This window comes from Cyprinus carpio, chromosome A23, assembly GCF_018340385.1.
Source record: "Cyprinus carpio isolate SPL01 chromosome A23, ASM1834038v1, whole genome shotgun sequence".
NCBI classification, from domain to species: Eukaryota; Metazoa; Chordata; class Actinopteri; order Cypriniformes; family Cyprinidae; genus Cyprinus; species Cyprinus carpio.
In genome coordinates, this window is record NC_056594.1 from 16,246,207 (window position 1) to 16,318,295 (window position 72,089).

The window sequence follows — 72,089 nt, forward strand, 5'->3', positions numbered from 1 at the left end:
AATGTTCTTCCTGTTCAGAAGTATCTACGCAATACACAGCATTTCTCTTTGCATGTCATTGTGAATTTATCATCCTTTCTACATTCTGTACATTCCTTTCTGACTGATCTTTAAAAAAAGATAATGAAAAGCATGAGTGTGTTTGTTGTTTAAGTGTGTAAAAGCATAGTGGTGGTAATCTGAAGCATATGCTTCTGGCCTTCTCCACACATCCTTAGGAAACAAAATAAACCCACTTCACTTCACAAAACTACTAGGAAAAGAACAAAATAATTTCAGAAATCAGTTTCTCTATGAACACTTATCTCTCCACAAAAAGCTATTAAACATGTTTAATATTATTGGCCTGGAAATAAGATAAGAAAATTTAACACAAAGCAATCTATTTCTTCAACATAGTAACAAACTCTCTCATATCAACAAATTACAAAAATAATCTTTGTATATATATATATATATATAATATATATATATATATATCTATATATATATACTAGGTAATTATAAATCAAAGTTTAATATTTTGGTTAAAAATGTACCTTCATCATATAGCTCTTACCTTAAACGTACATTGTGTGGTTTTTATCGTATCCACTATGTTTGTTGTTCCTGATGTTTCTGTGGAACTGCTCTCACTCATTCAATTCTAAAGCAGGAAAAAAAAAACTGTTTAAAGAAATTATAATTAGAAATGTTTATTTATGTCAAAAACAATTATTATTGGCTTATTATCATTGTTCTCATTCTCTCCTGATTATCAACAAATTACAAAAATAATCTTTTGAAAAAAAGGGCTGTAATTTCCTTATTAGAATAGGATTGAGGAAGAACAGTGAGGTCATTGTTCTCATTCTCTCCTGATTTCCTCAATCATCACAGCCATAAAGCTGATGGAATCCTTCCTCTTACACACACACACACACACACACACGTATGGCTCCACTATTGGCTTCTTTTATGCCATTCCAGGCCTTCACTGGCTTTAAAATAGCTCCACTCTATGGACAGGAAGAGGGGTGTGTATGGACAGGAAGTAGATGAGAAGAGCTGGAGACGGCCGTCTGCACAGCACAGCTCAGGGTCAAGAGTCACACACAGCTCTACTCACAATGCACAGCTCCGCAGGAAAGAGACAGCGGGGTCTTAAAGTCTGAGGCCACCAGTGGAAATGCTTTTATTTTCTTTTTTTATATATATATTTTTTTTATTTAGCACTTTTTTAAACAATTATATAATCAGCAGAATAGATTTTACTATTGAAACATTTTCATTTTACATCATATACATTTATTTGGTTCCAATTTTTTAGCTTTTCTGTTTTTTTCCATATTTTAATTAGATATTCAATCCCAGATTTTCAGTGTGATCTGAAACTTTTTGAACCCACTGTATGCACACACACACACACACACACACACAATGGTATACACACAAATTTGTATAAATGACAAACACAATAGCTCAAACACTGACATCAGCGTATATATGCTTTACTTGCAGATTGTTGTTTAGTAAGCATAAACTCTCACAAGATTCTCACAAATGGAGTGTCATCTCTCTTTCCTGTCTCCTTTACTTGCAGATTGTTGTTATTTTTAGTGCCTCTTTATTGTTGGACACAGAGAGAGGTTGACAGTGCAATCCTGATATCTTTTTTGTTGGGAATATCCTGGGAATTATCCCAGAAACCTGGCTCTGACATCTGAATATCTGTTGGCGGATTTATGAGAGCTCTGATGACCCTATATGTGTCATGCTTTTGTGTATGATGAGTCAAAGACCATCATGGGTCATTTAGTGGTGGGGTGAATCTTACAAAGAAATGTCCTGAAAAGTCATGATTCAGCCCAAAAAATTATTTTTTATTATAAAATGATTTTGCATAAAGACAATGAAATCTATTTTAGGACCATTAAACTTTTTGCATTTTGACATTACTGTCAAAACAATTAAGCACATTTAGCCATATAATTTTCATTACTTTAAAGGGGGAAAAATGTAATACAATAAAAACCATCCCATGTAAAATATATATATATTTTTTTATGAACATAGTACAAAATAGTGTCACAATGTAAAAAACATCTTTTAAAAAGGCATTGTTATCTGCATACTAAACAAAATTTCACATTTTTCTTTTGATGCTGGGGTGAAATATGTTTTTCCAACCAGATAATGGCCTCATTAGCAAATAAAGCAACCTGCAGGATCTTGTTTTCAATGACACAAACCTCTATCTCTGCCCAAATATATGTGATTGTTTATATATATTTCAAAACTCTAATAACCCTCGAAACACTTCACAAACGTGATTTTCAGACATACCTGCAAAACGTGTGCTGGGGTAAGTGTGTGAATATGATCACATGATGGTGTAACATACCCATCCAAACACAGAAGCCAAAACAACGTCTGGATGGTGTGCTCCTGTGACGCACAGCATTCACAATACACTCAAACACTGAAAATCAACACAAATGTACGGAGAGAATTAATGATTAGTAGAGGATCAATGAAGAATTTTGGAGGTAAAGAGATACAGGGAGAGGAGAAAGTTAGCTTAAAAACAACAATAAAAATCACAGTGTCATGCTCATGGCCTGATAGACAACAAGAAAGCATAACATAAAGCATATATAGACCACACATATGGACAGCACTTGAGAGCTTTAGGGATCTTGTGCCAGTCTAAATTGACGTTTGCTTGTAGGAGGCCCTCTGAGATGCCCACTCATTCTCATGGTCAGCTGACTAGAGTGTAACATAGTGTCATTTGTTCACTGGTGTCTTTTGTTCACTAGAGCCACCTCCGTTTACAGAGGAAACTAACAAGAAAAGCAAACCCCCCTTTTTTTTGTGGCATACGCACACATTTTGGCTATGACCAGTGTGTTGGTGATGGGTACGCTCTGTACTCTCAGAAGTTTCCGGAGAAAGAGTTCCGGAGGCAGTTCAATCGTTCTTTGTCTTCACTGTAAAATTAAGTTGGTTGGCCTTACCTTAAAGCATGCAAAATGACTGCCTTAAAAAAAGTATACATACTTACAAGGAATCTCAATGAAAGTACTCGACTGAATACAGGTTCACCTAGTGATTATCTCAAAGTATCCCAAAGACATTTGAAGTTCATTAGTTTCAGGTGGCTATAACTCACAACAGTGATTAAAATAGAATTGTTTTACACAATTAAACTGAATTAGTTCAAAATGATCAAAAAATAATAATTATGTTGTATAATATATTATACTACAAGCCATGTCAGTTGTTTTCTAGAACGTGTGCTAGACCATAGACTGTAAAAAAATGAAGAAAAAAACAAAACAAAACAAAAAAACCTTCAGTCCCTTTGGCGTGATTATGGTATTTTTACCTTTCAGTCTGAAGCAAAGCAAGTCGGACAAATGTTTTCAAGTCCCATTTGTTCTTTTTATGTTCCTTCTTCTTGCAGTTGCTGTTTTTCTATGAGGCCTACTTTACGGACGTTAATATTAAATATATAAACTTCATTTGTACCACGCTCTCAGCTACCAGCTAACCATATATGGAGTTCCTGCTGTGAACGCGAAAAATGATTAGGTTTGTTCGAGATGCATCGGTGCTGCGCAGACCGATCTGCATATGACATCAAAGTACCGCGAGACCGATTTAAAAGCTTAAAGAGTCTTCTGCTCTCCAATCACTCTCGCGGTACTTTGATGTCATACGCAGATCGGTCTGCGCAGCGAACAAACCTGGCAGAAAATATGGAGCGCCGTACATGACCTGCATAAAAAAAGAAAAGAAAGGGAAAGAAGAAAGATTTAGCTCCAACGACTTGTACTTGAGTTCGTTTTAATAATTAATGTAACTAAACACATGGAAGCGAATAAATACATAAATTAATAAATCTTGTCTTGTGAAGAATGAATTCATGATATCATATTTTATTTTTCAGCGTGACTATGCAGTCCTCTAAAAATACCATTAGAATTTTATAATAACAACAAACCTGTGCGCCAGACAAGCGCTGTCAGTACATTTGGCGGGAATATTGCAGAATAGCTATTTAAGTGATATCGATTAGGGATTATGGTCATTTTTGTATACCATTCTACAGAAGAAGAAGAAAAAAAACAATTGCCACACATTTCATTTAAAGAATGTACATAATGAGAATTTCATGGTTTACACAGTGTAACATAACTTGATTAAAACAAGATTAATCTTACATATAGTTAACAAATTTGTTTCAAAATTAAAATCAGAAAGCTTAGTATTTAGCTAGTAGCTATTTCTTTCTTTCTTGGAGGGAGGTATGATGTAAATTATTCTGTCTTTTTTCATGATATAATACAACTAACCATTTTTGTTTTAAAAGTCAGTCTAATTGGCTATGATGTTTCAACAAAGTGACTATAAAAGTCAGTTTTCACTCTCTTCTTGTCTGTGGTGCTTGAAGACACTTTTGAAATCTTCACTGCAGTGTATCTATGTCATATTCATTTATTGCTCTCACATTGTGTGTGTGGGCGTGTGTATGTCTGTGTGTGTGTGTCTGTGTGTGTGTGTGTGTGTGTGTGTGTGTTGAAGGGACAATGTGTGCCGAGAAGAATCCAAGGAAATGCTGCTTTCTCTAAACGCTTTGTTCAAGTCAGGAAATCAGCTGCTGCATGCTCATTGAATACTGTAATAATACAGATACACAGACATATGGACTCACACACTTTTGACACACTCCCTGAATGGCTGACAGAGACGCCAGTCTGAGGCGGAAGGAGTATAATAGACTGAAAGAGACGGTAACACAAAGTATCTAAACACACACACACAGGGAAACACAGTTGTAGTCTTCCGTATCAAGATGTCTCCCCTGTGTCTCATGAACGGCACACCTATACACTCCCTTCCAGCAGTGGAGTCAAGACGTCTGTCTCCGTCAGGATCCTTTATCTAACACATCTGCACAATTAACATGCCTTCAGTCAATCAACCAGACCTAAAAAAAAAAAAGAAAGAAAGAAAGATAATAAACAAGAAAGAAAATATGTTTTTTTGTTTTTTTATGGAGCAAAATCCATACATCAAACTAAGGTACAGACATCGTAGAGCAGGGGTAGGCAACGCCTGTCCTGGAGGGCTGATGTCCTGCAGAGTTTAGCTCCAACCCTGAAAAAAAAACTCACTTGTCTGTAGCCTTAGTAATCATGAAGACCTTAATTAGCTTGTTCAGGTGTGTTCGAATAAGGTTAGAGCTAAACTCTGCAGGACATCGGCTCTCCAGGACCGACGTTGCTCTAGAGACTGAACTTTCAACCTTTGTGTTTGCAGCCTTAATCACAACACATCTAGCTGAAATGCATGCATCTGATATTTCCATGGATTTGTGTGTCATCCTGTCCATACTAATCTTCTCTGTGAGGATTAAATATTGGTACATGTGCCACCAAAGCAAGCACAATAAGCATTTTCTTTCTTTTTTTCCTTTTTTTTATAAATGTCAGTTCAGTTCTTTTGTTATTACTCTAAATTGATATATGAATTGAAAATTGTGCAAGTAACCGGCAATGTGTAAGAAAGGCCTTGAGGAAGAAAACCCCATAGTAAAGAAACATTACACGTGAGATCTTTTTACTGCCTCAGTTCTTTCTTGTAGACATTAAATTGTGAGCAGAATTAACACAACTTTTCCAAAAGTCAGTATTTTAAACTCAAACATTTGTCAAATTTAAAGTAAACTTGTCTGAGCTAAGCCATCAATAATATAATACAAATAAAATAAAATGAAACATAGACCTACTGTAACTAAGAACTATTCTGAACTATAAAAGAGCAACGTCTGAGCAATAAAATTTTACTTTGGGATGACAGAAAAAGAAGAAGGTATAAGCCATTTTAACACTTTTAATTTGACCTCCACTGATTATTTCTATTTAGACTTTATAAATTAGTGTTCTTGTTTCTAGCTACGTAATAATCATGTTCTTATCATTTGACCATCTAATGAACGATCGCTAGTAACAAGAATATTGTAAATGATCAAATACAACAGGGTTTACCAAACTGGGGTTCACAAGTTGGTGAAAAGCTAAAAAATGAGCTAAATCTCAGTGTCAAATTAATATAAATAAATAATTTTAAAATAAAAACAATGTAAATAAAAATAATATATTTTATTTGTTTACCTTTGTCATTTAACCATTAACTGACATCAGAGAACTGTGAGCAAGCAGAGGTGTTACTGAATTATTGTAATATTATTGTAACATCAAAGGTGTTTGAATTGCAAAAACAGTGTGAGAATCTCTTATTTACAGTAACAAACTTACAGGAGACTGATGGATATTGTGTAACTGATAGTGTTGTGATGCACTGGAGAATCAGAAAGACAATGAGAACACATCCAAACATTTAAAATTGGGAAGGTCAAATGTAACAACATAAGCATGCGCCACTGGAAAACCAATATTGATCGACTGTTATTTTTAATATTGGAGGACGTGTTCCCCTCCAAGTCTATGGTAGATTCAGTCCTGTAGAGAATGTAAATAAAAGCAATGACGCACTCAGTATCTAGCACAAGGTCAGCCAGTCACCTTTGTGTTTGCAGTGGGTGGGTGTGTGTCTGTGTGTGTGTGAGGGGAATGTTAAGGGAGGTGTGTCACTCTCCCCCAATCATATAGAGGTCTAGCTTCCCTGCCTGTATTTCTTCACCAGCATTTATTTGCGAGACCCAAAAAATTGTGTTTGTGTTTAATCCACAGTCCATCTCATTCTGTGATTATTCTTTAAAGCAGTGGTTCTCAACTCCAGTCCTCGGGACCCTGCTTGCAATGTCAATTCCACACAAGCCGTCATCATTGCATCATAATTGCCTTAATTGATCAAACAACCAAGACAAAAATCAATCCACACAAGCCGTCATCATTGCATCATAATTGCCTGTATTGTTTAAACGTCCAGGACAAATATTCATTCATCACAAGTATGTAAGTGATCCAATAACTGAGTTTGAAATCAGTCGAGTGCATTCAGGATAACGATTGATCGTCTATCTCTCTTTAGCTCTTCAGAGTGCAGCTGATTCACTGACGCAGGACTGTGATAGATGGATTTAGAAATAACTGCATGTGATTAACTGTGTGCGAGTGTCTTTATGTCACATGACTAAATGTTGTGTGAAACTGGTGATGTTAAATTGCGTGGGACACTTCTGGCTGACACAGCGGATACATTCAAACTACAGAATAATCTAAATAACAAAGTTGACCATTTGTGGTTCATGTCATCATGGTTTGGGTCAGATGGAGGACGGTAACATCTATAAAGGGAACTCTCATCTAAAAACATTATTCTAAAGAATAATTGAACAAAGAATTTCACTTAAATCTCAGCATAATAAAATTAGTGCAGTTTACCAGTAATTAGTAAGATAGGCTTTAAGACAGAAAAACCTATAGTAAAGAAAAATTGTGCTATTTCAAACATTTGTGATCTACTCCATGGCCAAATGGTCTGATATACAGCATCAACATTCAGTTTATTGTGTCAATAGTTATCTCATTTGCTTCTCGTTTTTATCTTTCATGGACAATACAAGGCAAAACTAGTTGTCTAATAAACCTGGCAATGTATATTGCAAATATTGTTGGCTCTTTGATGAATTGCTTTGGTTCATTTTTTACAAGTCACTTTGAAAATAAAAGCATCTGCTAAATGCATAAATGTAAATGTAAAAGGAAAAACATTAGAGAAAAATGATGGGCCCAATCAAACTCTAATTGTCGATCATGCCATCATGGTTTCAGTCAAACAAAGTGCAGTAAAATGTCTACGAAGAGAACTCTCATTTAAAAAACATTATTCTAAAAATACCACAGAAACTCAAAGTGGTTTAATGAAACCATAATGCTGAAAATCTCTGTTGTTTTTCCTAGACATTAGTGAGATTAAATGGAAATAAATTGAGACTTTGAAGTCCTGTGCTTCTCAGAATTGTCTCAGAAATGAACTTAAACATTTTTCATTAAACTCACAAATTCATTTTATACCTTTTATTCTGTATTTCTACAATTATCTCATTTATTTTAAGAGAAACATCTGAGATAAAGTTCATGCTGAAGTTAATCATAACTGAGAACTCCAGTAAGTCTCCAAACTATTACCTTTCAATAATAAAAAAAATTCCACTGGACTGTTATGAGACCTAATAAAACACTTCTTTGGTATGTCTGATAGCTTCCTTTCCTTCCATATCTTACTTCCATAAAATAATTGTGTTCTCACATTCTGTACATCTCTTATCTTACAAAGTCTTATCAGATGCAAACAGAAGAACACTGAGCATGATTTCATCATCATGCACAAATGTGTCTGTGTGTCACTGTCATTTGTGTTGCTGTGTGTGTAGTTTATGTTGTTTCCATGGAGCGAGACCATCTGGTTAAATGGTGAAACACTAGTCAGCAGAAAGTGATCCAACACTTGGATTCATTTGAGCATCAACACCACAGTGCATGTTGCAAGACCGGCAGTCATGTTGAGGAGGACTGGGAACTACGGCTCCCATATGACTGACAAATGAAGGAGGATGTCCAAATTGGGAGGTCAGCCCCACTCTTACATAAACACAGAGAGAGTTGAATGTGTCCTGACACAACAGCATCATGGCAAACCTAATTTTAAAAGCCCTTGTTTGCCCACACTAAATCTACACATTCCCAAACACGTTCAAATACACAATCATTAATCGTTTCACCCAAATTTTTTGCCATTTCATTTGTGTCACAGAGCTTACATTTTAGTCAGCAGACACACAATTATGCAAGTCCCCAGTCACATGCAGGCCTACATGAAATCAGCATACTTTATTCACAATTTCTGTGCTAATTAAGATAGGAACTACTATTGGGATGGATTTAAATATGGTAAAATGTGTTAAATTAATCTGTAGGTCATAGTTGGTTATCATCAACATAATCAAACTAAGCAAACAAACTGGTGAGGGACATATTTAGAGTTTAAAGAATGGAAGTCTGTAGAGCTTTTTGTGGAATGCTGTGGGCACAGATTCCGTCTAGTCATGAATTTCATAACAATGAGCCCAAATGCTTTCAGAAAGCTTGACAGAAGTGTCTATATCCGTCAATGACTAAACAGCCAGTGTTTTGCATGAAAACTCACTTCAGACAAGCTTTCAATGTACCTTAATGTCATGTCTGATGATCTAAAACAAATTAAAAAAAAAACTCTGGAGATGAACACGTGAATATTTAGTGACTATATTTAGTGAAGCCTGTTTCCATCTCAGAATAAAACTACTTGTAAGATAATTTTTAAAATACAGTCACACTCTAAGATATAAAGACACAGATGTGAGAAATAAAACAATATTTTAGGAAATAAAGTATTGCAAACTTTAGTTTATTTAAGTGTGATGGGAATAATTTACTGTTTTTCCTGTCCTACACCATCTCAAAACATCTACACCTGTTCCTTGCAGAGGTCATTAGCTATTTCTCTCCAGTCTCTTTCTCTCCTGCCTCTCTCCACTCCTCTTTTTGCATGAAGGTTGGGTTGGATGGGTGGTACAGACACAAACATATTCCATACTTTTTTTTTCCATTTGCAGGAAGTTTTCCAAGCTACGTGATCTTCCGCCATTTTCTTCCTGGGTCACGCACACCAGAGACAAGCTAATGAATGTGGAGAGACTGAAAGAAAAAAGAAAGGGTTTCTCCTTGTGTTTCACAGAGTTTATTTAACCCGATTACACTTGAGATTTTTCTCACAAGTCAGAAATATTCATCAGAGTATTAGATGTACTCCACCCACAGAGGGCCTCAGTGGAAAATTGCCCTGATATGACCTTCTGTTCTGTTCACAGAGCATTTTTTAACTTTTAATAACTTAATAAACTAATTAGGCTAAATTTGCAATCTCTGAGTGAAAATCATTTTTGTTTTTGCTCCACAAACACACACATGTTACATATGTTACAAAAAATGTAAATTGAATTAAAAATAATAAAAAGCAATTATTTAATAAATTAATACAGATAAATTTTTTTAAATTAAATTTGAAAACAGGCTGTTCTTGGTACATATACTAAACATATACTAAAGGTATCAGACCCTAGATCCATAGTTATTATGGGTAGCATCCTCAAATTATGCACGTGTGTGTATAAACACACAGAGTGGTACAGGGCATTGACTTTGGCCAAGTCAAAATAAAAGCTGGTAGTGAGGGCTCTGCCCTTTGAGCCACGGATGGTGTGTGAGCACGCAGAGACGTGACTGAACACATTCACAAGTTTCCTTTAGTTTTCTTACACAAACGTGCACACACCCCTCATTAACTGAGAAAACCTTTCAATATAGATGCAAGATATCTCTGCTTTCCAGCACCATGCAAACACGTAGGCATTTCTTAGTTTCTGTGTCTTTTTCAGAATATATTTTAGCCAGTTATATACTTTGGATCATTTAAATGTATATAAATGGATTTTCCATGCATTTTTAAGATTTTATTTACTCCCATGACTTTTCCTGGCCTAGAAATCACATTTTACATTTACATTTAGTCATTTTGCAGACCCTTTTATCCAAAGCGACTTACAGTTGGGGGATACATAAAGCGATTCTTCTTAAAGAGGCAAACAGACACAGGAAGTGCTTGCAATACCAAGTTTTAGACATTGTTCAAATAAGTACAAGCTAGAAAGAGCAGGAATAAATAAAGAGAAAGACAACTGATTTTTTTTTTCAAGTAGCTTCGAAAGAGATGAGTTTTCAACTGTCGCTTGAAAATTGTCAGGGATTCCGCTTTCCGGATCGGGGTGGGAAGATCATTCCACCAGCCAGGAATGTTGAACGAGAATGTTCTGGAAAGTGATTTTGACCCTCTCTGTGATGGTATTACGAAGCGTCGCTCACTAGCGGATCTCAGACTTCTGGAGGGGATGTAGATTCATAGTAGTGAGTGGAATAGGCGGGTGCTGATCCTGTGGCTGTTCTATATGCAAGCATCAATGTCTTGAACTTGATGCAAGCCGCAACCGGTAGCCAGTGCAAGGAGATAAAGAGAGGTGTAACATGGGCTCTTCTGGGCTCGTTGAAGACCAGTCGTGCCACTGCATTTTGAATCATTTGTAGAGGTTTGATTGTGCTTGATGGAAGTCCAGCCAGAAGAGCATTATAGTCCAGCCTATAAATGACAAGGGCCTGGACAAGAAGTTGTGCAGCATGCTCCGTTAGAAAGGGCCTGATCTTTCTGATGTTGTGCAATGCAAACCTGCAAGATTGAGCAGTCTTTGCATGGTGGTCTTTGAAGGTCAGCTGGTCATCAAAGGTTACACCAAGATTTCTGACTGAAGTTGATGGGGTAATTGTAGAAGGACCTAGCTGTATGGAGAAATCATACTGTAGAGTTGGAGTGGCAGGGAAGACAAGAAGCTCAGTCTTTGCCAGGTTGAGCTGTAGGTGATATTCTTTCATCCATGCCGAGATGTCCGCCAGGCAGCCTGAGATCCGTGCAGCTACCGTTGGATCATCTGGTTGAAATGAAAGATAGAGCTGTGTGTCATCAGCAGAGCATAGCTCTTTAATATCTCAGTTGTTTCAGAAAAATGGGATTTAACAGACAGCAAATTAAGTTTTTAAAGTGTTTAATATTATCACAGACAGCTTTCAATACTTTTCCACTAGGAGCGCCATTTAAAAATAAAACAATTGAATTATCTATTTATTAATTCAAAAATATAAAATAAATGTTAAAAAAAAACACTTAAAACTGTTTATTCTATAAAATGTTAGGTGACTGAAACAATAAAATGACACCTTAAATCTTAAAATGCTAAAATTCTAAAAGCTTTTATTATATGCATTTTTAAAGTTTTCAACTGCATTTTAAAAAAAGCATTGGCTAATTGTTTTTCTTAATCCTTTTGCCAAATATACATATATTTCTTTACGCATTTCTACGGATAAACAAATGCATTTGTAAACATTGCAATTTAAATGCTTTATTTTAAATAAATTTTAAACATTGATACATTTCTTGTAAATACATTTTAAAACATGAATTAACTTTGAAAAGTCATCAATTATTTATTGGAATTAATACATTAATTTTAAAGCATTTTTAAGTGGCACTCCAAGATATCAAAGTCTGCAATCAAAATTCAACCAATTCTTCGAAGACCAAATTATCTAAGCTACGATCTACCCCTTCATTTAACAGCTGTATATTTTTATATCAAAAATTAACTCACTTGTGTCTTTCTTATTGCTCCCAAGGAATTTCAGGAAAAACAAAGTTACCTAAATAAATAAATGAGATAAAGCAGATTATTAAACCAAGCAGACCTGAGAACTTAATTCTTTCTCTAAACTATGAAACACCAACTTCTAAGCAATAAAATCAAAGGCTGGTGTGTCTTAAAATGAAATATGCTAAAGAATGTGACAATTTAATATCACCGAAATGATTCACCCACATTCGATCACCTAAAACAGTATGAAGCACTTTGATTTTCTCATGAACTTTATTCCCAATCATATCAAGTCTAATTGCTTCCTCTATATAATTTGTAAACAGATTTGAAATGACACATGAATCTCACAGTGACGCACTGTCCCTGCATATATTGCTTCATCCTGTGTCAATGTTTGACAGTGATGGATTTAACCTCAGTGAAGAAGTGGTATGAATCTTTTCCCCCCTCTTAACCAATGCCTGAGTTTTTCATGACACCGAACAGGAGATTAAAATCTCTGACCAGCCAGCAGTTGGTCCACATCAACCCAGCCTGCAGTTTCCTAGCAACCCTGTGCATGCGCCCCACATCTCGGGATCACACCGTGGCGGATAAGCCGTAGTGGACGCCATTGGCCCATGATATCACTTCCTTCTCCTCATCGAAGGGTGTCACACAGGTCACAGGACCGGAAATCTCTTCCTGCATCAGTGCAAAGGAGTCTTCACTCTAGAGATGATGGTGGGAAACATGAAATAGCCGCCCGCATTTTGTTGTGGAAGGGTAACTTTGTCCACACCCTCCCCACAATGCACCTGGGCACCTTCTGTCAGTGCCAAAGCAACATAACCTTTAACCCTCTGGAGTCGATTAACGCGTATACGCGTTTTGGGGTATTTTCTCCTGATAACCCCGAAAAGAACTTAAATTACACTTTCAGTTTTGATCGTACAGATAAGTGCAATACATCAATCGAATCTGTAAAGGGTCTATTTTTTTTTGTGTATACAGACATAATAACAACAAAACTTTGTGCACTTGATAAAATAAAGATAACAAACAAGGAGTGCTTCTGCAGCCTTTGTCTGCGCTGATCTTCAGATACAAACGCGTCATTAAAATGAACTGTAACTCAGTGAATACTCAACGAAGACATGAGAGAGATATCTATAGAAACAGCCTGACATGTCTACTTTTAAACTAAAACAAGTGCTGCTGAAAACAAACTATTCTGTGATAAAGTATCCATTGAAAAACAACGCGATGTCCGTTTTTCACGTCTCCCTTCATTATCTTCTAATGCGACCACGCAGCGCCGAGCGCGCTTTTGAGATTCAAATGTTTCACTGAAGCGCGCGGCTTTTGAATACGCCCACACACACAGAAGACAACGCAGCGAGACTGTTCTTCAAGTTTTTATTATTTTACTGTTTGCTTCTCGCGATGAGAGGAATAAGACAGAATTCACCCCAAAAAGATGTCATGTGGTTGAGGATTTGAGATTTGGATTTCCTCAGAAAAAAAGAATGGAAGCACTTTATTCAGCAGAGATCAGAAACATGAGTAAGTCTCTTTTTATTTATTTATATACTTGTACTAGTTTTCACATAACGTGTAAAACATTTTACTAGTTAGACTTTTTCCGAAGACTTTTTCCAAACTATAATTCCTGACTAAATGTATATCAAGTGAAATATTATGAAGTTTCAATAACAAATATACACTACTATACCATTCAAAGCTTGTTGTAAATAATATAAATGTAACAATAAATGTAACTGTAACAAATGTAAACAATCATTGCTGTTCTTTCAATTTATCCCCCCTAAAAAAACCTAAAAACAAAAAATATTCTCAGCTCTTTTCAACAATTAATATAATAATAATAATAATAATAATAATAATAATAATAATAATAAAAATGATAATAATAACAATAAATGTTTTTTTTTTGTAGAAAATAAGATTGTTAAAATGATTTCTGAAGGATTGTGTGACTGGAGCAATGATGCAAAAAAAATTCAGTTTGAAAGTCAGCTTTGATTTTTCCTAATAAACTGTTTAACTGCACTCACAAGTGAATATTAAATTATGTTGTGGGATAATTAAATATATTCTAAATAAACTACAAACATAAAAATTATATACATTTATTTTGTCCTCACATTCTTTCTTGTAACTCATCCCCTCTCAGTGACACAGCTGACTGAATGGCTCATTATGCAGCTCATTATGCAGGCCTTTGTCTTCTCAGGTGGGAATTCATGATAGTTGACGCCTACTCGCATATGACTTTTACCAACAAAAAGTGTCTTAGAAAATTTAAATCAATATATTGTTTTCTGTAAGTGATAAACAAGATGATTTCACATCATTTAGAAAAAAAAAATTCTAGGCTACAAGCTCCAGTTCCTCAAAATTCCTGGGAACCAATTTTCTGTATTGTGTTTTATTGCCTTATTCAAGTGATTTAACATTTTTAGTTTTTCACTAACCACGCATAACATTTTTTTTCTCAAAAACACAATCATGTACATACATGCTGCTCACATATTATTATAGCCTAGTTTGTGCTGATTACAGTGAGATTAGACTTTAGCCATTTAGATATTTATAAGAAACTGAAAAAAGCACAAATGTCAGGGCATGACAAAACTTCTCCAGGCCCCAAAAATACCCTTAGACTCCAGAGGGTTAACCTATAGGAGTTTGCAGGCAATTTAAGTGTCTTATTTAAGTGTCTATTTGTAAATGTAGTAATTTCATTTTGACGATAAAGACTGTGTTCTTCATACATCAACTTTCTAATCCCACATTGTCTGACACTTAGCATTGAAAATGCAGCATGTTATATCAATAGTAACACATCTGTGATTATCATCAGACCTTCTGTAGATGCTCTTTGCTGATGAGCGGTCCATTGTCGTTTGAGGGGGTCAGAGGGCACTCCAGTTTTCCACCGACGAGCTGTCTCCACGAAACGAGCAAGGAATTCTGGGTAAATACCCCGCTCAATGAAGATTCTTCTGGTACACAGACAGATCTCTCCCTGAGACAGAAGAGAAAAAAGATCTCAGTAAAGTTCTTAAGTAAATCTCACAATTATTACTGGTCTGTGTGAACTAATTATATACAGACACTTTAAATATTAGCACAGAGATTATGTGTCTGTGTGTGTGATGTGAAGGCCTGAGAGAGAGAAAGAGAGGGATAGAGTGTGAGAGAACCCAATGTACAATGCTCTATTAACAATTTATGTGTTCTGAGCACCACAGTGTGGCAGAAAACTGAACTACGTGGTGTTATCCCATTTAAAGAAAGGTTTAAGACGGTATAATAAACATTTCCCAGTTAACCCGATATATTATGATATGAATTAAAATTAAAACTAGTACAAATATTTTTCCCGAAAAGAAAAAAAAAAGCTGGAAACAAGACATAAATATAAGATGAAAAACTTGATGAAAAACTTAAACCTAAAAAGATTAGAAAAGCTGCCTTAGCAGCTTATAAAAAGTGAATTACTTAAATTACAAAAAATTAAATTAAAGCTGAACAGAATTATTTAAAAACTAATAAAAAATGGCATAAGCACATCAATTTACTAAACAACCTGAAATGAAAATGAAAAAAGAAAGCTAATTTAAAAAAATATATACTATAATAGTATTATATAAAATATATTATATTTTACATAGAAGACACATTTTAGTAGTATGGCAGCATGCACAAAGCTAAAGTCTTGAATGGAGAAACCTGCAGGATTTTGATAGGTTTATCTCAGTAATTTAGTACAATTTTTGCCACAGCTATATATGAAGCTATATGAAAATACAGCCTGATTGGTCAAGCTGTGCAGGAGCTAACCTGGTTGGAGAAGCTGGATCATATAGTGCTGATGCACTGCTCCATGTCGGCATCAGCAAATATAATAGCTGGGTTTTTCCCACCAAGCTCCATGGAAAGCTTTTTACAGTATGTTGCACTGCGCTCTGTTATTAGTCTCGCTGTAGCTGTGCTCCCCGTAAATGAGATCAATGGCACGTCAGGGTGGGACACCAATGTCATTTCACAGGGTTTCGCCACAGCAGTGTTGCCTGTAGCAACAGCGGGCCGGCCAATCTTCCAGGTCAGGAGGTACAGTGGCAGATTCCATGGGCTTATAAGACCAGCTATAGACAGGGAAATTGTAAATTTAACATACATAAGCCAACTGAAAGCGAGTGATGTACTATTGAGAATAAAAGTACAGTATGTATAGACCACCACACACCTACTCCTACAGGACAGCGAACAGTGTAGTTGAGACAGCTCATGAGATCCAGCTGACTAGAATCATTAGTGTGATGCAGGACAGATGAAGGAAAAAAACAGAAGTTGTCTGCTAATATTGGAATGTCCACATTTCAGGCATTGTTTTTGTGAAACGGAGTCCCTTTATTGTGTTAAGAGCCCCCAAAATAATTAAATTGTTCAGTGTCAGAAAATAGAAAGTAATACTGATATATGGTCCGACTGAATTTTGTGTAAACTATTTTAAAGTATTAAAAATATTTTACATTTTATATATATATATATATATACATATATATATATATATATACTAAAACATTAAACTTAAAATATCTGAGAAAAATACAAAACAGTACAAAAATATGTTACAGCTAGGTAGAAATATTAAAACTAATAAATATAAAACTATATAAGCCACTGAAAAAAAGAAACATATCTATTGACTAGTAGAAAAGTACATTGCTGACTCAAATTCTGTCTTTGGTCTATCGTGCACTAGTAAGTCCTTTGAACTTATTTAGTCAAACCTGTTTAGTGTGTCCTGTAATATGGTGCTGTGTTACACTGCAGTTTCTATTGTTTTACCCTGGTCTTTAGACTCAGCCAGGGCAAACTCCTCCAGGCGAGCTTCTATCAGGTCTGCCAGTTTATTCAGTACTTTGGATCTCTCTGCTGGACTCTTAGCTGACCAATCAGGAAAGGCCTCTTTGGCTGCCCTCACTGCAGCATCCAACTATAAACAGTGAGAAAAGGGTTAACTCACATGTAAATTGGATATATCTTGCTCTGTATAGGTATTGGCCCATTTTAGGATATGCAGGAGTTATGTAATGCCAGAATTTTGGTATTTAAACTCTTTATTAAGTGCATTAAAATGGACTCTACTGACTATAAAATGTATTTAACAAAATAAGTAGTATAATATAATAATACAAAACAGTGATGGACTGTACATCCTACATCTGAACTCTTTTCTGTCCCACTGACCTAGACAAGTTCTTCTGGTGTGAGCTATAATAGTTAATAATTAAACACTGGACTTTGAGCGTCGCACACCTGATTATGTGTTTACCACGACAAATATAGGTGACCAAATGTACGTCACCCTGACTCAGTGTCTTCCTTGGAATTTGTGTCTTCAACCAGATAATCTTGTGACTAGTTACATATTTTTTACACTAGAAATAAGTGAAAATGTTCAGCTAGTGAAATACCCATTCAGACTATATTGACACAGACCTTATTTGATCATGCACAACTTACATCTTCAAATATTAGAAAGAAATTGAGAATTGTAAGAAAAATATCACAAAAAAATCTCACCTCCTCAGGTCCACTGTCTGGAACTTTGCAATAAACCTCTCCAGTTGATGGGTTGAACGAGTTTATTAACTTGGAACATGGTACAAAATTCCCACCGATATAGTTTTCCAGCACTAGATATTTGATGTCTTTTGACATCACAGAAATATTAGATTAAAAATCAGTTTTGCAGACAAAAGAAAAACCTGAAATGTTTGCGTACCAGTCAGCACACGGTTACATATGAGCTTTCACTGGACTCTTTCGCAATCTGTTTACTCAAGCAAATGAGAGGTTGTATAGTGAACTAAATGGCTCCTCCAGCAGAAATGACACTCATTAATTAGACCATGAGTTTGGCATTAAAAGACCTTAACTTGCTGGAGGTTTTGAGATATTATTCACATTTCTGTGAAAAGGGAATCGTTGCCTTGAGTTAAATATTAAACACTGATACATTGATGACTGTCCAATACATTTACAATGAATTTTACTAAATAAACCAAAACTATATAAGACTAAACCTCAACACATTTAAAGGGATTATTTAGAGACAAACATGTTTATAATATACTGAAATGCTCCTTTGGGCTACTGGAGTGGGTGCTTTTATCCTGTAGTGTGCACAGAAATAGCACCCAATGCTGATAATGTATTTTGGGGAACACGTTTTGAGGAAGCACGTTCTTTAAAAAAATCAAAACCAAAATATGTACAGGTGTGGAGGAGGCTGATAGATGTGTCACAGTGTTAAGAGGTTACATTGGGAGTGTTTGTGTTGCTGTGTTTCTGAGAGCAGTACTTCAGGCCTGAAATAACCCAGGATGCGGAGGATGAGGCAGACACATCACTCACAAGAAAAAGGCTGCAAAGATAGTCTACCTACTTTACTTGGTGAAATACACCGTAACACAAATGATCACAACAACCACTACAAGTCCACAAATGTTGAGAAAAGTCACTGGTAACTTAAGGCATGCAATGGTTTATATTTACACAGGCTAATGTTTCACCTTTGGTTCCTTAAAATATCTACATAAATATTCAATGTATTAAAATATATATTAGAGAAAGAGAAAGGTAGCATTAAAAAGTTGTTATTGCTAGAAATGTTGTTTGTGGGTAATTCAGAAAACTCTTTGATGCTTTTAAAGCAGAACTAATGTCAGAATCTCTTGAGACTGTGATTGCTGCACTCAACTCAAGAAAAAGTCATTTGTTACCCTGATTGATCCACTTCAGCAACCCCAGTGCTATGAAACTAGAAGGTCAAGTCAAGTGACTTTTGATTGTAATTATGCTTATTAACTTCAATCTTGTGTGGTGGATAAGGTCTAAGCAGCATATTTATCATCAATTTCAGTATATTTTCTTTGTGGAAACATACTAGTCATTTTTCAGCGTATTCCTGAAATAAGGCAGAGACGAACTGATTAAACCAAGCTTCACTGAATCAATGTGTAACCATCTTTGAGTCCTTATCTATTCTGAACAAGCTGCATTTCATAAAGTCTTTTGATTATCAGGCCATGAAGTGGAAAATTACAGCTGCACATTCTCACATAAGAAAACAACTTATTAGCTGCATCTGTTAGTGTTTCAGAGTGAGCACTTTCTAGAGTAAGTGGAAAATTACTTGATTTGCATAACTCACATTACACTGCAACAGTAAAGTGTGTGTACAAAACATCAGTGCATTGGGATTCATGTCATTCAGCATCAGACCAAAAGGTGCTAAAAGCCTAATCAAGAATTAAGAAAAAATGTCTCACAATTCTGACTTTTTCCTATCAGATCCCAATCTCGTAATTGACTTTTTTTCCTTGAATTCTGAGGGTCATCATTTATTTTAAGGTCCAATTGTCATTAACAAACCTTTAACTGACTTTTGGGAAAAGGCTCACATCATAAAACCAACAAACACTTTCCAAAATGGCAAAAAAAAAAAAAAAAAATTAAGAATGAAGAAATACTGTTTACTGGCAAAACAAAACATAGACTCATGTTTTCCACAGTGATCAATATTTTTTTATTTCCTGATGAAGCAGCTTTCCCCCAAAGAACAACTTCAGTTTCGAGAAACCCAAACAAAATATTCTTTAAATTAAAAGCCCTTAATAATCAAGTCAAAAACAGATGTCTGTTAGGTCCTTAAAGTGATTACTGTTAGATTATAGACACGCGGATGAGTTTCTCCCACATCCACAGCATGTCCAGCATGTCCACTAGTTCTCAATCCTTCTGTTTTCTCAGTAATGGTCAAGACAGAGAAGCAGCAATGGAAGGGCAGCTTTCATTCACACTGTCCCGCTTGCATGAGAAACTGATGGAAGAGATGAGATCAGCCAGCTGTGTTGTTTATTCTATTTTCCCTTTTACAAATGAACACATCCTTAACTAATCAGATTAAGTAACCTTAAAAACCTACCATCTGAACCTAGACTAAATGTTCATTATGTTCTGCCATATTATAGTCAAAAAGGATGCAATTTTCAAAAATCTAAATAAAATATCAAATGATAAAAGAAAATGAGTTCAGTTTGTTGATGCAATCAATGAATGGAAGCAAACTAAAGTAAACATTCTCTGTGTGTTTTAGGAGGGTTTGAGTTGACATTTTGGATGAATTACACAGATCAATTGTATACTGCAACTGAGGAGCAGGACAAAATGCAGTCTCTCTCACACACACAAACATTCATGCTCATTCTAGGGCCTTTAGCCTGGTGAAATGTGAAATGAACTGTGGCTAGATGTTGCCTGGTGGGCATCTGTGTGTATGTGTTTGTGTAACTATAGCTCTGAGGGGGAATTGCACTGCTGTCCAGAGGTTTCACCCAGTTTTTTCTGGAGGATCCGGTACCAACTGGTTCTTACTCTTTGATCTAAAAAAAATATAAACATTTGCAGTATTATCAAGCATCATATTCTCATGATGCAATATCAAAAAATGCTGATGAATACAAAATGACAATGTGCTTAGTGGGAAAAGGTGGATATGTACTGCCTTTTACCTCTGTGACAACTCCAGCAGCAATGGTCGAGCCCACATATCTCAGCATGAATCGTCCCAGTTCTTTATAGTCCTTATAGAGCTCCAGAGCCACAGGCCTCTGTGTTTGAATCTCCACCACAGCATTCTGTCCTTTACTCAAACACCTGCACAACATTTATACACCATCAACATCAAGAAGACAATGCCTCTTCAGTAGAAACACTATTCTGAACCATTGTTAAAAAAAACTAATATTTACATTTTATTTTACCTCAGCTTTATTTATATCACCAACAATTATTTTTAATAGTTTTATAGGTTTGGAACAACAGGAGATTTAATAAATAAATGATCGTGTGCACAAATATGATTCCATATTATTAATCTACTTACTTTGGTTTCTTCTTGAGAACTTCTCCACTGCTCTTGTGTAATACACTGACTAACTTCCTAATAGTGGCCGGTTCGCTTACGGTCTGATAATGTAACAGTACCTGACAATCAAACACAAAACACAAGCAAATGTTAACAAATGCACTTGCACATCCATCATATACACACACCTATACATACATACACACATATATATATATACAGAGAGAGAGAGAGAGAGAGAGAGTCTGAACAGAGCATTTCCTCACCGGGAAGCCTTGCGTGATGGGAACTTCTATATTAAAGAGTAGAATTCTTGCTCGGAATCTAGTACAGGCTCTGATGGCCTCTTTAGGATCACAGAATATACATCCAACACTAGAAAGAGAAGATATAGTGACAAGAAAAGCTCATACATGATCATACAGAATCAACAGTGCCCAGAGTTTTTAACACCGGTGTTTCTTTGCACACTCACTTTATTTTGATAATGTCCATGCCAGTTACAGTTAGACTGACGTGATCACCAGCAGCTGCCCAGTCTAAAGCTTCATCATGAAGAGTGATGCCTAGAGACAGACAAACTGCATTTTAAGGATGTATCAATTAAAAAAAAAAAAAAAAAATAATAATAATAATATGCATAATTTATGCCAATTAGTGCTAGGTGATACACTACCATTCAAAAATTTTAGGCTGGTAAAATCTTTGAAAGAAGTCTTTTAAACTTACCTAGGCTGCATTTATTTTATTAAAAAAAAAAAAAAAAAAACAGTAAACAGTAATATTATGAAATTTTATAACAATTTAAAATAATATTTAAAATGTAATTTATTCCTGCGGCGACAAAGCAGTATTAAAAAGTGCTAAATTTACTGACAATAGTGTACATTTCCATAATATTCATTATATGTATTAAATAATGTTTTTTGCATTTTATTGCTACATTAAACATATAAACAACTATTCTGACCAGTCACAATACTGTGCATCCCTACTACATGCAGCATCCATTCCTTAGGCACAGAACTGGAAAAAAAGCACTAAAAAAGGTTTAAAGCAATGTAAGGATTATTTAGTTATTAGTAGCAGTATTGTACGGTCTTTCATGACAACACCAGAAGGGGGCGCTGTTGCATATCCTCCTAAAGCAATGCCTATCTCTAGAAGCTGATAAAGCTATGTGTTTACCTTTAACAGTACAGGTCTCATTAGGAGGCATGGCCAGAACTTTATCTCCTGTCTGAATGAAGCCAGCCTCAATCTTCCCCGTCACACAGAACCCAGAGCCCTGATCTGAAAACAAGGGAGGCTGTTTAGGTGATCATAAAGTAAAACGTCTCTTAACTGGCTATAGTGAAAGAATTAAAAATAAGGGTTTGTTAATTTTTTGGGTTTCATTTTTTAAATAACAAGGGAGTACATGGAAAGAATCAACCTTGATATTTGTGCATTTAGATTTTATGTTGGTTCCCATGCTGACCTTTGAAGACGTCTGAGACACAAAGCCTGAATGGCTTCTCCACTGACCTCTGGGGAGGTTTAAACGCATCTGCAGACAGATAGAGAAAGAGATGAGGAACGATGCAGTACTCTAAAGGTTTTCTGTTTGCCTCATCAAATTTTGATGAGTCAAAGTAAAACTGCTGAGGATTCTCACAACTCAGCCACCAATCAGATCACAGAATCACAACACAGAGCTTCTGCGAAAATCATTACAGCAGAGTATTCTACATTCTTACACACACATCTATGTACATGAACACAGAAGCACGCATGCAAACATTTAAACATGCCAAATCAGATTTTTGAGCCTAGTGGATTTTTTTTTTTTTTTTGATGCAACTTAAAAAAAAAAAAAAAAAAAAAAACTGATAATTAATTTGCATAATTTTTGAAGCAGAAAAACACTAGGGCAGAAATAACCATTTCACATATCTAAATTTGGTCAATTTAGAAAGCCGCACCTTCTACAGACCATTTGATCGTTAATTACTCACCCTCATTTTGCACAAACTGATTTTCCCACCCGAAAACAGAAAAAGATTTATCAAAATGTCAAAGCTCCACTTTACTGATTTCACCTGTTTTTTTTTTTTGTTTTTTTTTAATAATTAAAAAAAACATATTATATGTGCATATATACACTGAACAAAATTATAAACCCAACACTTTTGCAATTACTCAAAAAATTAAAATAGACACATACAAAAAACAAAAGTGTTGCGTTTATAATTTTGTTCAGTGTATGACATCTTTGTTTGAATGCTGTCCAAAACAAATACACAAAAAATTAAAATGGACACATACAAATGTTTGTACACAAACACACACACCTATCTGTTCCAATAGGCATGGCCCAGTGTACCAGGCTGTAAGATCTGCAACTTTACTCCTAGTGGTCAGATTCTCTCCTGATAGGCCGCTGGTAGGGATGTAAAACACATCGGAATCCTGCAAAGACAAGCACGTTTGTAACACATGGCACAGATCATTTCCATAGTGGATCAAATCAACAAGCTGAAAGCAACCATGAAATGTTGCTTTACATTCCCTAACCACTCATCACCCGTGTTTTTACTGGCCACAGAACAGTAACACTGAATATATATCTAATAACACCTTGTGCTGGTACATCACAGGTACATATCAATACAGTTAACTGCAAAAACATCTAATGTAGATCTATAAAATGTGTCAAAGATAAATTTAGATCAACTAAAATACTAGAAAATTGCAAAAGAAACCGATATGCACAATAGTCTCCATTGTTGTCATACAGAGCTGCATTTACACTGAAAAATTATAAGAATCTCTCATGTTGGCAAGAAATAGCACATTGTACTCATAATATTTTAGAAACTAGACACTAGAAACAAGTTGAGCAAAGCTGAAACTAGTAAAAAGCTGAGGCCTGCAGTAAGTTTCTCTTCCGTAGCCCATATTTCGTTATTACAGTGTAAGAATTCTCTTCTATTCTTGTATGGTTTTGAAGGAGTAGTTTATATAAAATTGAAAAAATCTGTCTTTTTTTTTTTTTTTTTATTAGTCATCCTTATATTGCTCCAAAGCCATCCATATATATATTGATTCGGTTCAAACAAAAAAATGTTTTGTATTATGCAGAATATACAAATTGCCCTTTTGCAAGACTTTTTAACATAATGCATTCATAATTCATATGGATTTGATTTGTGCAAAAGTGAAAATATTCCCCTCCACCACAGCCTGATTTTTGCTTAATAAAAAAAAATAGGCCATGTTAAAATGTACAGCAAACAGGTGTGATGTCAAATGTTTTATGAACATTTCTGAAGATTTTCAACAATTAATAGCTTAAATTTCAATCTAATCCTCACATAAAGCTATATCGTATCACAATTTCATAAAAACAGCACACTGGACATTTTACAAAACATATTCATGTGTGTTCCATGAAAGCAAATGAGTCATAAGGGGTTCATCAATAGAAAAAGTAAAACTTTTGCGGGAGAAGAGGTAAACCGTTTCTTTAATATGCATTTGCAGCACACAGATATAGAAAACCAGAAAAGACTAACAAGAATCAGCCTGCAAGCTAATATTGTGTAAGATTCAATCAGAAACATGTATGTGAAAAACATATTTTTAAAATGCAGTTTCTGGATGTGTCATCAATCAGATAAAGCCTCACTTTACCTAGAAGTACTAACAGACAAAAATCATGCACCTAAAGGGTTACTTCACCCAAAAATTTAAATCCTGTCATCATTTACTCACCCTCAAGTTGTTTCAACCCTGTATAAGATTATTTCTTCTGTTGAACACAAAATAATTTTTTTTGAAAAAATACAATAAAATAAATAAAAATTGATGTGCTACCCATATTTTTCAAAATATTTTCTTTTGTGTTCAACTGAAAAAAAGAAACTCATACCGGTTTGAAATAACCTGACGGAGAATAAATGATGACAGAATTTTCATTTTTGGGTAAACTATCTCTTTAAATGAAAAAAAAAGAAAAAAAAATTGGGGGCAAATTACTAAAGGACAACATGTAGAGGGGCAAAATATATAAACATCCTTCATGTGCACAGCCTACATTACCTTAAAACCAGCCTGCTTCAGAAAGTGACCGAGCTTAGAGACGATATCCCGGAACCTCTCCTGCTGCCAGTTCACCTGCAAACACACACACACACACACACACACCCGATGTGATGAGCAGGAGTGGTGGGAGAGGGATTGAAGCCGAGTTCTCAGACATAAATAAAATCATGATTGACACTGCAATCATTACTTTACCACGTTTCTGCCACCACGCCTACACCCCAGCCCCAAACTGTTGACAGCAACGGCAAGCTGTGTGACTCCGAGAGATCGAACAAGCAGGCCGTGCTCACGGGTCTGCCCCCCCGCCTCGAACCCAGCCTCAAACTCCCCACGGCTGGCATCTACGACTAACACAGCCACATCTGCCTGCAAAACACACACACACACCACCTCAGACAGTCTGAGACCAGCATCCACCACTAATGACACCTGCCAAGGCACCCAAACACCAAAGTATTAAATGTGTTTCTGCGTATTTCTGTAAAGTCAACATCAAAATGCCGTTCACAAACCATTTTACTTTAATATTGTGATGTATAATATTGACCCACTTTTATTTGTATTTGATATCTAATTTTATATATATATGACATTCATTTTATATAAATATTGATATTATTTTATTATATTTGTGTGTGTGTGTATATATTTATATAAAATTAGATATCAAATACAAATACAGCAGAATCTATCTGTAATCTAATATAATCTATATTACAGATTCTCAAATCAGTATTGCTTTGTCATGTCAATTTCAACTTTCGACATCATACAGTAGTAGTCTAGACCCAATACACACCCACCCTCAATATACACACACACCCACTTGCCCCCAAAAACCCTTTCTCAGCAGACTGACAGGAGGAAATGAGTAAATCCGGTCTGCACAATGTGACTAATTTCACTCTATTCTTTTGGAGGTATCAGCCAAATCCAAACACACACACTCATATACAGAGTACTAGTGGTGGTGGCACCCAAATCCACAAAGAACGAGTTTCATTGAGACTTTACTGTGCACAAGAAATCATGCAAAGACATCAGTTGTCCTCTCATCAACTCGTGTGCACGCAAAAGTGAGTAGGCAAATGAAGAACAGGACTTTATTAAAAGATTAATTCAACCAGAAATTAAAATTAGGTCATTTACTCACTTTCCTGTCACTCTAAATGTGTAAGACTTTTATTATGTGGAGACATTCTGAATAAAGTCCCGTTTGCCGTGTAATTACAAAACTGAAGACTAAAGCTTTCAAATTTCTAAAAACACACCATGAAAGTACCATAAAAGTGGTTCATATGACTTGTCCAATAAATTCCAAGTCTTCTTAAGTCATACAAAAGCATTTTGTGAGAAACAGAACTAATTACATCACTGTTCAATGGTAATTTTCCCCTGCAGTGAGCTGTTAACCACCGTGGCCATACCATTGAGTCAGTTAGCTGAACTTGAATCAGTCCGATTTGTCAATGATTCACTAAGACCATGTTTTACCCATAACAACTGCTTCACTAAAGATCCAATGCAACAGAATGATTCATTCATGAATCAGACAGTGCTACAGCATTTCTCTCATGAATACACCAACGAGTTACAGTAGGGCAGATGTCAAGATTCTTAGTGAACCACTTTTTTAGTTTGAAATTTATGTCCAATTCAAACACAAAGGTATTATATGGTTTTATGAGATTGGGAATATAGTGCACAAGTTGTATGGACCACTTTTATGATGCTTTTGCATTTTTTTTGAAGAATGACATATTTAGTTGCTGCTCATTGCAAATGCTTGAAAAAAAAAAAAATATATTCGGTGTTGTGGGGAAGATTTAAGACAACATGAGAAAATTTTTATTTTTGGGTGGACTACACTAAGTGGAAGTACCTGGGCCGCCCCTGTGATCATGTTCGGAATGAAGTCTTTATGTCCTGGTGCGTCCATCAGAGTAATAACTTTTGAGTCAGTCTCAAACTTTGTCATGCCCACATCCATGGTCACTCCTCTATGAAAAACAAACAAACAAACAGATGATAAACAAATAAATCTTGGTTTGGGTCACTTTAACCAAACGGAATTGACACCTGAATGTGTTTTTATTAAACTTACCTGTCTCTCTCCTCTCCTGTCTCGTCCAATACCCACGCATAAGCAAATGAGGCCTTGCCAGCTTTCTTGGACTCCTGCTCATATTTATGCATGGTTCTCTTATTAACGTTCCCCAGCAGATATAACAGATGACCCATGAGAGTGCTCTTACCAGCATCTACATGACCTACACACACAAAAACAAAGTTCAAGTTTCACATTCACTGCATATATACTGGTTTTGTTATCTAACATAGAGACATTGGGCATCCAAATACTTTGGGGGAGGACTTGTATTCCTTTTTCATCGGGTAATTGGATTAATCAAAAGAATAATACACCAAAGTATAAAGTGGATGATAATATGGCGGGACTGATAGTGGTAGAGAGAATAGCATGCCTATGACCACCAGGTTGAGTAACGGTTTTCCTCCTTGTCTCTTCTCCAGTTCAGCACGGATGTTGAGCTGCTGTTTGCTCTTTCCAGTTGGTCGAGTCGGGGTCGGGGCGGCAGAGTCTTCATTCATAGCCAATGATTTGGATGGGGTCTCTGTTGTTGGTGCAGCGGTGACCTCTGGACTCGGCCCTCTGCGAACTGATGGGGCAACAATGCCGTTTTCTTCCGCACTATAAAGACGCAAAATCAAATGTCACCTCAGAATTTTTAACATGGCTTGCTGTTTATTATTCTTGTTCTTAAAGTCAAAGTCAGTTAATTTGACATGAACAAGAACAAGGCCTGACCCCAAACTTTCTGAAAGCTAATATATATGTTTTGTGTACTGAACAATCTACATTTTCAACTTTTTAAACTCAAAATGCCAACATTTTGTTAGTAAAAACCTACAGATTTCTACTGAAATGGAAAGCCTGTGTGAAAATTTCAGCATGAGTCCTCTAACAGCGATTTAAACAAACTGTTTGCCATTTAAACAAACTGTTAAGAACAAACTAAGCAAATTAAATGAAAGTACACTGGCTGTTCCACCTGCAGATACCCCTACACCCTTTCTACTGAGCTCATTGGGTGTAGTCTGTGGCTGAAGGAGTGGAGAGTGATGGGCTGTGGGTTTCTGTTTATGAGTGTGTTAGATTAATCTGCATGCACCAGCCATCTCTGTGGTTTTCTGCTATGCCAGAATGCAATGCAGGTAGACAAACTTGGTCTGGTTTGGAGAATGAATTCTGTATTCTAAGGGCAGATCTTTGGTATTCTGTGGATAGCATATAACAAAGACAAAGGTAATTTTTTCCATACATTTCAAAAAAGCATGCAAATCTCAATTCCACTACATCAAGACTCAAGGCAACCATCTAATTAGCAATTTATCTGACAGTTTTATCCAAAGCGACTTACACTTTCTATTACTCTGGTGTCATGCTGAAAAAACATAAAAAAAATGTAAATAAAATAAAAATTACACTAGTAATGTAATAAATAAATCAAAACTAGATTAAATTAAAATTAGAACTTTTGCAATTGAGGGACTTAAACACAACTATTAAAAAAAGGTTCAAATATTCACTGATGCTCCAAAAGCAAATTCGATGCATTAAGAGCCGGGGGTTGAAAACTTTTGAACAGGATGAAGATGTCCAAATTTGTCTTATTTAGTTGAAATATCTTTTTTTTTCTCCATTTAGTACTGCCCTTCGGAAGCAACAGAAGATAATTGCATGTTTCCCGGAAAACAAATTAAGTACAATTTACCATGAGTTTTTACCCCGGGCTCTTAATGCACCATGTTTCCTTCTGGAGCATCAGTGAATGTTTGAACCTTTTTAATAGTTGTGTTTGAGTCCCTCAATTGTCCTCAATATGAAAAGATGGATCTAAAAATCATACACCGTCACTGCTGAAAAGGGTCCAAATATGCAAAAGATGCTGGAAAACTGAAGAATCTGCAGGACATGGAGGATTTTTCTGAAGAACAGTGCTTGGTTTAACTGTTCAGAACAAACAAGCGACTCATGAACAAACATCACAAAACAAAAAACAGTCGTGGATCATCCAGGTAACCACACACAGTATTAAGAACCAAGGGTTCACAAACTTTTGAATGGGGTTATTTTAATAATTTCAGCTATTTTTTCTTGTTGACTATGTAAATTATCTTACTCAGGACAGTAATAAATAAAAGATAAAATGCATTTTGTATGATTTCCGTTATTTTGTTCAAATTATTCACAATTTCACAGATTCTGCAAGGGGTTCCCAAACTTTCGCATGCCACTGTATTGAGCTAAAACTACATCACATACTATTAAATATCTTTTGAGTGACTGAGCATTTCACTAGTGTTCAGTCTAGACTGACAAATCACTGAAAACGTGACATCTCTTGTGTGATTAGGACACGGTGATACAGTGCATTTATTACAGGGACAGTCCCTGTGGAGTGAGCTGTGGTTAAACGCTTTGTTCAAGAGTGAAAGATGGTAAAAGAACACATACTGTAGTTTGCAGAGCGCCCCCTTATAAGGTTTGAACCTACGATGTTTGGGTTAAAAGGGCAGATCTTCAAACCACTTCCACGTTACCTCAATTGGCTTACCTTCGCACATCAAAGCCCATGGTCTGCTTCTTGCCTGACACAGTCATGCGGGCAACCTTTGGGACAACCTCTGCTTCAACACGACTCTCTGGAGCCTCCCGTGCTTTAGCTAGAATGTAGAAAACAGCATACATAAACTAAATTTGTTGATATTTAACTTTAATATTTCAAAGGAATAGTTCACCCTAAAGAAATTTTACTCACTCTCAGGCCATCCAAGATATAGATGAGTTTGTTTCTTCATCAAAACAGATTTGGAGAAATTTAGCATTACATTTCTTGCTCACCAATAAATCCTCTGCCGTCAAAGCCACAAGTAATCCACACGACTCCAGTCCATCAATTAACATCTTGTGAAACGTAAAGCTGTATTTTTAATAAACAAATTCATCAAGAATTCTCTATACATAATATTGCTTTCTACTGTAAAAAAAAAAAAAAAGAAAAAAAAAAAAATAGTTGTCTTGTCTGAATCAGGAGAGAAATAAGCACAGATGATGCACTGTTTACTAAAACAATCCAGATTGTTTATAAACAAATATGTTGGCAGATTTTGATTTGAGAGGATAACTAGAGATGCACTTTTTCACTGGAGAAAGCATTTTTATGGATTATATTTTGGCGAGAAGCGACGATTAAAGGTTAAATTGCCTTGATGGATTTGTTTTCTACAAACACAAAGCTTTTCACGTCACAAGAATTTCATTGATGTTTGTATCAGCTGTTTGGACTCATATTCTGACAGCACCCATTCACTGCAGAGGATCCACTGGTGAGCAAATAATGCAATGTAATGCAATTTTCTTGGATGGCCCAAGTGTGAGTAAATTTTCAGCCAATTTAGATTTTTGGGTGAACTATTCCTTTAAACATTTTTTTTTTCCATAAACTTTTTTCAGAACAAAGCATGCCTTTTGCACTATACTACTTTGAGAAAATATATGACAGTGTATATTTTATGAAGACACGTTTCCTGTTTGGTACAGTTTAAAGGGTTACTCATTTTCAGATGAGCAGATGTGTCAGTGCACTCGACATGCGCTGAGCCTTGTTTTCTCACTATCTTACTGAAATTCATGAGTCAACTCCTCCACACTGCACCAAAACAGGCTCTCAGAGCCAGAGAGGGGGAAGGGATGAACAAAAACGAGGATGAGTATTTTTTTTGTCCCTGTAAGGTAAGGCTGCAGTGAGTGCTCAGTGTCTTGTCATAGCAGTAGAGCCGTTTCAGTGGCAACGGCCACAGCCAGTCATCTCTTACTGAGCAGCGAACGCTATGGCCAGGAAAGGGTTAACTCCGGCACGTCACTCGTACTCCCACACTGACTGTGCACTTCCAGCACACAGAGGGTTAATGTGCTAAAATAATGCCACCTCTAACCCCCAAGAACAAAAAGGATGAGAAGAAAAATATGAGAGTATATATATAGATATATATATAAAGTTTTGATGGAAAGAAGCAACAGGGAAAAAACAACTTTGAATTTCTAGAGAATTTGCGTCTGACTCACCTTGGGGAAAAAAACATTGATCTTAATCATTTTTAAGGTATCATAACGTGAGAATGTACATGTTTTTGCATTGTTATATAAACTAATGTTAGTAATTATATAAAAATAACCACCATACAAATCCCCAGAAGTTTTTGAGTTTGAATGGCCACACTGGAATGGACTTTACACACACAGAGCTCAAGGCGACAATAAAACACACACACACACCAACACACACACCTGTTACAGGGACAGGAAGTGCTGGGGAATGTAGATATCTGTTCACCTGCTCTCTCTCTCACACACACACACACACTCAGCCACACCCACAAAATATCTCTCATCTGAACACACACATTCATACACTCAGCAACACTTTACACACAAACCACACCCACACAACATATCTCCTCACACACCCGCCAGAACGCTCTGTGCTGCCAAATTCTGACAAAGAGCTCCAACACAACATAAATTGCAGTTAGAACAGCAAATACAAGTTTAAAAAATAAATAAACACATAAATAAAATACAACCAACAAATACAAAAAAATAAATAAAATGCTGCCATTTTTTTCATTTGCATTTTCTGGTGGTCAATAAAAAAAAAAAAAAAAAAAAAAAATATTTGATGTGAGCAACAGTTAACATGCATCACCAAACCATTATTACTTTAAAAGCATTTATTATTAATACTTTCCTTAAGCCACATTCACTATTTAAATTCACTCCTGATGAATTCCATTTTTTTTTTTTTTTTTGTATTTCCTACATACATATCATTTATACATTTACTTTACCTTACTGAGTACTTACTATGAATACACTCTGGAAATATTGTAAATGTTAGCTATCGTGTCAATAAAGCATTGTTGACTCAGACTCTGTGTCTGATGTTGTTCAAAAGAGCATTACTCAACTATGATGACAATAAAAACAGGTAGAAAAATTCTATACAGGTAGTACAAAAACAAACAAACAAAAAAAAAAAACACCTGAGCCACACACCCTTCAGGATATGTAAATGTGTTCTTCCTAGAGAAACGGATCCAGGACTATTCAAACACCAGTGAGACATGATCCCACCTGATTATCTGCCATCTCACTTACTCGCTGTCAGTGACTGTACACACATCTCTCACTCTGTTCTTACTCCATCTTTCTAGATCAGTGAACTACCTGCTATCCCTCACACCCCGTTACATTATAATTACATTATAAACCAAATACATCAGAACAACCAAGGTAGAATCACAGTAACAAAATGCAAGAAATAAAGCAATAAAATAATAATAAAAAAATCTAAATAAAAGTACAAAAGAAAAAAGTACAAAACAGTTGTATTCCATAATAACACACTAACTAAAGAAAAAACTAAAGAGTGTCTAACTAACGAGGTCTGGAAAGCCAAATCAAATGTGTTGGACATATTTTTGTTTCAGTAGGGGGCACTAGTGTAACAAGTCCTGGAAAGAAACAGGACAATTAACCCATGCAAAAACCCAAGGAGGAACGGTCTACTTTCCAAAACATTTACAACCTACATAATATTCTCTTCAGGTTATCTTTCATCCCCTTCTTTTCCATATCAGTTATTTTATTGGGTTGAGTGTAGCACTGCTGTCCCATAACTATAGGGGAACCCCCGTACACTCACCTCACTACTGCCATTCAAATATCCTCAATTCACAATGACATCTCACACGCTATTACAGATTTTCTCACATACAGCCTTGGCCATTTGGTACACACCTGCTGAAAAAAAAAATACATGAACATGACGCACTCAGATGCATCCCACACGGTTCTTAATTAAACTCTTTCATAAACAGGGAAGGGCAAAGGTTGACAAAGGCCTAAAAGTCTGCACGAATGGGAAATCTTCAACACCTCCATCTTTAAAATACTACTTAAAAATAGATTGTAACAACCTAGCAATACTTTTTAGTTTCCAAAGAAACTGTAAATGCAATTGCATCATTAAATGCATTGCCCTAATTGCCCTACCATGATGCTAGGGTGAAGCTAGGCATTGTGAGTGAATTTTAGCACAATGCTAATAGCTAGGGTGTTCAGGACAGTAACTAGGTCGTTTATAACATTTTTTGAATCTGAGTAATTCAGTGTTGTTATTTTAAACTACAATTATTAAAAAGGTCATATGATCTTGCTAAAAAGAACATTATTTTGTGTATTTGGTTTAATGCAATGTGTTTATGCAGTTTAAAGTTCAAAAAAACTTTATTTTCCACATAATGCACATGTACATAATGTACACAAAGTTCATCATTCTGAGAAGCAAGGTGTATGCTGATTGGCCAGCTATACAGTGTGCTGTGATTGGCCAAATACCTCAAGCGTGTGACGAAAATGTTACGCCCCAACAACCCTCTACGGACACCTTGGCAATTGAATCGCCAATGGCTAGTAAATATTTTAGTTTACTTGCCAGACTGAGATAGATATATATTTGAAAAATGGCACAGTTTTTTAAATATCTGAAAGTACACTATTAACATCAGTCAGTCAAGCTTTATAATAGAACCTTTAGCAGTTAGAAATAAACTTGATAACCATGTTTGAATGCATATTACTAATTTTAACTGAACATTTTAACTGAACTGGTGATGGTGCTTTTTTATTCATTCAGTGTTTCTGTTAAAAAAAAAAAAAAAAAAAATTTGGGGGGAAAAAAACCTAACAAAAATACTGATAGGATAATAATGATACGAATTCTAATAATAAGAACTATAAAATACACTAAGGATTACTAAGGTTTAATGAGCTGCTGGATTCATGAATATTAATCAGGTTTTGTGTGTTCACGCGAACTGATTTGCTGAAATCAAAATAGGGACGATAATAGGTGCGCGTCAGCCAATGAGATTGCCGTTTGTGCATTAACTCCACCCACTACCGGAAAACCCGGCTATTCTTAAAAGCTGAAGACTTCCATAGGAACGCCTATTTATTTTGACAGGAAAATACAACAAAGAATATTGTTTAAATGTAGCGTGTCAATTCACTCTCTCTCTCTCCGTGTGTGAGAGAAAGCGACGGCAATTTGTGCGCCTTTACACTAGAGTTTACGGTACTTTAAATACAGGTGCACTGCGCATCCATTGAGATGAACTGAGAAATATCACAGATCGCCTGACAAATTGTGAAACTCTGAAAACCCTCAGTCAGAGAGCACTCGCGAGTGAAAATATATATGCGCTAAAATTATACTTAGCCTCCAACTAACACACTGGCGAGTAAAATCGGAGAATTTATTAGCCATTGGCTAATATTAGACATCATTTAGTCGCCAGAATGAAGATTTAGTTGCATATGCGAGTGATTTACTCATGCAATGCAGAGGGTTGACTAAACAAAAACAGAAAAACCCATCCGGCGCGACGAGACAAAAACATTAAAACCCATTATAAAACGAGGCATTTGTTGCATCCAGTGGGGACATAATTATTGATTATAATGATTTATACTGTTTTTACGCGTCCTGTTGCAATCAGAGAAATGACAAACAACATGTGCTGTGCTTTACACTGCTCAAAACTTGTGTTTGAATTGTCAGTGGCAAATTCTTTAAATATGAAAACATACTTACAGGCTGTAAGTTAGAAATGCCAGACTGTCCTTGCAAAGTTGGAATTGCCCCACTTTATAAAAACAGCTGGCATTGGAGGCTACTCTCCCAGGTTCAGGGAATAGTCCTCCATAAAATGCACTGCACACACATAATATTTGGTTTGAACTGTTCAGGAATAGTGTTGTAAATACAACTTAACCACTGATTTCTAGTTGTGTCCTCTTTTGGAAGCCCAAACAAAGTAGTTTTGCTTTCACAACCAAACACAGCATCTCCAGGAAATGGCACTGGCGGCAGCACCAATACTACAGCAAGAATAAAAATCACGCCCTCGTATACATTTAGGCAGTGTTATGCAAATCTTCCCACACAGTGACGTAGACATGTGGGGGCATATTTAAATGAGCCGTTTTAGGAAGGCTTCTTTTATAAAGAATATCTCTTTGGGTTTGAGACTTTAGTCTTTGCAACTTTAGGGATCTTATCTATGCACAAACAGCTTGTAATGCTCCAAAGAGAAAGGAAAACATGAAATCGTATCATATGACCCCTTTAAAAATGAATTTCATCCATTAAAAAAAAGTTACAAATAAAAAAATATTAGATGAAACTATTAGAAATATCAATTTAAACTAAATTGATATAGAAATAAAAAATAAAATGACAAAAGTACATACAATTAAAAAAAACTAAAAAAAAAACTAAAACTAAAACTAAAAGCTTATTAACAATAATAATAATATAATAGTTATATAAATGACACTGGGGTTGTTAGCAAGTTGCTAAACACTTCAATGGGTCTCCGTGAGAGTTAAAAGGATTAGGTTGTTGCTAAGGCTTTCTTAATCTGGGGTGCATTTCCCAAAAGCAACTATGCTTACAAGTTCCATTGTTACCAACAGAGTTCAACAGACCTTGGTTGCAACCTTAGTTGGTTAATGATGCTTTTGGGAAACACACCCTTGAATGGGTATTCTATGTAGTCAAAAGCCATTGCTAAGTGATTGCGAAGGTTTTCATAGATGTTTTTAGCTTGTTGCTATGTTCCATATAGGATATTCTGGGAGGCTGCAAGGGTGTTGCTAGGTGGTTGCTTTGGCTCTAGGAATCGATTTTAGTTTTGCTACTTAGTTAATTACTTTACCAAATTAAAAAAACAGCCATGTTATCATCCGCCATGTGAAATATAAATAAATAAATAAATAAACAAACAAACAAACAAACACACACCACACTGATCATTCAGAAAAGTAAGCAACAAGCCACAAGACTTGAGGTATCATCTCAGTAACACAAACTGCTCAGGACGAATTGCGTGCCAAAGCTTAATTGCTAGTGTTTGGGGTGCTTTCAAATCTGTGACTCCAATCATGATGCCTAACTTGGCAAACACCACTAATAAACCTAATTGGAAATTCTAATTCTTACTTTGAGCTGAATTAAATAGGTATATAGATTAATGTACATGAAGCATGTACAGGTCTCCAGTCTAATAGGGTAAAATAATCTCTAGTTCTACTGACACGATTCAAGGGAGAACAAAGTATGTGAAAACAAGAAACAGTGTGACAGATAGAGAGAAAACTAGCTACAAATGATCTTTAATGACACTCTCAAATAGGGTCAATAAGCTCTCTCGTTCTCGCTCTGACCAATCTATGTAGTGCTGCATGTCTCGCAGCACAGGCGCAATGACATATTACCATTTCTGCAAAAGCCACAAAGTGCAAAAAAGGGAGAAAACGTCAAAGAGCAGTAGCAGGGCCAGCTGTGAACCAGTCACTCTTTCCTGTGTGGGTGGCAAAAGAAGGCAGAGAAAACAAAGGGGGAAAAAGGGATAGATGACTTGAGGTGGTCAGAAGGCAAAGAGATAGAATTTGCAAAAACGGAGTGAAAGACAGCAAGTGTGAAAGGTGAAATGCACCATGTTTTCAAACGCAGGCTTTCACCCACGCTTGGCTTGGCAAACAGAGAGTTAACAAGAACACGTGAGAAAGAAAGATAAAAACTGTGTGCACTCAAAGCACCCTAACAGTAAAACAGGATTTTTACATGTTCTGAAGAAAACAGTGGACATTGCTCATGCAAAACTTCAGAGCCATCGTTGTGCTAGAGTTTTCCAGGTGTTTGCCAAGGAGTTGTAAGAAAGTTGCCAAGGATATTCAAAGAGGTTATAAGGTTGCTGCTTACTGTTCCAAGTCAAAAGAGCCCATCAACAAGATATTCTAATCTCTAGATATGGCACAGGTCCCTCCTTTCATTTAAGTCTAGGGGATTTTCAACAGTTTAATTGTCTAGGAGATGCATAAGTATGATTTTTGATAGAAATTTAAAAACACACCTTTCCTCAAACTGCAAGATCTGAGGTACCATTCATGTGTGACCCAAACTGTGCAGGAAAGGTTACACATCAAAGTTTAATATTTAAAAGGTTCAAACAAAAGAAACGTATAATTTACTCACCGTCACGTTGTTCCAAACCCGTATGATGCTAAATATTCTGATATTATTTTTTTTTTTTTTTCTTCATAAAATGAAAGACAATTTTTGGACCCTACTGAGTATCATTGTATGGACAAAAATAGTTGAACACTTCAAAATGATGTATTTTGTGTTCTGCAGAGCAATGGGAGTAAATGATGAGTTCATTTTAGAATTTTCTGGATCTTTAAAGGGGTCATATGATCTTGCTAAAAAGAATATTATTTGGTGCATTTTGTGTAATGCAACGTGTTTATGTGGTTTAAAGTTAAAAAAAAAACACATTTTCCATATAATTTACATTTTTGTTGCTCCTCTATGCCCCGCCTTTTTAGAAACACTGTGATTTTTACAAAGCTCATCATTCTGAAAAGCGAGGTTTGCTCTGATTGGCCAGCTATCCAGTGCGTTGTGACTGGCCGAATACCTCAAGCGTGTGACAGAAATGTTACGCCCCTTACCATACTGTGGTGCTGTGTCCCAACGCGACGAGACAAAAACAATGAAACCCATTACAAACGAGGCATTTCTTGCATCCAGTGGGGACATAATTATGGATTATAATGACTTATATTGTCTTTTTACGCGTTGCGTATCACCACGCATAAACAATAAAAGCAACCGCTACTCTACACTGCTCAAAAATCACATTTGAATCATCAGTGGCAAATTCTTTAAATATGAAAACATACTTACAGGTTGTGAGTCAGAACAGCTGGCATTGTAGGTTCAGGAAACAGGCCTCCGTTAAATGTGTTGCTCACACACGAATATTTGGTTTGAACTGTTCTGGAACAGTGTTGTAAATAAAACGTAACCACTGACTTCTAGTTGTGTCCTCTTTTGGAAGCCCAAACAAAGTAGTTTGGTTTCACAACGAAAAACACAGCAACCCACAACATGGCAGCGGCAGCAACAATACTACAGCGAGAATCAAAGTTACTCCTCCTTTCTTTGCGTGAACATTTGGGCGGTGTTATGCAAATCTTCCTACACAGTGACATAGACATGTGGGGGCATGTTCAAATGAGGCGTTTTAGGAGGGAGTGGACGAGTCTCAACTTTTATAAATAATATCTCTTTGGGTTTGAGACTTTAGTCTTTGCAACTTTAGGGATCTTATCTATTCACGAACAGCTTGTAACACTCCAAAGAGAAAGGAAAACTTGAAATCGCATCATATGACCCCTTTAAGATAATAATTAAATCTAAAAAAAAAAAACACTAATAATTAACCCTTACATTTAATATAGACATATAAAAACCCAACAAAAACTGTCAGTTATTAAATGTTAAAAAAGAAATGTCTCTTAATTGATTCTTTCAGTTTATTTAGGCTTAGCTAAATCTAATTCACCAATAATCCCAATCAACACCCTCTTTTCAAATGATTATCAGGATTAAACTGCTTTTGGAGACCAGGTCAGTGTGAAACGAGGAAATAAAGCTTAAATGTGCATGGCGAGTGTGTGTGTGCTTTCAGACCATCTTCAGATCTGTGCATGTGTGTATCATCTCCCGTGGTGGATGGTCTACCACAATGAAAGCAAAGCCTTTGGCAAATCTCTTCTAATGTGCTCTGGGTGTGTTAACATCTTTATGTGGCCACAAAGATGCTCTGTTTTATATGTACATATGCGTGTACATACACAGTCAAGCAGACACAATGTAAGTGATAAACACCACAAGCTAACACACCCTTTAAAGTAAGCAAAAAAACAAGCTCAGCCTCAAAACACACATCATGTTCCCCTCCAGCCCCACAAACATCTCAACATCAATCTCAGAAATGAAACTGGAAAATCTTTATTTCAGAATATATACAAAACTTCATGGCCACAGCAGTCACATATGTACATTAGTGCTTTAAAACAAATTAAAAATGCAAGCAAATAAACAAAACTGAATTGAAAAAAATATGAAAACGTGTATTGAACTTTTATTATAGTAACTAAAATGCACTTTTACAGTGCTGAGTGTCTAACACGTAATAGGAAAAATTCCAGGTGTCCCCCAAACCCAAATGTCTTCCCTCTTTCTGTGTTGGTGGTAAACCAGCACTGCACCTCATTTTAAAAGGCAGCAAAACAGCTGTAGAGAGAATCTGTTGTTTTTTTCCTGTATTTTTGCATTGTTCTATGCTCCTACTATGTATTTTCTTTTCTTTTCTTTTTTTATGTAAGAATGTAAGCATAATTTGTCAAAATGTCATAAAACTACATAAGTACAAAAATATAAATTTAGCTTAATCATTTTAAAAAGTCTGAAAATCTGAAAATTGACATGAAAAATTGAAAATATGAAAGACTTTAAAATTAATACTAAATCACTATCTGAGGTTGTGATGTTTCGGACAAAAAAAGAAAAGCAATTTTTAACTTTCCAGTGTAACGTTAGCTATAAATAAACACAAAAAATTAGAAAATACAAAAGTATACAGTATTATATGGGCAATGATATAAAACAGCAGTCTCAGTGCTTTTAATAATTTCAAGGCTCAAATGTACAAACCATCTGAGTGCTGACTTATGATTAACATCTGAAATTTCATATTTCCTAAAATAACGAACACTAATCTATTCAGTTCATTCTATATACATTACTATTCACCATTCAGTCTGACAGCTTCTCAATATAGCCTTGCTCCTATGGATTATGGCAAAAATTGTGGCTGTGGCGTGTAAAACATAAAATAAACCTTAGCTGCAAAACCCAAAGAGTTCCGACTGATTTTTGGGAGATGTTAAAAATGCACTGAAAAAGGTGCTAAAAAAAGAAAGAAACTGGACAAGTCAGTCTCGAGTAAAAGCTTTTCTCTGATTCGCTTTGACTATGTCATCCGGAGAGGGTGTGTCGAAAGAAAACGGGGTGATGTGATGAAGAGGTGGACACTGCACTCGTTCTTTCACTCTCTCCATCTGTCTGCTGTATAAGAAAGCATTATGAGTCGCTCTATTGCGCTGACTTTTCTCGTTTCTCACACGCACACACATCGCTAATGCAAAAATCGACGGTTTAGCAAATACACGTTTTTTCTGACTAGCAGAGATGTGGGAAAAACTCAACAGGGTTGGTGAGCCACCATCGGGAGATGTTTGGGACATGAGTGCGCTAAGATCGACGCTCTGATTTAAGCTTAGTGGGCGGGGCTTATGTACAGCTGCTGCAGATTTGTTTGATGCTTGATTAGACCCATTTTCACTCTTAAGTGATGCAGTGCATGTTGGGAGTTGCGGCCCAAGTGACGCTTGGTGTTGGGACATGAGGACGGACAGGGATGGTGCCTCTGAAAATCCAGGAGAAGCATTTGCATCAGATGTTCGGATAAGGTTTTGAATGTTTTGAGGACAAGTTGTATGTGAATTATGCGCGTTTTGGAGTCCTGGCAAACTGTCATAGAGTTTGGGACTGTTGTCCTGATGCTCCTGGATCAGCTCAGCCAATGAAAGGCTTCCAGAGCTCTTTGCTTGCCCAGGTACTCCCGACAGTCCACTGCTTTGCAGGACAGAGCTCAAACTTCCTAACGAGACAGGAAGAGGGGCGGATGGCTTGGAATCCTGCAGCGCTAGACTACTGAGAGAACAGGTTAAAAGAGATGAAGATGTCACACCCAGACCAGCTGGGACAGATGTGCCCAAAACGAGACCAGAAGAGAGAGTCGCACCAGAGCCAACAGACAAACCGGAAATAGGTGGGACACTAGGACCCTGAGAAAGCATTGTAGAAAGTGGGGCAGCAGGACCAAGAAAAGAACCAAAAGGACTAGTAGTGAGGGGAACTGTGTTATCCAATGAGAGACCAGTGGAGGGAATTAGTGGAGGAACATTTGTACACTTCTGTTCATGCACAGCTATTAGTTGGGCCAGTGAACTTTGTCCTAAAGTAGACTGCCCACCATCACTAACCAAATTCTGACTCGAAACCACTTTTAAATGGTCTTTTCCCAAACTTCCCAGACCAGGGGGAGGATTCAGAGCAGCAGGTATGGACTTGTTTGGGTCAGGCATGGCTAACAGATCACTGAGGTTGTAAGATTGATTGCTGTTTCGTTTGCATGAACGTGCACTCGATACAGTCTTAGTACTATTGTGTGATGAAGGAAATAAGGCTCCTCCTTACGAGGGCCAATCGTAGTCAAAGAGTGCAACAGAGAGGATGAGGAAGGTGATCGAATTTCATTGGTTGGCCGAGACCACAGAGAAAGCAAGAAAAAGGCAATACATTATACACTTTAAAATTAAGGACATCAGTGATTTACGTTTCATTTATACACATAATAATAAAAATAATATTAGTTAATATTTGTATGAGTCTTATTAGTCATAGTATCTTTTAAATTATTTTAATGTATTATTATTATGATTATTATTTATTTATAGCCTCCAAGACTGAAAAATATTTTAGGTTCTCCCCAGTTTTGGAAAAAACCTGGAATTTAGTATTCCCCCTAAGACCTCAGGCCAACTTTGTGGGGTTTTTTTTTTTCTATCTGTGGTCTTGAAGTGGTTTTCATTTTCATTTTAGATTAAAATTCATAATAGAACACATTTATAAGTGGAAGTAACACTGAGTATTCTGGTGTGTAGGGTTGTTTTATTTGGTGATGTGTATTGGTTTTGGGTGGAAGGGTGTGTATGTGTACCTTTCTGTGGTGCAGCTGTGGTGATAGGCTCGGGCTGTGAGTTGATTCTGGCTGGAGGGGCGTGTGTATTGGTGTTCTCCTCAGTTAGAATAAAATCAAGGGCTCTTTGAGGGTCACAGTCATATTTCAGAGCTGCCTGAGTTAATGTGGAGTCTGGAATTGAATCTCCCAGCACGGCTCTCATCTGATCCAAACAAGAATACAACCGACCTGTCCAAACACAAACAAACAGGACAATAAGGACAACTGATAAAAAACATTCCCAGCAGAATATGTTAACATTTCTTAACACAACTGTTTATGTGCACACAAAGCCATCTAGGAATGTGCAAAACTACACTAAGATAAGATGCTGTCCTTTTAAACTTTTTATTCATCAAAATCCCCCATAAATTTATTTAAGGTTCCACAAAACATATTGAGCACAACAACTGTTTTCAACATTGATAATAAAAATAGATGTTTCTAGAGCAGCAAATCAGCATATTAGAATGATTTCTGAGGATCATGTGACACTAAAGACTGTCAAAGTAATGGCCGCTGAAAATTCAGTTTAGCTACCACAGGAATAATTACATTACATAATAAAATATATTAAATTGTAATAACATTTAACTATTTTGACTGCAGAGCACAAATTCCATAATTGGCTACATGTCACATCATCATTCACTTTAAATTACATATACTAACAAGAGCATTATACACAGCAGAAAATATGCATGTGATTGTCTTGATTAGAGATGCACCGATACTGAATTTCTCTGCCAAAACCGATAGTAGATTATTCAAAATGATATCTGCTGATAACGACAGTTTGATTTTCTTAAGGAAAAAAATCTCTTCTTACCGATGCTGTTAACTACACAGGGAACCCCATCATTTGGCACATATACTAAAGGTTAAAATTAGCAACAGGGCTATTATATTCAACTGCTATTTATTTTCAGATATCATATTTACACTCAAATAAAATTAAAATGTCTGTTTGCAACTCATTTGCACACAGTCTGTCTTCATGCCAGATTTATTCAGACATACATATATAATTCTAAGTAAAAAAGCTCCGTGTAGTAGTTGAATGATTACATTAGACAGGATACATTTTGGTAAGCTATACTGTATCTTTCAACATACCTTCCTTTCCGCAGCTGAAACACTGATTGAATGATTACATTAGACAGGATACATTTTGGTAAGCTATACTGTATCTTTCAACATACCTTCTGATGCTCGTTCATGTTTATTTTGAGCTATAACTTATTAAAGTGGAAGAGGCTCACACTCTGTGCTTCTGCTTGAACTGAGGTGCTACAGCGATCCGTCACGTCAAATTTAAAAGTGTCAAAATGGCACCAAATAATGTTTGGTGTTGAGAAAATCTGCAAATCTGGCAACCCTGGCTTTAATTACGGGTGTCATAGGGTCAAATAGAGCCTGCTTTATTGTTGCTATTTTTAACAGTTAATGTAGTCACGTTAATTCTGACAGTCCAAAATTCAACAGTGAGGTTTTTATTCACACAAAGTATGAGTTGCAGTCTGACACATTTTTTATTGACAGCATATAATCGGCTCTGATCATTGTTCAGAATCAGCCGATGGCAAATAATTTAAAAAATTGCTTTTATCAGCCGCTACCGATTATTGGTTGATACATCTCTAGTCTTGATGTCAATAAACTTTAACTAAACTTCATTCTGGAACTCTATAGTAGCAATAGGTCTATCTTTTAGACTGTCTGCCCTCTAAAATCCTCTGAGAAGTGGCATTTCTATATTAATATTCTCTATATATCTCTCTATACTGGTCCGGGTGTGTGTTCACGGTGTGTGTGCACTTTGGATGGGTTAAATGCAGAGCACGAATTCTGAGTATGGGTCACCATACTTGGCTGTATGTCACGTCACTTTCACTTTTTTGTCACTATATTCATATTCTCTCTATATATCCTTTAAAGCTCTACTATTAAAAATATTGAAAATATAAAAACTAGATAAACTTACTAGCCAACTAGACCACTAGGTGACCATCTTAACCCATAAAGTCAGTGTGTACCTTGCTGTAGTGGGTCTAGTGTGCTTGCAACAGTGTCAGAGGTGGGCATCTCCTCTTCCTCCTCCTCATATTCTGCCTCTTCCAGGGTCTCTACGTGTCGAGCCTGCCTCGAGTCTTGACGTGAATAGATAAACTGTGCGGCTATGAAAAACATGAATCCAAAAACATCATAACAGACAAAAGTTAACTTTATCCTTATTATACAGTTAATGATTCAACATGTGAAAGGATTAAAAAAATGGCAAATGGCATTGCAATGGGTAATACTTTACATACACAGCCAGTAAAATTCATAGATTACTGGGTTCAAACCAAATCTATCAATTTAATCAAGCAAATATTGCCAAAAAGATATGCAGATGATAATTAAACAATCTTCAAATTAAAAATATAAATTACATTACTTATGACTTATCTAAATGACTGTGCCCTCAAAATTATACATTTATTTAATACTAAACACAAACCAGTGGCAGGAGAGATGCAGTAGTCATCTTCCACTGACTGCCCGTACATGTCATCATCCTCAAAGTCTATGAACAAGGACAAAATAGAGACAATTCTGTTATATTCCTAGTTAGTTAAAGTAATCCTGATGCATCAACAAACAGAAAAGCATTGATGGGGCCAAAAAAAGCTTTGCTTAGTTCTAAGAGGAGTTATCAATAAAACTGGCAGTCAAAAAGCACAATACAGGGTTAAAAAAAAAAAAAGAGTAAATTTATGAATCCTAAGAAGAAAAAGAAACCAGTTGTTATTAGTCTTATATAAGCTAGAGATAGATATAAAGTATATATAAAGAAATATAAAAGCAAGATGTAATGTAACGTTAAGTGTTGGCTGTGTTTACTATTTACTAGATACTACTATATGAGTTTAAAAGCACAGAACTCGTTATCAGGTGCACAGTACAGCTGTTACCATCTGAAACAGTGGCAGGACAGTAACTAGTCTGTCATAAACTGCAGCAATGAACGCTGGATAAATAAACCAGCTAACTTAGTTAGCAATCATACAGGCCTCCTTACATAAAAGCGGTTAAATATCATATTCCCCCAATATACCTTCGTCGTAGTTATAACCTCGGACATTCCTGTGACGGGACATTTTTTGTTCGACGGCGTTCTTTCACGTGAACACAGTAAACGAGGCAAGAAATCAGTTGTTAGGGTAAAGTTCAGACATACGTCTGTGCAGCCATGTTGACGGCCAGCAGGAACAGAGGCGCGCATGCGCAGTGAGAAAATACGCGGGCTGCAAAAGCAAATTGAAATTTAGAGTTCTAAAAGCCTCTAAAACTGTACGAAGGAGATTTGAGATTAAACAGTTATGTTTTTATGGAAAGCAATAATTTTATAACTAGAATTTAGACGGATATTATAGTTAAAATGTTACGTTTTGTACGTTTTCATTTTGAGAATAAGAAAATATTTAGACAGATATAAATATATGTCTGCTGTAAACTTTGCAAAGTGACAAAAATAGACTTTTTGTTCTACAATGTGAATTATTGAGCCTTTATAAATCAAACATTACTTAAAACACTGACATTGTGTAGCCTATGTAAAACAAAATTTATGACAAGATTAATTTTACAGTTGCATGACAGTTGGGGAACCACTGACAATGGGTTTTCCAGACATAAGTAGCCTGTCTTTAATGTGTATATGTTTCACTTATTGTCATGTGTTTAATTGGTCTTTTAACCTCCATACAGCTGCCCAAGTGGAGAAAAAATCCCCAGTCAGGTTTATCTGTCCTTGGAACACAAGACTCAGCAGCTGCAAAACCTGCTCCTGGAAACCACCTTCAATCTTCCTCCTCCTCTCGGCTGTATCAGATTTTTAGGATCTTGATCTTTCAGTTTCAGTACTTAATAATGACCCTAAAACTGTGGAGGAAAATCAGCTTAGTTCCCAGTTCATACCTCCTAAATGATTGTTCACACTGGGCTATAGGAAACATAATGTGAATTATAAAAATATAAAGGAGAGGATATAGGAGTTATAGTTATGGTAAATTATTTTGATTACCATTTAATGTCTTACAAGTCAGGAAAACTGAGGTAATGTATGAATGAGCTGTACAGCAGGTAGTTACAGAGACATAATGAGAGAGATTTAACCACAGTCACTAATCTCATAGTGTTTGAACTAAATAGGTTTCATTCACATCTGCATGACATTTAGAACTTTGAGAACATGTCTAAATTTAGTTTAAAAACACACTCAGCACTGCAGATATACAGATGCTTCATGCTTTCTTAGAGTGACCCAGATATATCAAGTCTACAGAGTGGGTTACTTAGACATGTGTGGGAGGGGTTCTTTCCATGTGCATAATAAGCAACTCAATCTCAACTATTTCATTAGGTGGTGATTTCATGCAATGTACTTTTTTTAATGGGAAAAAATGAAAGCATGAAGGTTCACCCCTATACCTAACCAGGAGTGGGGCATAAGCAAATTGTATGAAAATGTATGAAAGAATTCATGTGAATTAGCCATCAGTTTCAGTCATTAGCCAACAATTTGAAATCAGCAATTTTGTTTAAATTTGTACGATGTGATTCATGGTTTTAGTAAAAAATGTAAGCATGAAGGTCCACCCCTACCCCATTACGTCAGTGGGTGTAAGCACACTGTACGAAAATGTAGGAATGAGATTGTGCGAAGTCATACGAATAAGCTATCAATTCGGACAAAATGTAAAATAGTAATGAATTGCCATGAGAGTCTGATGGAAAAAGAGTTTCAATGCATGGCATGGGTGTGAGGGGATTTTCCATGTGAAGAAAAAGCAACCCAATCTCCAAAAAAAAATTTTTTTTTAATAAAAAATATTTTACAAGGTAGTGATATTGTTTGAATTTATGCGATGTGATAAAAAAAACATACCAATGAAGGTCCATGCCTAAACCTAACCATCAGTTGTGTGAGTCTGAATGAAAACGTATAAATGTGATTGCACAAATCCATATAAATCAGCCACCAGTTTGCAAAAACGTAAACTAGTTGCGAATTGTCATTAGAGTGTTGGAAAAAGAGATTCAATGAATGACACATATGCATAATTACTTTGTGTTTTCTTGCTGTTGTTGACAAGGAAACTAAACTAAGGTAGCAACTAGCAGAATACAAAACAGGACATAAACATTTGACTGAACCATGATTCACCTTCATTGTGGTATGTGCATGAGGTGAGGGATGTTTCATTCACTGCACTTTTCTAAAAAGTGTTACCCACAGGTTGTGTTGGTGGCTGGGTATCAGGGCCGTACTTAGGGGTGTGCAACTGGTGCGGTCGCACCAGGCCCCGTGCTTGAGGGGGCCCCACAGGGAATGGACCGAGGGGAAACACCACCCATCCCCCCCAACCGAGGAAGGCCCAGTTCCCTACCTCACACCGGGCCCCGCATCAGCTAAGGACGGCCCTGCTAGGTATCAAAATGACAAGGATACATGGGAGGGATAGAAATAACATTCATCATTTTAATGAAGCCTTAAACACAAGTCAGTCTCACATATCATTAAGTCTGTAGTCTGTGGTGTCTGTTTTCAGACTGACTCACAAACATTTTGAGGTCACAAACATGCTGCAATGGAAAACTGTGCACTTTAACATAATCACGCAGATGCATTCACATTAAGTGATCCTCCTTGTGAATTTGATGTTTTTAGGCACAATTCATGAGCCTCAGACATGTGTTTTAGTGGAGGACAAAAGGGTTGGAGTGAGTGGTACAGCGCGATGAATCATCCGGTTAGTTACAGTTATGTCATAGGGCCTTACAGATGAGCAATGCTTTTCTATTAATGCTATATTTCATTTCTAACTGCAATAGTAATGATGATGATATTAATAATAATATTATAATAACATATGAATAAAATAATACTCTTCAGTTGTTGGAATTTATTGCAGTTTTCCAGAATAGTTCATTCTTTTTGGTCAATCTTGGCACTTTTGCAAATGTTTTGACTTATAATGTGAACAATATGAATCAAATTATTGTGAAGGTAGTTTTTTGATTCTGCTGGGTTTGGTGTTAGGTTATCTACACAATGTAATTTATACACCTTTAGGTGTGGCTATTATAGTTGTATGACACCACTGCAAATAGTGACATATTGTAGTTTTGATCTGTTGTGTAGTCATAAACCACCTGCTACCTCATAGGGAAGTAGACTACCAAAATAAAATGGCGACTGTGTAAGTGTTTTCACTTTTAATGAAGCACCCCCGCAGTAACCCCCTCCTTGTTTTGCAGTGGAATGGATGGATGAGCGCTCTCAGCAAGCGCGCAGACACAACAGAGGCGCGTTCACGACCTACGAGCTCTGCTGAGCACGTGAGCGTCAGTGGTCAGAAACAATGGCTTGCGCTGACCGATATGATAAGTGACGGTCACAATATGCCAACCAAGTGAGCGCAATGAGCAGACAACCTATAAAACAAAACACAGACCACAAGCCTCAAGAAGAGGTGTGTGACAGAGTGAGTTTGCTAGTTACCATCCTCGATGATTATGCAATTACGCAGACTATCACATGGCAACAGGTTGGAAATGTCGGAGAACTTAATCAAGGTGTGCACTACTTTTCCATTCAGACAAATAACCTGACCATGACTTTCAGTACCAAAATGTGCCATATGAATTCTGTAATTTATATCCTGACGCTAAATGAAATTATTAGCGACCCAGAGGTGGTGCATTTCTGGAAAAGAAAAAGCGAAAGTATTGTTACCCAATGAAAGCGAGAGAAGTCGAACGAATAAAATATCAAGCTGTTTTCTAGGTAATTGGCTTTCCATAACTGAACACCTGCATCTTATGATTGGGAACTTCAGAAAGTGCCGCAGTCGAATGATGCGATGGATCTAAAACATGTATTCGCTTATATTCACTAAAATACTCTGAAATTACTCAAATACATCACAGAAATACAATGGCAGTGTTTTCTGCACTTCGAAACACAGGAAAATTGTGCAAATGGCAAATGACTCTTAAGAGTCGGTTCTTTTTAGGGAATCAACACATACGTCGCCCCGATGTCGGAGTCCCAAACGAATCGGGCTGAATCAAAAACAATGAATCGGTTGCTATCCTCATGTCCCACTGGAAATCTAAAGCATCGTAAAGTCTCGTGAGTCTTCGATCAATCAAGTCAAATTAATCAAAGTTAATGGCTTGTTGTCCATATGACAACGTGTTAAAGATACACATTTTAAGTTTTTTAAAAGCCATAATTAGTGGCATTTTATAGAAATGAATAAAATGTGATCACGTGTTCTTTTGGGTTTTTTTTAAATACAGTTAGTATTATTTACAGATTTGCATTTGTGGTGCTTCTAAAGTGTCTGGTAAATCAGGGTTCACAGGGAATACGGTCTGAAAGAATTTTGTTAAATTATTTGTTATACTCTGAAACGATCTTATCATTTGGCAAACAAGATAAAAATGTTTTTTAATAATATTTTTTCACAGTATTTCATCATCAAGAGAATCGAACAGCGAAATGTCTTCACGATTCCGTCACTCACTACAGCACAGCCTCAGTACCGCAGAAACTAAACCGAGAGAGGATGCCCGCGGACCCCTCACGCTCTGTTTCCCCCTGTTTGCCAAACTTTCAATCCCGCTCAGAGTCCACATTGTCCTCTGACAAACTCGCTGCCACCCCTCCCTGTCTTTTACCTCGAAAAACACAATATAATTGTTCCAAAAGTACAACAGTGGACGATTAGCGCGGACCTCTCCCTCAAAAGGCGCTCTAGTGTCTGAATAGTAGAGCCGTTGTGCGCTTGCGCAGAACCCGAGGCGCCAAATTTAGCGGGAGGGAGAGGCAGCCCTAGCTTGGTCTGATGGATCTGTTTACAATATCGCACACTCCGTAGAGAGCTTAATATCGGCACTTCCTCCTCGAAGAGGAGCTGACAGCACTGCACTTCAGCACACTTGAGCCGCGCGCACTCATCATCAGCTCTACCCTCCTCTTGAGCAGCAGGATGGCGAGGAGGCACAAACACAGGTGAGTTTTAAGAGTTATGCATTTTGATGAGAACTTTGATGAGCGCGTGTGTTTCCTTTATATGACGAGACTGCGCTCCACAGCCACACGCGCACATTTAGACACAAGACTTGACAGTTCGTCCTGACAACATTACACTTACTAAATGCATGCTCAGCAGTGGAGCGCTTGTATTTAGTGGCACTTTAACAAACGCACCCATCTCTCCCCGGAACAATTTCTTCTGGTTGCGCCGAACAGGTGGATGGCATGTGCGCTGCCCGCTCGCGCGGTGGTCTCGCGCTCGTGTTCATTTAAATTTTCATTCATTCACCGTGCGCGCGCGAGTCCGCTGGACAGGTTACTGTTAGATTCGGTACTTCCCCCAAAAAATACACACTCATTATGATTCAGAAACAATGGACGAGAGGCACAATGTCAGCGGCGACGTAACATTTAGTGTGGTTGAAAAATAGCGGGCGATTGCAGAAACATCTCGGCTTGTTCACGTGTTATTTTTGTAACTGTTCACGAGTTTTTTTTTATGGAAGTAGTTCAGCATTATAACGTCTGGATTAATTTTGAGATTATATGTAAACCGGATGGATTATATTCACTGAATTTTCTAAATCCGCCTAACAGTTGTCGGATTTGGAATAGCTAGTATTATGGTCTTAAAGTGATAGTTCACCCAAAAATGAAATTTTGGCATAATTTACTCACTCTGATGTTGTTACAAACTCGTTTTTGCGTCGGACGTAAAAAAAAGAGATTTAGGGAGAACGGGGTCTGACAGATCCGTAACCATTCACTTTTACTGCATCTTTTTTTTTTCATGCATTGAAAGTGAATGGTGACAGCGGCTGTCATCCTTCGTAATATTTCTATTTGAAGAAATATTAGACGGGATGAAAGAAAAAAGTGACGACATAATGTTCATTTTGCATGCACTCTCCATTTAAGTTAGAGCTATCATGCAGCTCATAAGCATATGCTTTTGTAATAAATACTGACATTTTTTTTAACAAACTCAGAGAACAGGTTAAGAATGAGGCATTTGTTGCATTGGTCACATAAGATGATAGCGATAAACTTAGACTGATATTTAAAAAAAACTCCTCTGAATATGGTTTCAGCCACAGCTTGACTATTTTGACAAAAATTTAAATTCACATGTATAGTTAGTCAGCAACCCTAAATGCACACTAAAATGAAACTATCTATTTGACTGTCTTTTTTTATTTCAGTGAGCTAGGTACGTTTTGAGCTTTACATTTCCAGTTAAATACTTGTAGTCAAGTAAGTTAGCAATCATCTTAATCTTTTGTTTTAAGCACGGGCATTAAGGATAAAAGTCAGGTTTAAAAGTACATAAACACACATACACCTGTGGCAAAGGCTAGGAGAACATTGTTCTCCACGTCTGCTTGTGCTCCATCCTGATTGGCCAAGAGCCGGCCAGGTGAGATGGTTTTGACAGTACCTGTGCAGGTCTGAACACGCTTCCCATCATGAAACAGTGCCAGTCCACACACACGCTCACTGTTTCTGTGGAAACCAAAAACATCAGAACAGGTTTCTCTGAGTGTGTCCCCCTGCACCCTAACCTGCCGGCTGTACTGGTTCATCAACTCTAGTTTTGTGTTGACTGTGTTATCGCCTAATTTTTCTATAACGCATGATAGACATATGGGGGTGAAAGGGTGTTTTTTATATGTCAATAGCACATATCTAACATGTGCATGACTATCTGCTCCTGTCTTCTTTCCTGTCCCCCACTCCCTTATTTCTTTTTTCATCATCATTTATGTTTGCTTTTGCGGTTTCATTATTTACACCCCCCCCCCACCCATACTCTACTCTTGTTATCTCACAATCTATCATTTTCTCCCCCCTCCAGTGTTTACAGTAGCGACGAAGATGATGATGATGTGGAGATTTATGATCATGACTATGATGGTCCTCATGCCAAGACAGGAAAACGCCACCTCGGCAAGACACGCTGGACCCGTGAGGAGGTATGCTACCCATTGCCTGGCTTTCTTTGAGTGTTAGTTTTTTTTAATCTAACCCTCTGGTCCATATTTAAAAAAAACTGAAATAAATTTAAGTAATCATTAATTAATTTTTATTATTGCAAATTAATAATTACAAATAAATTTTGAATATATATATATATATATATATATATATATATATATAAAAGAAACATTAAAACATTATATGTATTTTATATTTTTTCTAATATATATTCTAATATATAATTCAGAGTGGATCTTGCACCCACCAAGTTTTAGATTTTTGCCCAGTTTTTGCCCAATTCTTGACACTCAAATATTTTGTAAACATGTTCTGGTTGTTTTTCTTTGATATTGTATCCTGTGTATTCATTAACAAATTAACCGTACTGTATTTACATTTAGTTTAACTGATAACCCTTTATTTTTCATGCACTTTTCATTATTTATTGTTTAATGTCAACATTATTTATTTATTGTTTGTTTGTTTGTTTAACAATGCATCATTTAATTGGTTATGTATATAATGCTACAGTGTTGTGACTTTTTTTTTTTTACAGGATGAGAAGTTGAAGAGGCTGGTAGAGCATCATGGTTCTGAAGACTGGAAAGTCATAGCCAGCTTTCTGCCTGTGAGTGTGTGTTTGTGTCTATGATTGTTTAAGTGTGCGTCCATGTATGTGGCTTGTGTATTTAGGCTTTAGGGGGTTAAGTTAGGTTATGTTAGGTGTGGTGTTTTTTATTTGTGCATTTGCATGTGAATAGCCAAAGGATCAGGTACTGTAGAAGAGTGTGCACGTTTTGGAGGATTTTGCATAATTGGGTATTCCTCATTGGTTGGCCTAGTTTGGAACAGAGTCAAATGGTGGGGTGGGGGGGGGGGGGTATGGCAGGGTTTCAGAATCCACTGTGCACCTGCATGCACACACGGATGTACAAACACACACACACACACACACACACACACACAAATGTGCATTCAGGTAGAAACATATGTTCACATACAAATGTATAAAATTTCTCAGGCACAAAAAGAAACAGTACACATACACACGTAACTACGAGATTCATGCAGTCAAAAATCATCTACTTCTAGATATAGATTTCCTTGCATCAGTCTCAAAACATGAACAAGAATCAGAAACTAAAGTTGTTTCATTTCTGATTCACTCTGTGGTGTTTCTGAAACACCTGGGATCTCATGTGCAGAACATTGCACTCATATTAAACACAATTTACTCTGATTCAAAGTACACACCACATTGACAACCTAAAATTAGTTTCCATTCTCTATTACCTTACTGTAATTGTGTGTGTGTGTGTCACAGAATCGCACAGATGTTCAGTGTCAGCATCGTTGGCAGAAAGTTCTCAACCCTGAACTTATCAAAGGACCATGGACTAAAGAAGAAGACCAACGGGTAAGACATCTACAATTTGACACAAAATAACCATACCACAACCAATATGTTACCTCAGATAACCAAAATAAAGCCACAGGATTGCAGTTACAAAACCCACCAATCCGCATGCAACCAGGAGAATGTTATGGGAGAAAATAAAAATCCATTAAGTGGGTGTTGTATTGTGATGATTAACTGGTGGGACCAGGTGTTTCTCTATTTATCGTCATTTTTATGACCCAGCAGAAGTCATTAGCAGGTGTATTTTGCAGATATTCAGTGTAATACCACTTACTATATCTGTGTGCAATCCTAAAACACTTATGCAATGTTAGTTCCCTTTCTCTATGGGTTTGTGCTGGGCTGTAATACATCCCCTCTTTTAATTATTTCTGCGTACCGTCCTTTTCCCGCACTTTTAACTTCACTTATGGTTTTCTTTTTTCTCTTTCTGTCTCAGGTGATCGAGTTGGTTCAGAAGTATGGCCCCAAACGTTGGTCTGTGATTGCAAAACACTTAAAGGGGCGGATTGGGAAACAATGTAGAGAGCGCTGGCACAACCACTTGAACCCTGAGGTGAAGAAGACTTCCTGGACTGAGGAGGAAGATCAGATCATCTACCAGGCGCATGAGAAACTTGGAAACCGATGGGCTGAGATTGCCAAGCTACTTCCGGGCAGGTAAAGAAATGGTACTTAAAAACAATATTCTATGTATTTGTATGTGATAGTAACAATCTAATATTATGTTCTTGTCATCAGAACTGATAATGCCATAAAGAACCACTGGAACTCCACTATGCGGCGGAAAGTCGAGCAGGAAGGCTACCTGCAGCACGCAGCTAAAGTCAGCCCCACTCTGCTAAATAACAGCTACGCTAAATCTCACCTCCTGAACTACAATCAGACACCGACCAATACATCTATGCCTGCCTCTTCCATGAGCAATCAGTATCCATACTACTCACTACTGTCTGACTCACAACGGGTATGAGCAACCTTATCTCACAAATGTTTACCTGTTAAAATAATAGCATTGTTAGCCATAGAGTTAAAGTTAAAACAGTGATTTGCATGAATGCTGTTTCTCAGTTGGTAATTGATACCTTTTGTTTCTCTTGTGTTTAGGTGCCATTTCCACTTGCTGTTCAGTTGAACATCATGAACATTCCTCAGCATGGCACTGCTGCTATCCAGGTAACCCAAGTGCAAATAACACTGAAATTACTTTTATTCAGCATGGATGCATTAAATTAAAATTACAGTATATAACAGAGTTTTTTGATTAAATCATACAAATAATCATCTCATTTATTTGTGAATCAAACTACACTTGTGCAGTATGTTTTCGTGTTGAATCCAGCAAACAATACAACATTTTTTTGAATATAATTGTATTCATTTCACTATCACAACTCTGATTAAATTAGAGGAATAGACTAAGTTTAGTTCACTTTGCTCTGTTTTGAATCCTGTGATATAGAGACACTACAGCGAAGAGGACCCCGAGAAAGAAAAGAGGGTGAAGGAGATTGAGATGCTCTTGATGTCAACAGAAAACGAGCTGAAGGGACAGCAGGCACTACCAGTAAGCGTGCGTGTGTGTGTGTGTGTGTGTGATTAATTGGAGGAAGCATCTGGGGGTCTATTTCACATTCTAACTGCTTGGCGAAATGATGCAATTGTGCCTTATCACACCACAAGCTCTGTTTAACTCCTTGTGCAACTCCGAACCCCCTCCCAGCACTTCACATCATTCAACTCGACAAGTTCCCTTTCTTTCTGACCATTCTTCCTGCATGCATCCCTCTCTTTATTTTGCTTAATATGCCCACAGAGCTTCTCTCTCTGAACAGTTTTCCTGCCCTCTCTCACAGATCTCCATGAGTGGCTACGGTGGGTGGAACCGAGGCTCTTTGACGGACAGCTCAGTCGGTGTGTTGGTTTCAGTCCCAGCTCCATCCCTAGAGCAGGGATGCCTTCCAGAAGAAAGCGCCCATGGCAACACAAACAGCCCAAACAATGACGCCAGCTCCACTTTACCAGAGTTTATTGATGCTATTGATTCGGTAAGAGACCATGAAAGTATCCTATATTAGATCTAAAAGGAATGGTCAGCTAATAGCCAGCGTTTAGCTACCTGTCACCCTCGGTGTCCTCATGTGATCTCGTCTTCTCAGGCCCCATCTATCTGGGCCAACATACACTCTGATAGGAGGTTTCCTAAAATGGAGGCTCAATCCAGTCAGGGTTCACCCACCCACAGCGATGACAGCAGTGCCCTCACATTTCTTTGCTCTTCACCTAAATATTCAGCCACCAGACATCTGCCTTTTTCTCCCACTCAGGTAGCCTGAAAACGCTCTACCATAATCAGTCAGTCACCTAATACCTCAATCATTGATTAACTGATCACCCTGAATCAATCTTTTCACACTAATACAAATCAGTCTGCATTAGTCAATATGCGTAGGATTCATCTAAAAGTCACGTCACCAAACATAACCCACATTTATAGGGCCCTTGAGTGTTTTAAGGGTCATAAAGTGTGTGCTAAGGAAAAGATATTAGAGTGTATTACAGTACATCAGCTCTTAGTGCTACACTATTATGACGCCCTAACTCATTTTATCTCTTTAGAATGAGTTTTTAATAAGTGGCATTGTTGATTTTGCTTGTCTTATTTTTTAATTTTTAGTAAATTAGATTCCTAATGTCAAACACTATGTAATTGAGACAGCATCTGACTAAACATCAGAAATCATTAGGGTTCAGCTCAGTATTGTGCATGAAAGAATGTTGTTGTTTTCTTGATTACCAGGGAGAAATTGAAAGAAATGTCCAATGAAATGTCCAATGACATACAATTTTAAGCATGCAGTCACTTTTTAATTTCCTCAAATTTCACTACATGCTAGTGTTGTTCTGATCATGCAGTAACATAACATCATGCTACCATAATGCTTTTAGCCTAGAGATGGTGTTTACTGTGTTCTGACACTCATATGTGAAACTCAGTTTTTGAAATATAATTTATGCTGATTTTGACCCCATTTAGAGGTCCTCCTCCTACACCTCTGAATATTGAGTATGTGGTTTCCAATTCAATATCTGACTGTTGTCTTCTTTTTCATCTTTTGCAGTTCTTTAATGCATCCGTAAGCCCAGATTCAAACAGTCAAAACTTACCTGTCACGCCCTCCCATGTCTGCTCCCAGAAAGCACTGCAGCAAGACCTTGCTCTTCGGCCTCAGAAGGAAAATGAACTGTAAGGGTCCATTCCAGTATTTTCTGCATTTATAATTGTGTTCTTTGTGATATGATTTATAAAGAAGTTTCCCATACACATATGAAGCAAAATCACAAGTTAAATTAAATGATTGAGACTTAATGAGATTAATGTGATATGTGCATTCCGTTTCAGGTTCAGGACCCCAAACCTGAGGCGTTCCATCATGGAGTGCTCTCCTCGCACACCTACTCCATTCAAATCCACACTGACAATGCAAGACACCAAATACGGACCATTGAAGAGGGTGAGACTAAATTACATCAGTTTACAGAAAAATTACATAAAAGGGTAAATTACATGAATTATATATTAAATAAAAAATATAATTTATATTTTTCTATAATTCTTATATTTATGTATATATATTTTATTTTATTATATATATTTATTATTATATTATATTTCATGCTATGGATGATTTAAAATTCTATACGGTTTTATGTAACATTTAAAATAAAAACTAATAACAAAATTCAACTATTTTAAATGCTACACATTCACAACATTATTGTACAGTACAAAAAATATTAATTTTTAAGATTTGCTAAAGATTTAACATTATTATTTATTTATATTAATTATATTATTTAGTGTATTGCATTTAAAAATTAACTTTAGAAGTTAGAGTTAGAAAATGAGCATGCACAATTCAATATCCAATATCCAAGCCTTTAATATTGGCCAGTAACCGATATATAGTGCATCACTAGTTTGGAATATTTTGTTCAAGACTCTATTCTGGTTCCAGGCCCACAGTCCTTCACTGGACTCTGGAGTGGTTGGTGCTATTAAACAGGAGCCTCAGGAGTGTGAGATCAGCATTGGGGCGGTGCATCTAGACCCGCCCCCCCTAAAGAAGATCAAACAGGAGGTCAGTTTGGGCTAATGTGGGCCGCTTCATTTGAATACGTCTCAACGTGATATTCAAATAGCTGAAATGTAAACGCTTCTTGTCTGTACGTTGTTATTTGAATTTGTTAGTAATATCAGTATGCAGTCAAACTTGTCTTATCTATGTGTGTAAGAGTGGGTGTGTGAATTAGACATTAGATATTATACGCAGGATTATGGAAGTAATATACAGTAAATTATGCATGGTGTAATTGGATCTTATGGATTCGGATCTATAGGTGGATTCAGCTTGTCTGCAATGGGAGGGGCAAGATCTCCACACCCAGCTGTTCCCTTCCAGTGGCTCCGCCCACGACATGCCTGTGAGTATCTTGATATCTCCTGTATATGAATGTTTATGCCACAGTTAATGTTGTTTCTCAGAATTATGTTGATATTTGACGGCTCTTTTCTCTGTGGGGTCTATAGGATCTGTTGACTAGCTCTGTGCTGATGCTTCCAAACGCAGAGAAAACTGAGGATGGACACAAAGCCGCCCAGCTGCCCCGCAGACCCATGGGAAGCCCTCTGCAGGTACCACATCTACTATCATGATGCCCTTATATACTCATCTAAAATGTATTTGGACATGATGTTTAGTGGATGTAACAACAAGTGTAGTTCATTGCATTAATAATGAATATGTAATATTTGACCATCAGAAAGCATCTAGATACAAATTTGGAAAATGAATGTTTTTTTTTTTATACTTAACTTTTTTAAATGAAACTTAATTGCTCCTTTTGTAGTAGCACATATCAACTTTATGACTCCAGGAGCTGAATTGCACCATAAAATTGTGAAGTTATGATACAGAAGTGTAGGCTTTACATTAAACCTCATCTTTGTCTTTTTTTTTACTTCTCTCCATCTTAACTCCCTCTCTCTTTCTCTCTCTCTCTATCTCTTCTTCTCTCTCTCTCAGCAGTTGAGCACATGGGAACAGGTGCTTTGTGGGAAGACGGAAGAGCAGACGATGCCCACTGAAGCCACGCACAAATACCTCAGCAATTATTCTTCACGAGCACTGGTCATGTAAAGAGACAGACAGAATGAGACAGAGACAAATATAGAAAGGGAAGAAGATGGGGGGAGAGTGAAAGAAGACAATCATTCTGAAAAGAAGTAAAAGAGGAACACTCCTACACTTATGGTACATTATTTGGGAGAGGCTAAAAGCCATTTTGTAGACTGCACAGTCGATGTTAGTCGCCAATGTTTAAGCTGTGCCGTCATTTGAATTCAAGCAACCAAAGACATTTTTTATGTTGTTTTTCTACCTTTTTTTTTATTATTGCAATTTAATATTATTGTATTATATATTTTGTATTATATATGGGAAATGAATTCTCTATGTGGGTTCTAATTTTATGGATTTTAATATAAGGAACAATTTGCAGTAATTTTATTATTATTTTGTATTAAGAATAATAATTAACTACGGTGGGCGCCTTTGCCAGTGTTTGACCCCAGTATTGCTCACTTCTTAATCGCTAATGTGTGTTAATTGTAAGGAGTGTGTGTCCTCCTAGCATTATCAAAATCATACACCCAAAACTAGACAAGATTTGTGGGTGTCCGACAGAACTGCCCTTGCAGAGATCATATGTATTTCAATACCTAACCAAATGCCTAACAGCACTGCTATGTATTCCTGGCCAAAACTAATTGCGCCCAATGCCTAAAAATGACTTTGCCAAGTTTGAAAATTCAAGTTTGCCTGATGTAGGATTTAGGTGATATATCTAGTGTACAGAGGTGCTCTGACAGTTTAGTAGTGTTGCCATTTCAAAAGCTTTCAAGATCGAATCCACAACATCAAGCTTTAACTGTATTAGCACTATTTCAGGTTTTAGATCAACTATGCAGAGATTTCAACAGAACAAAAAGTGTTTTTTTTTTTCTTTTTTTTTCAGTTTTTGTATTTGCTAAACAGGAAAAACAAGGTTTACCAAGCATTTAAAAAAAATCAAGAGTTTAAATGGTCATAAATTTGCCTTTGAGATGATAAAACATTTCTTGATCATGTTTTCATAAACACTTTTGTGTGTCAATTTGTTATCAGATTTACATTGGTATTTCTAGTTTTTTGAAACACTGAAATGATTGTTGCTTTTATACCTAGTTGGCTTGTTTTTGATATTACAATCAGCCTTTGATACTAAGATTGCAGTGTCCAATCAAAAGCATTTAGCAATAACGTTTTTGTTATTCGCTGCCTTTTTGTATTAGCTTCAAGTACAAACACTTTTTTTTACACTGATTATGAACTTTTCATATGTTTTTTATACAAACTTTTAGAACTGCATTGTAAATAAAGTGTGTTTTGAAAAAAAAAATACCTCTGGCTTACTGGTTTCTTTTCCACTTTGAAAACATAATTGCTAAAGTCATTGTGTTTAAAAAGCATGTTCTTCAGTGTGTCATAAAATATATTCACTTACACAGATGTCAGTAGATCAAATTAAAACCTCTCATATAACCCTAAAATAGCAATTGATTTTTATTATTTAATTAATTTATTTTAATGAAATGCTATACACTGACCCCTAAAAAGACAAGTCTTTTTAGTGTATGAAGTCAGTTTGCAAATATATATATTACTATATATATATATTACTTATAATAATAACAACACAACAAGGACACCTTAAAAAAGTGGAACCAACCTTTTTTTATTTTTACATGAATGCAACTTTTTTTTATTTTTACATGAATGCAATTTTTTTTTGTAATAAAATGCAACACAAAAAAGTGTCTATGGCTTTTTAAATAAATGCCACTTGATTTTCAAGTTAGATTTTTTAAATAAAAAAATCCAAAGACATTCATAAATTTTTAAGTGTGGCCTACCTGAGACAAAGTGTATCTTATAACTTTTTGAGGCCGCTGTAAATATGATGAATCATTTGACCTTAAAGGGTTACTCCAACGCAAAATGAAAATTTTGTCATTAATCACTTACCCCCATGTCGTTCCAAACCTGTAAAAGCTTCGTTAATCTTCAGAACACAATTTAAGATATTTTGGATAAAAAAAGAAAAAACAGCGAGGCTTGAGACTGTCCCATAGACTGCCAAATAAATAACAGTGTCAAGGTCCAGGAAAATATGAAAAGCATCGTCTCGCTCATCTGTGTCAGCCGCGCTGCGCCTATGCATTGTTTGCTTTCAAACCACAGCGTAAATACACATAAAAATCATATTTTTGTGACGCGGCAGATACAGAACAGCGTACGCTGCCTGCGTACTAGTCAGATTTGTCAAAATGGCGCTATTCTGATTTGGAGAGACACAGAGGAGAGGAATTGTTGAATAAAGTCGTTATTTTTGTTTCGTTCATGTACAAAAAGTATTCTCGTCGCTTCATAATGTTACGGTTGAACCCCGATGGCAGATGGACTATTCTGACGATGCTTTTTTATACTTCCCTGGACCTTGACACTGTTATTTATTTGACAGTCTATGGGACAGTCTCAAGCCTACCGGTTTTCATCCAAAATATCTTAAATTGTGTTTCAAAGACGAATGAAGCTTTTACGGATGTCGTTTGGAACGACATGGGGGTAAGTGATTAATGACAAAAATTTTCATTTTGGGATGGAGTATCCCTTTAATTCTCTTGAATAAACAACACCACACACCACATAAATTAAGACAGCCATTTTCCATAGACCATTAAGCCATCTCAACAAGTGCCGTACTCAGTATTTACTCAAACACTTGCGCCAGTGAGATAGCTACAATTGTATAGTATTCAAATGGTTCTGTGTAGCTCGTAACACAGGAAAGAAATGATAAAGGCTGAGTATAAATGGAGAGAATCTGGAATGACCTATTAACTCTTTATCAGGGTTTGTAGTAAGAGATATGCAAATGCCACCAACTGTATTCTCTCAGGCTATCTTAGGAATGCTTTCCCTGAATGCCAACACACACCATCACACACACATTAGACCACATTAGATACATATTCTATTTGTTCATATGGGTGTGTTGACTGTTTTTGAGGGTGAATTTGAGATCTTTAAGCGAGGTGTTTTGTAGAGAGCTGTCAGTCCCCCAGGGCTTCACACTGATGGAAACACTTTCCAACTCGAGCCCTAACAGATGCTCCCACACTTTGTGTGTGTGTGTGTCAGTGCGGGTGAGAAAATGAAGTTTAAAAAAAAGAACATAAAGGGTTGTATACTAGCATTTGAACATTTATATGTGCATGTTTGTGGTGTAGAAACTCTGTTTGAGTCTCTTGAGGATATTGCTTTTCCTGTGTGGCTGTTGAAGGCGGAGGCCTGGATCAGACCAGGACCTAAATTTACAGCTGCCCAGCTCTCACATCATCCTGACCACCTGCTCGCTGGCCTCCCCACATCCACATTTAACCCAAAAACACACCAGAGATGCCAAATATACACGGATACAGTGCTAGAGAAGCACTTGGGAGCTATTCATGGTTCAGTACACTAGAATAATATCACAACTTTCAACCACCCATAACGTTGATGTACTGTAAAAAAGATATGTGTGCAAAATAGGGTGGTTTTCTGACAGAAAGACGTGATGATGATCACAGCACCTTATTATTTTCAATCACCTAAAAGTTTTTTAGTTAAAACAGTACACGTTTAAAGAGGATGCCCAAAAGGGGAAAGTGAGGTGAAAAGAGGGGGAGATGAGAGGAGAAACAGAGAATTACTGTCTAAAAAGTGTTTTGCTAGTGTGTCAGCTGATGTTCTTTTGTGCAAGCATCTGTTCACTAAATGTGTGTTTGTGTGCGTGTGAATGCTGTGGGTTATAGGAACGGAAAGGCCTGTCAATGAAGAGACACAAGCAGACTTTCAGAACAGGAGCACAGCCCCCCAAAACCCCACACACCTGCTCTCTGTCTGAGAGAGAGAGAGAGAGAGAGAGAGAGACACAGAGAGAGAGAGAGAGAAAGAAAGAATGAAAGAATGAAAGATGATGTGGTAGTGCTGGTGGGGGGTGTACTACCACCCCAAAGTGACACCAAAAACACAGGTGCAAAGAGTTCCTTCCACTCATACACACACACACACCCTCCGAATGTGTGACCTTTGTGTTGGAAACATGGTGTGTGGAACGTTTCCGAACTCAATAATGACATCACGTATGTCTCTGTAGCCGTCCAATCAGAATCAAGGGTGCAAATTACAGGGGGGTTGGAAGGGAAGATCTGACCCCCACACTTAATATTTTTGTAAAAGTGTTTTGTTCATATTACCCATGAAAATTTCAACAGCATTTTCCAACATTAGTAACTACAAAAGTTTATTATATTATATTATATTATATTATATTATATTATATTATATTATATTATATTATATTATATTATATTATATTATATTATATTATATTATATTATTATTTTTTAATATTTGTATTATTTTTTTATTTTTTTGTTTAATTGTTAAATATTGAAATATTTTATGTAAGCTGTTCAAAATCTTTTTGAAAGAAATTAATATTTTAATTCAGCAAGGATGCATTAAATTTATCAAAAGTGACAGTAAAGACACTTATTACAAAAGTTACAAAAGGTTTCTGTTTCAAGTATTCATCAAAGAATCCTGACAACTTTAGAATATAAGCACTACAACTGTTTTGTTGAAACACTGATACTGTGTATTAGAATGATTTCTGAAGAATCGTGTGAATATTTAGCTTTGCCATCACAGAAATAAATTACATTTCAAAATATATTAACATTTCACAATATTACTGTTTTTACTGTATTTTTGAACAAATAAATGCAGCCTTGGTGACATAAGCAATTAAATAAAAAAATATTGCCAAGCCCAAAAGTTTTGAAAATGTAAATATTTAAATTGATAAATACATTATATAATTAAAGTGTGTTTTACACATTTGGTTTAAATCTTTGTTTAAAAACAAGAGTTAACTTTTTGCTAACTGTGCTATAAAGGACCTAAAAATACTATTTGGGTTTGAGTTTGTGAGATGAACCTCAACATACTGTGCTGGAAATTACCTATATAAACTGCTTAAAAAAACAAAAAATCAACCACCCTAAAAGTCACTGAATAATTTGCATACATCAGAACTGATAATATACCACAATGATATCTTTAGGAAAATCCATAACAGCTCCATCACAATATTACTAAATTATAACTACTAATGAGCCTAGTGTTGATTCTAGCCAGGGTTAAAGGCGTAGTGTCATCAAGGCAGTTTGTGAGATTATTTTCATGATGGTCACTGCAGTTAAAGTCAGCTCTGACCAATTTACCTGTCAATGGTTAGTTTACATTATGACACAATCAAAGCAGACACAAACATGAACAGGCACCTCAATGCAAACTCCACCTTCTGTGCCATTGACATACAAAACCAAAGACTTTACGCAAAGCAATTAGAACCTTGCATTCATTTATGTCTCCAATTTGAACTGATTTGTATGTGAGTTTGTAGGATACTAGTTGACATGAGGTGGCAAGAATAACTCTGGCATTTTTTCATATCTCTCGGTTGAGTCAGAGCTCCTTTTCCTCTCTGTGTTCAACAAGGCATCTCTGTGTCGCAAGTAGATTGGCACATAAATTCAGTTCGTTCAACCTGTCACAATAAATTATTAGCCGGATGTTGCAGCAGCGCCATTTTCCTTATTTTTTCACTTTCACACTCTCTCTCATTCTCTAGCTCACTCTTTTCTGACTTACCCACCCAAACACAAGAAACACACACACATGCGCGCACATACCCACTGGGAAGATTACAATAGGCTGATTTCCTCTGTGGTCAGGCCAAGTAGCCACTCCCTGTTCCACTGGCAGGTACAATGTCTCTGAGCCACCATGATAAGTCTATGATGAGTCTAAGTGTTTGTGTGGAAAAACCTAGCAGACTGTCACAAAATTTGCAACCCGAACATTAATTAAAAAAATAAAAGTTCACATTACTGCCCATTTATGATGCTGCAGTAATGACAAATAATTACAAATTAAAAAAAAGAAAAAAAAAGTAACATAATCCAAACCACAAACAGCAGTTTTATGTGGGAAAAAGGGAAAAACATTCTTATGATTGATCATGGAGATAATGTCAACAATTACTTACTGTTAAATATGTTTAAAGTTGTGTGTGTGTGTGTGTGTGTGTGTGTGTGTGTGTGTGTGTGTGTGTGTGTGTGTGTGTGTTTGTGTGTGTATACATACTTTTCAGACCAAGTTATAAATTCTTCCAAAGTGTGTAAAACTTGCAATTAATTTTACTGCATATCCAAAAAAGGATTACATGCTGAAATACTTCATTAATGTGTATAAAGTGCATTTAAAAACCACAACAATCATTTCAGTCATGCAGGACCTTCCTCAGTGTTCAGTTATTTTTGAAAACAATTTTATATACGTTTTCTCACATTTCAACACACATGTATTCAATCAATCAATTACTGTCATATGGATTTAACTCATTTCATAACTGCAACTTTAATCTACTACATATCAAAACATACCGCCAAGACTGTTCAGAGTTTCCAACTAATAAACAACAACACATTTGTTTATATTCGTACGTATGTGTCAAATTAATGTTCTATTAAGACCCTTAACACCACTAAAGGGCCAGTTCTCCAAAAAGTGTAAAATTCTTTGTGCAATGAACATATCGGAGTAAAATCTTGACATCCACCCTACAAGACAAGTTAAAAGTTCATGAGAGACAAATCATCCATTTGTATCAGACACTTTCAATGAATCTGTTAATCCAGTTCACAAAACCCATCTGAATGAATTGTTCATTATCGGAATGATCTGATTCTTGATTTCAAACTCATATTGAATCAAAGATCTGCTGGCAGCATTTCTCAAATGATAAACTTCCTTAAGGGGAGGATGAATGAAACTTACAGTCTGGTCTGTTTCTCACACAAATCTTACATATGGCTTCAGAAGACAAGGTATATAGTGCGTATATATAGAGTCCTATGGACAACTTTTTTGATACTTTTAATGCACTTTTGAAGCTTGAATGCTCTGGTTCACATTCATTTGTATGGAAAAGAGGGAACAACACAGTATGCAAAATGTTCTTTTTTTTGTTGCAAAGAAGAAACAAGGTCATACAGGTTTGCAACAACATAAGAATGAATAAATGATGACAGAATTTTCATTTTTGGGCGGACTACCCTTTTAGTAATAATCATAGATGATGCTTTTCAAAGTACATTTATTAGACTGAATAATATAATACAAATTATTATCCGAGGTATGTTTTGCATGCAAATCAGCCTTACCAATTCAATTGTTTTATTTAAGACAGAAAACTTAAAATTTTTATGCTTTTGTTTTTAAAATGATTTTATGACACACAAATTAAGTGCACATTATAATCCAGGCTTTAATAACAATCACCTAAAGTTACCATTTTCTATTTGTAAATATTTTAAAATGTGATTTATTATTCCTGTGAGACAAAGCTGAATTTTCAGCTGCCATTACTCCAGTCATCAGTGTCACATGATCCTTCAGAAATCATTCTAACATTTGCTGATTTGCTGCTCAAGAATCATTTATTATTATCAATGTTGAAAACAATTGTGCTGCTTAATATTTTTGTGAAAGCCCCCATTCATTTTTCACGATTAATTGTTGAACTGAATGTTCTAAAGAACGTCATTTATGTGATATTTTAAACAACTGAAATCTTTTGTAACATTATAAATGTTTTTGCTATCACTTTTGATCAATTTAATGCATCTTTGCTGAATACAAGTATCAATTCATTAATTTCTTTCAAAAAACGTATTGACTATTGAACTCTTTATACTTCTCAACAGTGTATATTCTTCTACAAGTGCACATCAGTGCAGCTCAAAACATGTTAAAGTAGACAGACTCAAACAGTTAAACACATTTTAATGAAATAAAGGTGCATTTGATCTCTGACAGAATTACGAGAACAGTGGAAACATGAGGAAGATGAAATGCTGTGAATGTCTGTCTGTTAAGGTAAAGGTTGAAATGATGAGGCAACACTGTGAGATAAAGATAAAGGATGAGTGTAAACAAAAGCAAACTAAAACCAAGTCATAAACACACACACAAACACACCGAGGGATTGAAGTGACAGATGGTTTATTAGCAATAGAAGAGAGAACGCAGGACCAGACCCCTGCCCAAAACGATCCGCTGGCAACCAGACACGTGAATTCAGGCACACTCTCTCTCAAACTCAGAGAAACATACACAGATTGATCAGATAAAGAGAAAGCGAGAGAGAAAAAGCAAAAGAAAGAGGATAAAGGGAGGAGGGCTGAGCGAGGGAGTGCTGCACTGAGGGTGATTAGCCCAAGAAACTGTCTCTGTCCTCAGATTTGGCCCCGTGTTGGCATGCGTTCGTTTGATCGTTTGTTTGTGAGAGTGCAGAAACCTATAGAGCAGCGTGCCAGTGGCTGATAATCACAGAAAAACAATATTAACTGTACACACAGACACACAAAACAACAGTTCATAGAAGAGAAGTAGGTCAAAGAGAAAAGCTACAACACGGGGCAAAAGTGATGCAAGAAAAACAAAGATAACAATAAAAATCACTGAAATCAGCTAAAATATTTAGCTTCTTGCTGTCAAGTCGTCAGTGCATTTCATTGGCGTGCACTTCTATAGCGAATTAGCGATGGAATTAAAATTCTAGGTTTAAAAGTGTAGTTCAATTTATTCAGTTTGGAGACTAATGTGTTCATGTCAGAAGTATTGTAATTTGAGACACCAACTGTTTAAATACATGAACTCTATAAATTATTCAGGTCATTCTACAAAACGGGTGGCATTGTGTCCCCCAGATACATTTAAAAATGAATTAAAAATTGAACAGCTGACAGATGCCAGATTTTACAATGTGATGATACAGACATTTTTCTACATCTACACACATTAACAAAAATCCTGTAACTTTGTTTCATATTTCATATAAATATAACATATTATGATGTGTGTGTGTGGACTGGTTTATATGGTTTATGAGGACACAGATGTGTATAATGACATAGGTATTACAACATAAACATGGTTTATGAGGACACTTCCTGTGTTCCCATGAAACAAAAGGCTTAAAAAACATACAAAACAGTGTTTTATGAAATTCAAAAACTGCCAGTATTTTTCTGTATGGGGTAGGTTTTGGTGTAGAGTGACAGAAAATACAGTTTGTACAGTATAAAAACCACTACGCCTAGGGAGAGTCCCCGTAAACCACAACTGCAAGTATGTGTGTGTGTTAAATATTATTGTTTTTATTTCATTTTACTATTCCATAATAATCAGGTTTTCAACAATGAAAGGTTAACATCTTTACAGGTTAAAAGGATAATCTTAAAATGTCAATTATTAAGGCTTATGCAATTAAAAGGTAAAACTGTCAATCATGTTACTATCTGAAGACATAATTGTATCTTCAAGAATACAATTAACGCTTGAGCAGATTGGACTGCAGATGACAATTAACCACTGTACAAGTACAATGCATTTATATTGCACACGGTCCCTTAAAAATAAAAATAAATTAAGTGATTTATCTGATCAAAATCTTACAAAACATTGTTTTAACAATAGCCTTATTAAACAACATCAAATAACTACACTTTTACATTAAATCCCATCAATGTTCTGTAATATAAAATACGCTTGTCTAAAATTCAGTTTTCAGCTTCTCAAATTATGAGTTTGAAAAATACATGCACAGTTTTTAGTACTTGGAAAATAATTACTCCAATTCTGTGGTTGATTTCTTGTTAAAGGGACATTTGCACAATGAAATTTGCACAAATTCTATCATTTACACACTTTTTTATATTTAATTAAATTTTTTTGCCCCCCTGTGGAACATAGAATACATTTTGAGAAATGTATTTTTTTCCCTGTACAGTGGAAGTCAATGGGGTCCAGTGTTGTTCCTTTAAAAAAATAAATAAAAATAATATATATATATATATATATATATATATATATTTATGTGTTACTTTGTGTGTGTGTGTGTGTGTGTGTGTGTGTGTGTAATAATATCTTAAAATTAAACCACATGCAAAATTGGGCAATTACTTACATACATAATATGTGTTACATACATATAAAAACTCAAACTCAGATGTAGGCTACAGTTCACCCACATGCTAACATGATTTTACACAGGGGCCAAAACTAGAACTACCACTTCTGTGTAAGCTGAAAGCCCAGAGGGGCCTGTTCGGCGACTGCTGGTGTTGCTGAAAATGATGACATATCCTTGTAGTGAACATTTCCTTATGGGAAACAATCTGCATACATCCATATTGCTCATATAGGCCAAGCTATTCAAACACATAATAAGGCAAAACAGTTATTAAAATGCAGTAAAGGTGCATATGAATAAAGAAAAATGTGCAAATGTGTATGTTTGGGGGTTGGGGTAGTTTTGCTGCTAAAAAGTAAAAAGCAGCCTCTTGCTTCCCGCGCTAAGTCAGTTTGTGTATGTGTGTGTTGTGCCCCATTCACCTGGTGAAATAGAGCAGAATGAAAAGACTAAATGGAGCTCATTATTCATCCTGATACACACTCCTGCCACACACACACACGCATACATACCCCCTGCCCTGAACCGCCAACACCAGGCTGCTGGCCGCTCTTTTGTTACCCTCTAAATGATCCTGACAGCAAATGAAGCAGCACACACACACACACACACACACACAATTTAGGCCACTTTTCATTGGTCACTGGAAATCACCAGCTTGAAAATCTGTAAACGTGTCGCTCAGTTACACTATATTCATTCTTTCCAAGATCTTCATATTTACAGTGATGCAACTGGTTCAGAATACTGTGAAATGAAAGTGAAAGTTGGTCTGTAAATGACAGTACGGGTTGGTCACAAGTCTTTCCAGTTTCTCCTCTTCAGTCGTGTTTAAAAGTGAGCACTGATTTCCACAGACCTGTCCTTTTGTAGTATGTGCCATTTCAAACACATTCCCACTTATATTTTAGAATCTGAACATAGCAACATTTGATTTGACTCCGGCTGTCACGATTGTGATGTAAACTCAATGACAGTCATTCATGAAATGAATTTCTCTGAATCATTCCTAAAAACACTTTCATAAATGTCACTTGAATATTCATCAGTTGTATGAATAATTGTGAATTGTAAAAATATGTCATAAATAAATACAAGTTACACTTTATTTGTACATTTTTCAAGTATTACTAAATAATAATAAATAAATATCAGGTGATTTTTTCCCCCTCAATTTATTTGTAAATTTTTTCAAGTATTACAACATTTTTCAATGTTTTAAAATGCAGTTCTACATTTTAACATTTTATCATTTGACTATATATATAATGAAAGGGGATCAGAAGAAAAAATCAAAATAAAAGATACAATTAATTATCCCCAAGTGGTAAATTACAATCAGTTATCCCCCCAAAAAAGATACAATAGCAGGTGATTTAAATTGAAAACAAAGCATTTTAAGATGCACTTTAATGTAAGTTTTTTTTTTTTTTTTTTTTTTTTTTTTAAGAATTTAACACTTTTATTCACCAAGGATGCATTAAATTGGCCATAAGTTGAAGTAAATATTTTCAGTTTTTTTAAAGAAATTAATACTTATTGCATTAATGTAACATTTATTATGTTACAAAATGTCAGAAAGTTTGCAAGAATTTTTATTCATTATTTTTTATTTATTATTTCACTCTGTCTGTGTTGCATAGATGAGCCCACTAAGTAAATGGTAATTCACTTACTTAAAATTCACTTAATAGTCTATTTATCAAAGTTGTGTGTGTGGTAGAGGGGTGTGGCGTGTGCATGTAAGCCCTGGTGAGTGTGTGTGTGTGTGTAATTGTGTAGTGCAATGCAGTCAGGGGATTCCACAACACCTGCTCAAGCATTATCACTCATTTTATAGTGGTACATTAAATAACAGTACTGCTTCTATAAATACACACAAGTACAAAAACAAACAGACAACTCACATTCATATGCATGATATCAGGGAATATTCATGATATTAGACACAGCAGCCCCTCATGAGGGGGTTTCCAAGTTGTGTATGTGTAGTTTTAAGTTTTTATACAGCTTTGTAGCCACTATAGAATTAAAAATGAAGTATATTAGAAACATGAGTGTATTTTTAGTACATTTTGTACAGTGAATGTGGTGCATACTCTCAAATAATGTTGCATGCATGTACACAAACATGAGTACAACATACACAAAAGAAAAGAAAAAAAGGAGAAGTAGTTTATGTGTGCGATTTGTCAGTGGTTAGCGTAAGAGAGCTGGAGTACAAAATGAAAACAACTCAACAAGTCACTTCCCCTATAGCTACACACACACACCTTCCACAATACCCCATTAATATCAAAGAAATATACTCTTAGGACAGTGGGGGGAGGGATTTGGATGTTTTTTCATTCTGTGTTTGTGTGATTGGGTCAATACAGTGGAGGAGAGGCTGTCAGTGATGGACAGTGCATGACAATGCGTGGATGTGTGAAAAAAGCCACAGAAGATGATACAAGGGAAAGTGTTAAAAAATAATGCTGATGATGTTTAGAAAAAGGCAGAAGCATGAGAAAATGAAATTATGCTAACTGTAAAAATACAATAAAAATACAATATTTAATGCACTTGTGTGTGTATGTGTGTAATTTGTAATTTGCACACACACACACACACACACACACACATATATATATATATATATATATATATATATATATATATATATATATATCATATTAGATTTATTTAAATAACAGCAAATACATTTTAGTACATCAAACAGAACAGCTGAACTTGCGCACCATAACTGAACACATTTCTGCACAGACACACAACTCTTCAAGACAAAAGGTGGAAAATAAGTTTTGAGTTCTCTCATATCCACCCTAAACCACATCGCTATTAAACTGGGAAGCCACCACTCTGGGTTCCCTTTCACACACAAATGTATGCATGCACACACACATACACACACACACACATGCAGAGAGAGAGAGAAACAGAGAGAGAGAGGGAGAGTTAGGCATTATCAGAGCACAGCACTTGGGTAATGTGTCATCAGAAGCACTTGGGTTTCAGACAGACCTAAGCGAAGATAACAGTGACAGAAACCACAGACACACACGCAGAGAAAGAGAGAGAAAGTGGATAGGATTGAAAAAAAGTAGAAGCACAGAAGGTCAGAGAGATAAGAGATGTTTTTGTTTGTTGTTCAATGGATAAAAAGTGAGAATGACAACATATCAGTGAGGAC

The 72,089-nt window shown here is 36.2% G+C and overlaps 2 protein-coding genes and 1 pseudogene across 5 annotated transcripts; 1 reads left to right on the top strand and 2 right to left on the bottom strand.

The window, feature by feature from the left end:
- Positions 1 to 14,934: 14,934 nt before the first annotated feature.
- On the bottom strand, positions 14,935 to 18,139 carry LOC122135100 (annotated as a pseudogene).
- Positions 18,140 to 19,835: 1,696 nt separating this feature from the next.
- LOC109056343 (HBS1-like protein) lies at positions 19,836 to 45,444 on the bottom strand. Of its 2 annotated transcripts, XM_042713436.1 has the most exons (18): positions 45,256 to 45,438; positions 44,659 to 44,724; positions 44,192 to 44,332; positions 42,135 to 42,344; positions 29,927 to 30,035; positions 27,773 to 27,999; positions 27,394 to 27,559; positions 27,172 to 27,289; positions 25,513 to 25,655; positions 25,284 to 25,362; positions 23,534 to 23,651; positions 22,681 to 22,749; positions 22,389 to 22,493; positions 21,676 to 21,766; positions 21,467 to 21,575; positions 21,219 to 21,319; positions 20,845 to 20,989; positions 19,836 to 20,715 (listed from the first exon to the last, which is right to left on the bottom strand). In XM_042713436.1, exons 1-18 carry the CDS (start codon positions 45,296 to 45,298, stop codon positions 20,704 to 20,706), a joined length of 2,052 nt encoding a protein of 683 aa, XP_042569370.1. In that variant the 5' UTR covers positions 45,299 to 45,438; the 3' UTR covers positions 19,836 to 20,703. The 2 variants fall into 2 exon arrangements, with proteins under 2 accessions (XP_042569370.1, XP_042569369.1); XM_042713435.1 differs by lacking the exons at positions 19,836 to 20,715; positions 20,845 to 20,989; positions 21,219 to 21,319; ... (9 more) ...; positions 27,773 to 27,999; positions 29,927 to 30,035 and adding an exon at positions 39,276 to 41,603 and having other exon boundaries at positions 45,256 to 45,444.
- Positions 45,445 to 49,990: 4,546 nt separating this feature from the next.
- Positions 49,991 to 59,206, top strand: LOC109056352 (transcriptional activator Myb-like). 3 transcript variants are annotated; one of them, XM_042713419.1, is made up of 16 exons: positions 49,991 to 50,223; positions 52,103 to 52,220; positions 52,781 to 52,852; positions 53,549 to 53,641; positions 54,084 to 54,304; positions 54,386 to 54,611; positions 54,752 to 54,820; positions 55,107 to 55,211; positions 55,501 to 55,692; positions 55,804 to 55,971; positions 56,767 to 56,891; positions 57,048 to 57,159; positions 57,664 to 57,786; positions 58,046 to 58,129; positions 58,236 to 58,340; positions 58,735 to 59,206. In XM_042713419.1, exons 1-16 carry the CDS (start codon positions 50,201 to 50,203, stop codon positions 58,843 to 58,845), a joined length of 1,947 nt encoding a protein of 648 aa, XP_042569353.1. In that variant the 5' UTR covers positions 49,991 to 50,200; the 3' UTR covers positions 58,846 to 59,206. The 3 variants fall into 3 exon arrangements, with proteins under 3 accessions (XP_042569353.1, XP_042569352.1, XP_042569354.1); XM_042713418.1 differs by having other exon boundaries at positions 49,992 to 50,223; positions 58,732 to 59,206; XM_042713420.1 differs by lacking the exon at positions 55,804 to 55,971 and having other exon boundaries at positions 49,996 to 50,223; positions 58,732 to 59,206.
- Positions 59,207 to 72,089: the final 12,883 nt, after the last annotated feature.

Bases quoted from the DNA above. Each gene is read 5' to 3' on its own strand.
- LOC109056343 (XM_042713436.1), bottom strand. From the start codon at position 45,298: ATGTCCCGTCACAGGAATGTCCGAGGTTATAACTACGACGAAG. The intron at 42,345-44,191 runs GTACACACTGAC...GTGTTTGGACAG, and splicing joins ACTAGACCCACTACAGCAAG to GTCGGTTGTATTCTTGTTTG. The intron at 21,320-21,466 runs GTGAGGAAATGC...TTTGATTGTCAG, and splicing joins CCATCACGCAAGGCTTCCCG to GTACTGTTACATTATCAGAC.
- LOC109056352 (XM_042713418.1), top strand. From the start codon at position 50,201: ATGGCGAGGAGGCACAAACACAG. The intron at 55,212-55,500 runs GTAAGCGTGCGT...CCTCTCTCACAG, and splicing joins AGGGACAGCAGGCACTACCA to ATCTCCATGAGTGGCTACGG. The intron at 57,787-58,045 runs GTCAGTTTGGGC...TCGGATCTATAG, and splicing joins TAAAGAAGATCAAACAGGAG to GTGGATTCAGCTTGTCTGCA.